General features: G+C 39.2%; 1 protein-coding gene across 1 annotated transcript; it reads right to left on the bottom strand.

The window, feature by feature from the left end:
* Positions 1-397: 397 nt before the first annotated feature.
* On the bottom strand, positions 398-49,529 carry syt9b (synaptotagmin IXb). The gene is made up of 8 exons (XM_084936287.1): positions 48,733-49,529; positions 27,380-27,555; positions 24,014-24,231; positions 22,800-23,340; positions 9,314-9,434; positions 9,016-9,187; positions 8,788-8,917; positions 398-3,003 (listed from the first exon to the last, which is right to left on the bottom strand). Exons 1-8 carry the CDS (start codon positions 48,878-48,880, stop codon positions 2,926-2,928), a joined length of 1,584 nt encoding a protein of 527 aa, XP_084792413.1. The 5' UTR covers positions 48,881-49,529; the 3' UTR covers positions 398-2,925.
* Positions 49,530-57,188: the final 7,659 nt, after the last annotated feature.

Genomic DNA, 57,188 nt, shown 5'->3' on the forward strand with positions numbered 1-57,188 from the left:
ATTATGTGGAAATGTTCACTTTGCAGTTTGTCTTTAAAAAAAATTTAATCGGAGCCTTGATATGCTATCGTTTAATGTGTCCAAATTCTTGCTAATTGGAAAAATGTTCAGAGGAGGAACACCAGACCCAGACATGTTGATGTTTTAAATGTCAACTTTTGAGTGAGCGCAAGGTCCTAGCGCAGCAAATGCATCACTGAGGGTGTGTGTAAGAGAAACTGTGTCTGTCACAAGGTTTTCATAGGTCTTTCAATCACAGCACTCTGTTGGGAGAGCTCACAACACAGGTGTTAGCAGAAGGCCTGAGGGGGATACACATCTCTATATCTGTCTCATTCATTCTCTCTCTGAAGCATCTTCTCGCTGCATCTCACACTACCCATAAATCAATCCATGCTATATATAGAAATATTTATTAATAACATCTGAATGGACAATGTACACACTCTGCCTTAGGTTCATAATACATCTTGTGTTTACAATATGATTAGTATCTCACAACAAAAAAGATATTTATTAAAAATGACTCGTGAAAAAAATGATGCATGCATGGTACCTACAAACACAGAGGAAACTGTTATTCGTGACAGTGTCCAATACCGAGCCATAAACAATACTGGTATTAATCTGAATTTAAACAGATTTTAGTTAGAAAACAAACAAACACTGGCTTATTAAATTACTATCACAGAGTATGGTTCCAGTTAAAGAAAAGCAACATTGAGTGTCATAACACTGGGGCAGGGCAGCTTCACTGTGGAATCATTCAATTAACTTAAATGGGACCTGTAATGCTCATTTCCAGCTTTGTTTTATTTTATCAGACTTTACTAAAGTAGCTTTGCATGAATCAAAGTTTTAAAACCATCTCAATTCATGCATTGTCTGAAACAAACCTTTTTAGCTCCTCCCTTTCAGCCAGATTTCTTCTGATTGGCTGCCCCTCATAAGGAATGACTTGAACTGTCAGAGCTGTGTGCTAAAATGACCACATTATGGAGATCTCCTCTGTCTGACATCATACAGATCTAAGAACAGATACATCTTTTGGCACACAGAGATTACTATTTTAAATGTTGGACATCTTTATTATAAACATCTCCTATTGTATATTCTGTATATAACAGAAAACAAACAAAAAAAATTTATAGGACCCCTTTAATTGCAAAAGCTCCTCACTTCTTGCAAATTATTAAGAGTTACCACCTTTATGGTCTTCTAAGCACCTCTCTAAATTGGAACACTGAATGGCAAAATGGCAAAGCACATTAAAAAGGCACAAAGGAGTCCCAAAGGGGTTGCACAATAACATCTGCAGTCATTGTGTAGTCCCTAAGGATAACTGATTTGTTACAACATGGGTTATATTTTTTGTAGCATCTGGGAACATGGTGACATCACTACAGGGGACAGAAAAACATGAGCAGTCACATAATCGGACAAACTACAACAAGCCAGCTGTTTATTCAGAGTATTTAGATCGCCTAAAATCAGCATGTTGAAGCAAACTGAGCTCATGTTGGCAGTAATGCCTCCTGTAAAAGACCCTTTCCATTCACCTTGCAGGACACCGGCACTCGAGGCCTGGAGTTGGGGACCCCTGCCTTAGCTACTGAAAATAACAACTGAAGTTTACAACCCCCTTTTGCTCTGTGGAACTTCTTTAGATCTTACAGTCCACAGATTCCTGTTTATGTTTTGTTTTCATGGCTCATCAGTCTTGTTTCCAGCAGAAGCACACAGCTGTTTCCAGTGCAACAGCTTTAAAAACAGTCAAAACCTTCAGTCAGCATTTATCTGCAAAAGTGTAAAACATTTTCCAAAAGTAACCATGACAGACGAGACACCAAGTACAGTACAGTGTCAACCATAAGTCATACAGTTTAATGTAAAACTTTTATTTCATGTTATTAATGTTTGTGCTGAAATTGTAATTGTAAATTCTTGTAAAGCCAAATAACATTAGTAAGTAATGATGACACTTATGTCTGGTTATCAGGATGATGTCTAAAAACAATCATAATTCATTTGCCTTAGATGAGATGAGTGGACTGCCCTTTTTCCACTGATGACAACTTATGTTTCCTTTATTATGACCACACCCTGTTAAAAAAAGGATGCCAATTTAACATGCACTAAAAATGTTCATTCTGACATTTTACAGATTCTTGGATCAAATCAAATCCTCTTCAATTTTACTTCTTAACAGGAAATCGTCTTCGCCCAGTGAAGTAAAACTAAGGTTTGCATTTGAATCTCCTCTGTTCGTGTCTGCTCCGGCTGCCACTGATAAAGGCAACACACGATATAACCAAACGCATGATGAGAATGAATCTTCAACACAACAAATAAAACTTTTAAAAGAGCTGAAATGTGTTGATCTGAACAGTGATGCTTTCTAATTCTGCAACTCGCCTTTCTAAATCCTACTATTGAGCAAATATGTTGCCTACGATAGCTGATCACTTGCACAAATCAACAGTCACAGCTGTGCATATTCACCTAAAAATATAATATTTTGGTCCACAAACTGCAATTTTCCTATAAACAAAAAAGAGGCATAAGCTTAATCTGTTAGATAATCTGTTAATACTGTCAGTAACAGCTCAATAAGTACTGTACTAGTTTAGTTGGAATGTAGTTAAGTGTTTATTTGGTTGTGAAGACACAAGAGGAAGTGGGAATCAGACTTTGCTCCAGCCTTATCACACTAACACCTAGTTCAATCTAATGACACACAGTTTGAGTATTGGCTTATAGCTGAGGTTAGCCCACTGCTGCAGCCACTTCTTAGCCACACTTTGTACTGTATGTTTTAACATTAAGTAGGACTGTCTGTTGGCCTGTTGTTCTACCACCCTGAGGCTCTATATCTGTGTGTGTCTGTGTGTGTTGGTGTGAGTATACTGGTGTGTGTGTGTGTGGTTATGGTGATGGTGGTGTCTTCAGGGAATTGGTGGATCCTCCTTGGCTTCCACTCACCGTCGCTCCTTGTCCGACCCACTGAACCACAACAGAGAAAGAGAGTTTTAGTTAAAGACCAAAGTTAACGAAAGTCTAGAAACTTCCAAAGACTGGATTGACATACTCAGTAAATATGCACTGTAAGCCAGGATGTTTGCATCCAGGTTTGCTATGACTGTTGGGTTAATTGGCAGACCTTAATGTGCTTTGAAAGTTGTGGCAGTTTTTCTAAATAAAAAGATTTTTCAGATTTGTCCAAGTGGAAGCCTCTGCAGCTGAGAAATCATGAACTACATGTGGAAATGCCCTTCAAAATTAAATGGGGGTGGCTCACCTGACACATATCTATATAATGAGTCATGTCGGTTAGTCAACTAGCCTCAGATTCAACAGGTTGCTCTCAGTCCCATTTGTTAAATCCCTTGTCCTTCAGTGCTGCATGAGACTGTCACTCCCAACACGTTGAATATAAAACCATATGGTAATGAGTGCAAAGTGATGTTTTTCAATCCAAACCACAATATCTTTGTTATGGTAATCCAGTATTTTTAGTGCCTAATCCATTCCAGGAGGTAAAAGCAAAACCAAGTGCAAAACACAAAGGTGCAGGTCATAATTTTCCGACTAACAGGCATGTTCCAACAATCACATTTACATTACATGTTTCTGTAAAAGGGACTTTACCATACAATATAAAATGTGTTGTGATTTGGTGCTATATTGAACTGAAGTGCAAGAGTCAGATCTTCAACATGTTTTTTTTTTTTTTTACTTTTTACCCCATTAAAGCCATTAAAAGGCCGATGGGGTATTGTTGTCACCCTGCTGGGTGGGCAGGCAGACAGGGTGAGTTTCTAAAAATCTTGTGAAATACTTACTGTGTCATGTTTGGTTATGTGGAGCAGTTTATAGCTTCACAGATGAAGACGAATTAGGCGCCAGTCATCTTTTGTTTTGTAAATTCTCTTTTAAATACTGCTATGACAAGTCCAAAATGTGAAAAATGCATAAACCACAAATTTGTTCCTCACAGAAATCCCATGGAAATCATGCTATATAATTAATTGGTTGGACTCTGTCAAAGTGAGCCTTTTTATCTGAGAGCTGGTTTTATGATTTTGATCTGGTCCTCTTTGATGTGAAATGAACCTGCCCGGGAGCAGAATGAAAGTGCACACTACCATGGAGAAATGTTTTAACCTGAGCCAGCCCTGTGAGACTGAAAATCCAGAGATATAAACTCCAAAGCTGGCTTGGGAACACACTTACCTCCCTTCATGAGAGCAGCCCCTTCAGTGTGCATGTCTGTTATCTAGTTACTCATTCATGTGACAAAGTGGAAGCAACCGAGCTTTCAACTTTCTGCATTTACTTTACTTTCTACTCAGTAACGTCTGAACTGTGTGTGTGTGTGTGTGTGTGTGTGTGTGTGTGTGTGTGTGTGTGTGTGTGAGAGAGAGAGAGAGAGAGAGAGAGAGAGAGAGTTTACAGTCTGGGCCGAAGAGCTCAAGCTGCTGAATTATTAATGCTCTCAGTGGTCAGCGGGTCAGTCCAACACTTTCGAAAAGCCGTAAACTAAAGTGGACAGGAAACCAGCAAGTGTTTGTGTGTGTCAGAAAAACACACACACACATGCACATGTCTGTGTGTGTGAAAGCCACGTGTGTGTGCATGTGTGTGAGTGTGAAAGCCAACTTGTCAGATATGTTTAGTTTTATTTGTTGAAACATAAATTTTGTGTGAATGTGTGAATACTCATTGCTTACATGTTATGCATAGGCTTCAGCTACATATGTGTGTATAACTGTGTGCAAGGATGTGAAATATCCCCCGAGCCAGTTTCCCTTAGGTCTTCTGTGCGGATCTCTACACAAATAAGCCATTAGATGAGATCTCAGACTCTGCTGCTCTAGTCCAGAGCTGCTGCTAATGGCCTTAGACAAGAAATGCTACTGGTGAGTGTTTGACACAGCCCATTGTTTGTGTGGATGGGTGTGTTAGTGCTACACAAATGGCCTCAGAGACAGTGAAAGAGCTCCTCTGGCCTCAACACTGTTGGAAATATTAGGGTCATTGACCTCTCACCAATACTGAAAGTACACAGTGTGACAGCTAGTGCTTCATTTATTTTATTTTAGGATGGCTTCCTTTATGGCTTTGTGTGGTTCTTAGTACAACACTTAGCTGTTAACTTGGAGAAGTGGGGACTGACACTGTGGTGTAAAAAGAGACTTAACAACCTGCATGTTATTTTCAAAGGCTGGAATAAAAAGCAGTTGAATTTTGTTTAATTTTAAAATATACACACTCAAACTTAGAGGCAGCAAACCATTCACAGGCACATTATGAGATAGAAAAACTAAAATTAAAGCATCAGAGCTTCAAAAATGATTGAATGCAATGAATTACTACTCATCTGAAGCCTACGTTTAATTGACAATAACACAAAGACAAAGTGTTGATACAAAAATGTTTTTTGACCTTAAAAAAATCACTGCTGAGCCTTTCAGGAGTAACAGAAAAGAATAAATCGAAAAGAATTTAGAGATTTATTCTGAGAATCCTAAGAAATCGGTGTACATAGCAGATAAGACTAAAAACAATACAACTGATGTTTTTTAAAGGGACATGAATGAGTAGCATATATTATTGGTACTTGCAAAGTTCAAAAATCACCTCCATAAAATACACAGTGTTAAACTAAAGCATAAGACTACCACACAATATAAGGAGCCCAGCTGTCCTAAAGCAAAAGTATTTCTACTTACCAAAATAGATTCTTATGTTTATGTTTTTTATGACAATTTGTTTGCATTGTATATAAACCACAACCAAATATGCTGCAGGTCTATAACTCTCATGTAGTCTGTTGAAGCATGATGTAGCACATTTTGACATTTTACATTTGCCTGGACAGCTTTCCATTTTGAGGTGTTTTTATCTTGTGACCCCCTTTAGCTGAATACCAAAACGTTTGGCTTTGACAACTCATCATGAATTTACATGAATCAGTCCAGCATCTGTTTTAGCTTGCTCTGTTTTTTTTAATGAGTGTGGGCTGGGAATTCAGAAATAGAAGCATCTCACCGAATGTAGCCACCTCTCTATATGTCTCCCTCCCTTTCTCTGATAGCTAGGCGCCTCTGCTGTGGCAATCACAACAAAACAAGTCAAGCATACACAGGGGTTGTGGAGTACTTGTTTTATTTCTTTTTCATTCACTATATCTTCAGATGAACTATACAAAACATAAATTTAACACGGAATGTGAAGCTTATTTAAAATAAGTTTTCTTTTTATCGGAATAGTGCACTATTCTGACATAGAACTGTTTTTAGGTTAGAGAAGCATTTAAAAGCAGTTGTTTGGGACTGCCTCAGACTACTGTCACTCAATGGATCTCTGTATATATGGTTACTTGAGCATTACACAAGTATATCTGGCTTAAGCATTGCCTTGACATGATCAGATCAGAGTGACTATAAAGGGATGGAGGGGCAGAACATCCAAATCAGCCACTTGAGGCTGGCTGCTAAAACTTTGTAGCAAACATAAACATGTTTAGAGCCTGGTGTCTGCCAGACATAATCTATGGTTACAAAACCTGTGGTTACAAAAAGACTTCTAGTTTTATAAGTGTGTAGGAAATTTCCCTTGGCTATTTTACTTTGTGACATCAATTTAGCTAGTTTCATAGATGGTATAAAAGACATTGCCACAATAATATATTAGGATATAATCCCAATATGTGTACAGTTTCAGTCAGATCTACACCAGGAAGGCAATGACGAAAATGCTGTACTATATGGTTTTTAATGGGCATTGACAAACCAATGGGTTTCATATAATTTCATAAAATATATGTCTATATTTTATATGCAGTTCATAGTGCCAAGACAGGCTGTGTCCTAAGCATAAACATATCAAGCACAATGTCTTTTTGTTGCCTTCTGAATGAAAATTTTCTGCAAATTATGTCACTTCATGTCATTTGTACTAAAAATGCTAGCACTTGACTGTCTGTGTGATATGTTCACAAAGTTTATGGATCCTGTTAACCAAGGTAGCAAATACTAGCTGATAGCTTAGCTCTCCAACCCCTCCATTGCGACTGCTTGCCAGATAGAGTGTACAAACCATCTTTTATGGACAGTATATTATGGTGAGTCAGAGATGAGCAGTCATGGCATATTTGAAATCAAAGCTAATAGAGACATTAGTAGTGAATGGCCACTTAGAACCCTTAATATTGATATGCTAAATTGATTGTTTTCTATGGCAAAAGCTTGCTTGTCAGGAAACCAATGCCAGTTAGTTGATCCACAGCTTTCCTGCTCAAATGGCATTTGTTTGATGTCAATTCATCCAGAAGCTAAATATTAAATTCTGGACCAGAGTATGAATCCCTTTGACTGGTGATTCCCTCACTTTTAATCCATAAATACATAAAACTCTCTTCAGTAGAATATCTGAATGCATATCAGATATAGACTATCCATTTCTTTGGTTCAGAAATGATTGGTACCCAGAGGATAGATCTTAATGATTGTGGTGACTACTTAACTTTTATATCTTGCATCAGAAGTATGGGGGAAATCTTTATATGTGTGTTTCTCATTATACAGTATAAACCTTCTTCTGGCTGCTTTCTTTAGTGGTTGCCATAGCAGATCATTTGCCTCCATCTCACACTATCCTTAACCTTCTTATTTTTATGTCCACATTTGTCACATCCATGAATCTTCTCTGTGGTTTACCTCTTTCCAAATGCCTGGTAGGTCCATCTTCAACAGCGCTTGAGCAATATATCTGCTATCCCTCCTCTGCACTTGCCCAAACCATCTCGGGCTCACTTCCATCATGCAAACCTTCCCTTTCAATCTGGCTCTTATCCTTTTCTCACAAATCTGTTGGAGTTGGTGGAGATAACACTCATCTTCACCAACTCCAATCTGCCTGCATTCTTTACTTCATCTCTCTTGCACATTATCCGTTTTATTGAATGGCTGACCCTGGGTATTTTAACGACGCTACTTTCACAGCCTCTCCTCAGTTTATCTTCACTTTTTTGTTTCAAAAAAACAACTGTCACACCTACCGCACACCTCACCACTGTTCTGCTGTCCTCATACATTTCGTGCACCACCCTCACATACAGTACTTCTATGCAACTCCCGACTTCTTAAAGCAGTATCACATTTCCTCTCTTGGCATCTTATCACATGCTTTCTGTAGATCCACAAAAACAGTCCAACGGCTGACCTTCTCTATACTTTTGCCTCAACACCATACCCCATACCCATGGTGTGCCTCATCCTGCTGCAGTTACTCTGCACATGGCCGTTGCTCTTAAAACAGCACACTTCATCTCCACTTTTTAGGGATCCTCTTACTCCACATGATTGTGAAACATCAATCTGGTTCAAACAGTCCAGTGCCTTCTCTCCTTTACATAGCTGTCATTGTATATCTAAATTATTGTAGATTGAGCCACACTGAGCCTTGATATTTTCTTTTAACAGTTAAATGTTTCTACATTGTAACCATTTATGATAAAGAATTCGATTGATGGCCATAAAATTTGATGTACACCTTTCTACTCCCCTCAGGACCAACTGAAAAATGACTTATGGTTGTTCAACCTTTCATCCACCACCTCATTAGGGACTTTGTGGTTTCTAAGTTATGTCTAGTGCTATGTTAAGAGATGTCATTACAATTAAGAAAATATTCCAGTATCCTCATGAAAAATAATTATATTTTTGCTTTATTTTACAAGACTTTTATCAATTTAAAACACCTAGTACACAAAGCAGACCATACCTCTACGAGCGGGTGCCAGTGTGCGATTGGCTTCCGTGGGTACGTCAGCATCTCATTCCAGTGGTCTCGCCCAAGACTCTCGGCCTCACTGCCTACCCTGCATACCCCGATCACTTCATTATGCCCAACCCTGGAGGACAGAAAAAACAGCACCCACAGAGACTCTAAAATGTTCTAAAATGTGCTGGCATGTCACATGAGAGTGCTAAATGTACAGAGGTAACTCACCGATCATAGTCCATGACAGCTATTAGCAGGCTGATCTGGTCAATGCTCTCAGGAGGAACATCAAACACAATGGCCTCATTATACACTGGATTCAGAGTGTTACGCTTAGTCGACGTCTTTCTCTTCTTTAGCCTTCGACCATCACACATCAGAGACACTTTCACATATGGATCTGAGAAGAGAAAAGGTGTTAAGACTGAAGAAATAATTAAACAGATATACACACACTAATGCATGCATACCTCATCTTCCTACACCACCTCTTATTGGACACACTGTACTGTTGATCGGCACCCACCTGAGGCTCCAGTGATGTCCATGGCTTTGAGGTTTCTGGCTTTGATAATTGTGATGGTAAGCCTGCCAGCCGTTGGGAGATAGCACAGTGAGAACATCAGCTCTCCAAGGTCCACATTGTCCTACAAACAAATATATTGTGTTCCTATATTAGCACTGCACATCATCAACTTTAATTAACTTTTTAGATTCAACACTACAGTCACAGATGGAACACACAGGGATCTGTATATTGGCAGTTAAGAGGTTTGGTGATAAAAATTATACTATATGGGTAACGAAAAGCACAACTGCTGTTAGAACAAACATGAAAGAATAGGAACCAAACAAAAACTAAGAGACATCTATTTCAGGAAACCGATCATGGATAAAAGCAGCTTTGGTTTATAATGAGCAGCAAAGTTAAAGCGGATCCAACATGTAACACCAGAGGAACTTCACATATGGATCGTGGCTGAAACGCGGAAGCCTTTCAGAATCATATCTGGATGATTCATCATTAATCACTAATCACCACGGCATTACTGTATCCCAGCGCCCATGTGCGCACTGATTTGGAATAATTGTTGCATTTCTTAATCAGTCTGTGCTAAAAATGTGTGGAATCTACAATCAAGTTTGAGCTACTACTAAGATTATAAAAACTTCACTGCTTCTGCTTCTTATTCACATTCATGCATATGCCAGACTCTTTTCCCAATTAACACATCTGAAAATAACGTGTGATGGTGTGATAGTGAGCAGTGCGTTTACGAGGTACAAGCACTGACAAGATTTATCACAGGGAAACTCTGATTTCTATTTTTATGCCTCCTCTCACATATCTGGCTGGTAGTTAGCTTCATGTTAGGAAACCTTAGAAATTAAGTGATATATTTACGAAAAGGGTTTTTTTTTTTTGCAGTTTTTAAGATAAGAACTAAAAATACAAGTTTCAATGGATAGGGTAGCAAAGCAGGTTAAGAGTGATTAATACAGAGGATGCTAGCGATAATGTATTTAAGATTCGTCAGGAGAAACCAGTCTGCTAGAAAGACTTGTTAAAGATGTAGCAGAGACAGTGGAACACCATTGTTTCACTTGGAAATTAGTAAGTGCTCCATCGCATACTGTTCAAGATGATTTGGAGTCTGATTATGAGAGCAGCAGAAATGCCCATTAAGAAGCTACTGCTCAGAGTCTTCAGCTGAAAATCACTGAAAATCAAATTGAACAAAATGAGTTAATTCATCATAGATGACAGCATATGCATGCCTGCAAGCACACTGACACACACGCGCGCACATGCGTCGTCCAGGACCTGTGACATTCTCAGTGGGCGATGAGTTGATTCATCACACGTGTTGCTGAGGCGAAATATACCTCCAACACCGCATTATTGGTGTAGCTGTGAGCCTCGGGCATTAATGATATGCAGCTTATGCAGCCTTCGAGGTTTAACACACAAATTGGGGCACAAGCACAGGAATGCACACTCTGACACTCACATAAAGGTAAGAGTGTGCGGGGAAGGTAGATCAACTAGCCCTTCAGCTCACTACAGGATAATGTGATTTCCTTCTCCTATTTCACACATACACACACACATACTAAAGTTTTCAGACTATAGGATGTCGGTCACTACTCTTATGAGCACTCAAATCAAGCCTGCGGTCAAGATTATGGTCACTTGCGTTGGGCCAATGAAATTAGAGTGGTGCTTTAAAGCGCTCCAATAAAGCAGAGAGAGCATATGGACGGTCCATCTTCTCCAATTATAACACTAACACCTGCTCTCCCTCAGGAGCAGCCAGGCTTTATCTATGAGCCTCTCTCTAGCTGTGTCTTTCATAATCACGCAGTCTAACTTGATCACTCTCCTCTCGTTCATCATTCTGCTTCGTCCTTCCACTTGTAGCCTGTCTTTGAAGTGTCATGTTTAACATTCTGATATGATGAAATAAACCACTGTGTTTGATATTTCTTAGACATCCGGACATAAAAAAGCATATGAAGCACTTTCCTTATGTGCTGCACCAAAAAGCAACTTTTTCTACTGGTAATGAGAAGCAAAGGACCATCCATCCATTCGCTTCTGCTTCTCAGGGTTGCTGGAGCCTATCCCAGATGTCTTAGGGCGAGAGGCAGGGTACACCCTGGACAGGTCGCCAGTCTGTCGCAGGTCCAACACAGACAAAGACAACCATTGACGCTCACATTCACACCTATGGGCAGTTTAGTGTTTCCAATTAACCTATCCTCATTAACTGCATGTCTTTGGACTGTGGGAGGAAGCCAGAGTACCCGGGGTGAACCCACACAAACATGGAAATTAAACTCAGGACCTTCTTGCTGTGAGGCAATAGTACATGCTAACATGTCACCGTGAAAGAACCACGTCTTAAATATATATTTTATGACACATGGTACATAGACTGGTTCTTATATAGTGCTTTTCTACTCTTTCTTGAGCACTTTGCACATTGACACAGCACTTTTTTCCTACTGTTTCTGGGTGCTTCCTAACTAACATCCAAACTCCGATTGATGTGTCAGAGAGCTACATGGGGTTAGCATCTTGCAGCGTCTTGTACTTGGCATGCAGACTAGAGCAGACTGGGACCGAACCACCAACCGTCCAGTTAGTAGGTGACCTGCTCTACCACCTGAGCTACAGCCACCAAAACAGCACATAGTGGAATGTTAAACAACTTTAAACAATAATTTTGACAGAGTCCCTGTCAGTTGTTGTTGTTGTGGTAGTAGACCGTACTGTTTGGCTGCCTGATACTGCAGAGCATCACAGAAGTACTGAACAATTGCACTCCAAGGCAATAGAGTTAGTCATTCCATTAGACAAGAAACGTATTGCTCTTTTACTTTATTAAGCAGATTTGTTGTTAAATTATTCATCTAAAATAAAGTGGGTGTCCAGAAATGCTATCCTAATATTTAGGACCTGTAAAGTTCTCATTGCTTAGCCATATATGTATTTAAATAATTTTACAAACGTGAACTGACTTGACAAAGATTTTGTTTTTACGCAACTTTATACGGCCTACCCATTTCACATGCTTTATTGACATAATTGTATTTTGTACTTCTATAAACTGAATCTGACTGCAAGCAGCTGCAATTTGTACTCAGAAATTTCCCTTCCATTTGTAGATTGAGAGTAATTTTTTCTTCCATCACAAATGCCACTTAGACTGTGAAATACTCCATTCTTCTTTTTTTTAACAATCACTGTATCCATGGCAAACTGATTACAGTTTTACTGTTTCATTAGATCTCCACAGCTTTAAACAAAGCTTTCATTCATGCTTCTTCTACTATATATTTTACTGACTATATATATATATATAGAGAGAGAGAGAGAGAGAGAGAGTTCTTTGTTCTTTGGGTCTTCGCTTCCTATATACATATATAGATATGTCAATGAATCATTGCATTAAGGTTATTGTGCTCTGTAATGGGAGGTTTTCGGTTTCCCCAGTTCTCTTTCTTCTCTCCCTTTATCTCCTTACTCAATTACTACTCTCAGGTGTAGTAATGGGTCAGGTTCTTTGGATGGCCTGCCCTGTGAGTAGTGGGGTGCTGGGCTCTTTAGTGGTCAAACTCAAGCTATGCCATATTTAAGGACCAGGTGGTGCTCATATTTCTTGCCAGATCATTAGTGCCTATGGTGGTGATCGGGCCCTCTGCTGTAAATCAAGTTTTCCTTGTGTGTGTTCGGTCTGAGACCATGCTCTTTTGTCTCCTTCCCAGTGATACTTTGAAGAACAACAGCTGAAGACAGAGTCCTCCATCTTCCCCAGCCTGAAAGATCTCTAGTTTCTCTCTGCCACACTTACCTGCTTAACTCCAGCCAGTCACCTTCTGTTTGGAGGAAGATTTGTTTTGCTCACTTGCCTGCCTGCTCTCTTCTGCTTATTCATTTCCTTCTCTTTCCCTCTGGACTCCATTGGCTGCCTGTATACTCCCCTGCACGATCTGATTTCCTCGTGTTGGTGTTGTTCCCAGATCATCATACTAAATGTTGTTCCAGGATCAACATTGCAAGTGACCAATCAGAATGTTGTGACGTCATACTTTTGCGACTTCGGGAAAAACCGGCGTAAAACAAAAAACTGTACTTAAGCTGCGAGAAACCGCCTCTGTCCACCGATCAACGGACCCTGACCCTAACCCTAACCGTAACCCTTTAATAAACAGTAAGCAGAATTGATATTGTCCTTGCAACATTGGAATTTCATAAATGCACGAATGGCTTGGCGCGCAAAAGAATAACGTCACAACAATGTGATTGGTCACTTGCAATGTTGAACCTGGAACAACATTTTCATGATGGTCTGGGAACAACACCAACACGAGGATATCAGATCATCCATACTCCCCTACAGTCAGCTGCTAAAGATAACCAAGTACTTCATACTCACGTGGATCTCAGCTAACTCCTGTTTCCCTCTCCGACAGGAAACTTTGACCCATTCCTACAGAGCAGCACTTACCCGATTCGGTTACTTTGATTAATTATTTGGTATTGTTGCGGTAATAATGATCTGTAAACTGAGGTAAGAGTCCTCCTTTTGAGTCTTTTTTCCAATTCATTATGACAGAACGATTTGGCCATGCATGCAGCTGTGTCCCATGTCGTGTTGTTGGTTGGCCAACATGAGCAGATTCAGAGCTTGTCAGCTGAGTGGCTACAAGTAGTCCACCAATGGCTCAAATGAACAAAAAGAAATGGCGAAATAAATGAAATGAACAGTGCAATTCAAATCATGAGCTGACACAGCCTTGCTCCACTGAACCCACAGGCACGCCTCAGATGGTTGAAGCTGAACCCCTGCCCTCCATCTGTTCCATCTCCTGAGCCCTTTGGAAGTCATTTGGGTTGTTGTGGATAGTTTCTGTTGCAATGGTTACTGTTGTTTAGCTAAACATCTTGCTGCTTTACAAATGATCCCTCTTAAATGCACCACTTAATGGGTTTGCTTATAGAGGCAGGGCTCTCCAGTGGGCAGAATCTGACCCAAACATTAACCCTGTTGAGTCATTTATGAATGATTTGTGGAGGATTCAGGATGGTTTTTGACCATCCTTTTCACGAGGAAGAGGCAGCAAGGAGGGTTTAAAATTTATGTCAAGTAAGTAAAAGTGTGCAGCAATTTCTGTTGAGTTTTGGATGCTGAAACGAGAGTATATGTTCTATCAGGTATGAGCTATCTTCTCAAGGTGACCCTGCCAGTTTGGATCATTTAATCTCATTAACCATAAAAGTTAACTATCACCAGCAGAAGCAGGTTCTGGAGAGAAACCTTAAATTCCAGTTATCCGCTGTCCATGGTTCCTTCCACTTCCGGTGTCAGTGCTACGGGCTCTCTAAAGGATCATTCTGAGAAGTCAGTGCAGCTCAGCCGTGCTTAAACTAACTTTGCAAGAATTGCAGAAAAGGATCAAGGCTAAAATCTGCATCTACTGTGGCCAACCCGGCCATTTCATTAGCCCAAGGAGGCCAAAAGAAAATGCCTCCCAGGAGAAGTGGGGATATTGGTGGAAAGCACCCAATTTAAAACTGTTTCTAAAATGTTGTTGCCAGCATCCTTCTGTTTTATTCAGGATTCTGTGACTTTCCAAGCTGTAATTGACTCTGGAGCTAAACAAAGCTTGTTAGACAGTCAATTTATTCAGAAACTTGGAATACCACAAAGCTATTAACCACTTTTCTCTGGTCAATTGCTATCCCTGCCATTTCCTAGTCACTCTCTGTCACACATAGCTCTGGATCTTGTTACTGGTCTGCCCTCCTCTGAAGGTAACTGTATAATGCTCACCCTTATCAATAGATTTTCTAAAGCTGCTCCTTTTATAGCATAACCCAAGCCCCGTTTGACCACAGAGACTGCTCAACTACTTGTCCAGCATGTGTTCTCCCATTTCTGTTGATACAGTATCAGATAGGGGCCTTCAATTAATCTCCTAAGTAGGGAAGATTGTTGAGGGGCATTTAGACCTAGTGTTATTAGCTTGTCTTCAGGGTTCCATCTCCAATCAAGCAGCCAAACTAAGAGACCAAAATAGGAGTTAGAAACTGGATTACGTTGTCTTGTTTCTTCAAATCCTACCTCCTGTATTAACTATCTAACTTGGATTAAATATGCTTGTAACACTTCCACCTCTGCAGTTACTGGAAGCTCTCCTATCAAGACCTCTTTAGGGTAACAACCACCTTTGTTTCCTGCCCAAAACTCATGGTTCCTTTGAGCCAAGAAATTGTTTTCCTTTTCACCCTCTTCTCTCCTATAGCCTCAGGTAGAGATGTGGGCTGGGTTACCTTCGCTTCAGTGATCACACCTGTTGCCCGTTCCTGTTCCTGCAGAGGAGTACCCGAGTCTGTTATTCCTACCTTTCATTAGATGTTAGATGTTTCTTGTTTCTGGAATAAAAATCTGTAAACTGCCACAATCTGATTGTGACAAATTCTCTGTGTACTATATGCACTGCAGTGTTATTTATGATTACAATCACATTTTCAAGATTTTTCTTTTCTTTTTCACCTTTTCAGTTTGAATAGTAAAAGAAATGAAAACTACAAGGACCAAAAAGTAAGCATCAGAGCATTTGACTCCCTTAAACACTGGAGATCCTGTTACATGAGAGCCAGTCAGAAGTACAATATATCTGCCTGGATGAACATGGTGGAAATAAATAAATCACTGACTAGGCTGAACTTCAGCTGCATAGATAAATACACCCTGGCAGAATCAGGTTAGGCAAAAGGATCCTTCATAACTTCCAGTCGAGTAAGACTAGTGTAAGACTTTTATCTGTAAAGAAGCAAACTAAATCCATTGCAACTTATAAAGGAAAGGTTGCTCTGTCACATGGGCTCCAGCAGAGATGCATCCATAGATCTGAACATTTCTTCCTCTGGCACACTGTGCATAAAATGTATGCTTACTCTAGTCAATCTAAGATTAACAGACTGATTTGGCCATTCCTAACTTTTTTGCTCTCTCTGAAAGGTTTTGCTTCTTCAGCCTAATGACTTGTGAGTCAATTGTCCAATTACCTCTGAGATGTTAGTACTAGAAAGTACATATTACCTTTTATAGCTACTGTGTTACAACTTTGGCGATTTAGCTTTTTACCCTCTTTAACAGGATATTTTAGAGGGTAAAAACGTCTGCTGAGAATAGAGGACTTGGAATGCCAATATCCTATCTGCTCCTCTGAGGAAAGACTGGTATTATATATATATATATATATATATATATATATATATATATATATATATATATATATATATATATATATACATATATATATATACATATACATATATATATACATATATACATATATACATATACACACACATATATATATATATATATATATATATGTCTATGTATATGTATATGTATATATATATGTATATGTATATATATGTATATATGTATATATATATATGTATACATATATGTATATATATATGTATACATATATATATATATATGTATACATATATATATATATATATATATATATATATATATATATATATATATATATATATATATATATATATATATATATATATACACATATACATATATATACATATACATATACATATATATATATACACACACACACACACACACTGAATGGGATATGACCTTCATTGTTGTCTGAACAGGACAAGCAAGCCTAGATTTTACCTGCATGGAAAGGGTTTGAATATTAAACCAGGTGAGGATGTCCAAGACTGTTTTATAGAATAGATACATACCTTTCAGGTCAATCACATACACTCTCAGTGTTTTTAGCAAGTACACGTTTTGAGTGCATGCATGAACATGAAGTAGAATTTAACAGTAGTTGTTTGCTTTGTATAACAAACTATTGAACAGTTTGGGGGGCATTTCATACTCTTATTGTCTCAATATAAATACATTGTACATGTATGTATAAAGCATATACCTTTACAGCAAGACTTAAAAAAGTAGAAATCTTATAATGAATCAGGAAAAATGCCATTATTATGGATAAAGGACCTTGTCGGGAAATGGAAAGCTCCTTTACTGAATTAACAACACACACACACACTCACACTTTGAATGTACATGCTGACCCCATTCATCATTGTCCTAATTACAGGCCAAGCAGATTGCAGTCAATAGTATTGACTGGCCCTGCAGACGCTGCAGGTTACAGTGGCTCTGAGCTCTTTATTGTCCTTGCTGTCCCCAAAAATCTTTCGCTAAGAAGAAAGAGGACAGAGACGTCTATGTGGCAAAAAGTCATCTGCTGGAAAGCAAATAATTCAAGGAAGCTGCATAGCTCAAGGGAGAAAATACAGATAACATATAGAAAGGGCTTGTCAAGGTTTTGATTCCTCAACCCAGAATTTTGAGTTTTCTTGGGCTTTAAATTTTCTTTTTACTTTTTGGTTTTGTTCTTAGTTATTTATTATTTATATCAGATTTTCTTCTTCTTTCGGAACTCGAGTCTTAGCTCTTTGTTCCAGTTTATGTTTCCATTAGTATAGTTTAGCTGGACAACATGAATTTTGTGGCATGTTGTATAGAGCGCTTTGAGGACTTTGGGAGAGTAGAAAAGCGCTATATAAAAATCAGTCCATTTACCATAGTGTAGCTGAAGCCTTAAACATTAAGACAAGCTAAGGTAATGCTATTAGCAAGATTGTTCTTTAAATCATATTTAATGATATTTACTCTATTTTGTTCTTTGTAGGTCATTTCATTCAGTGAATAATAACTTTTCTTTCAGTCAGTTCAATTCAATTTTATTTGTATAGTGCCAAATGAAAACAATCAAAACTCAAGGCGCTTTATACTGTAAGGTAAAGACCCAACAATAATATAGAGAAAACCCCAACAATCATAAGAGCACGTGGCAACAGTGGGAAGAAAAAACTTCCTTTTAACAGGAAGAAACCTACGGCAGAACTAGGCTCAGGGAGGGGCGGGGCCATCTGAGTTCAGGGTGAGGGTGGGAACCAGAGATAAATAATAACTTATGATAAATGCAGAGTGGTCTGTAAACACATAGAAAGTGAAAAGAGATGAGTAAAGACAAAACTCCCAAAATAACTGAAGCAGTTCAGTCAGTAAGCTTTTAGTTTTAGGCAAATGTTATGCAGAACTTCCTTTTCACCCATTTGGTAATCCACTGATGAAAACGAAAAGTATGCGTCTTGATATATAATCTGGCCATTTTAACCTTTTCCTAATTCATCATCACTAAAATCCCCGTATGTATAATATCTTTTTTTTAATATGACTGAAGTCCTTTGCAGTGCTACTGAAAAATAGAAGACAAAGTGAAGCTGCATTCCTTCCTGTGCCAGCAAAGCATTCCAGAGTAGGATTTCAAAAGCTGCTCCAGTAATTAATCACATTAACAGCAACAACAACAACATAACAAGTGTTATAACTCTGACACAAATTCACAAAAAATCTTTCTATTACTTGCTCGGGGCTATAAAAACTCTAAAAATATGTTAATTTTAATTAAAAATCAACATGCTAGAGTAACAGATTCAAGCTCTTGAGAATTTGCTTTTATGCCTAACCTTATATACATAACCAACAAGATGGCTCTGATGTCTATAAGCATGCAACTCAGAAACATGTATGCATTAGAGTCCAGTGCATATGGCCTGCAATGGCTAGGGGTTCATTCACTGCCAAGAGCCATGATTAATGCACAGACACTGTGAGAAGACCAACACGGGGTCCCAATCTGTAACCTCAAGGGAGGTAACCTAGTTCTGCTGGGGATAGTGAAAGAGGTAATAGAAACTTTATATTTTTCTTTAGACCTCCCTCATAGACCTAAAATCCTGAGACGTTCATATAGCTGTGCAGACACAAATCTGAGTAATCAGACTGATTCTCTGTAAAAATAAGAGAGAACAATCATTATCTATGTATTTTGTGCATGCATATAAAAACATGGGATTGTTTTAATACATTTCTGGGGTTTGACTGCTTTCTGGAAACAGAGAAGCACAGTTACACGTGTAACCTCGTTTATGGACGCCTAATCTGAAGGCTAGAGAGACTCAAGTTACAGTTTGGATTAACGTTACTTGCTGTACAATACGCAACAGACTTCCACTCCTAAAATCAGTCAAGCCGTCAACGTCATAATTTTTTTTTTTTTACAGAAAACAGGACAAAATTGACGTGAATTCAGCAAAATAAAAATAAAGTACCTGCCGAGCAACTTTACAAAAAATCCTTTTTAATCCTGTGAAATTTAACTAGCTAAAAGTCAGATTGGATCATATTAAGATATATGGAGAAAATACTTACATTTACAAAATGTTCAGCATGCAACTCAGCATGATCTCACTCTCTTCCTGTTCTTGTGACATTAAAAAAATAGAAAATGCGGTTTCCGCTGCAAATTGATAGAATAGTGTATAACTATGATTTCCTAGTGATAAGAAAGAGTGTGATAGTTTTACTATCTCTGTTCACCCACTTGTATATCACTGTGATGACAGTGGCTCTCAGAGAGTTGAGTCAGTGGACACAATATAAACTATGTGATGGAGGCCTTTGTGTTTAAATGTATCCATTTACCAGTTGATTTCATTCATTTTCTAGAGGCTGACATGTCCGTTGTTTTACGTGTGTTGAGTGATCTTTTTCATAGTACCAGGGCTCTTTCTGTCTATTCTTGACTTGATGTGACACAGGTTAAAAATATACTTCAGTGATAACCAAACTCAACCTAATAACGACCACATACAGCTTCACCAATCCAAACAATCCATCTGCCAAAGTTGGTGTTCTTGTTCAAAAAACCCATTCACCGATTCAAAAAATAGAAAGTGACTTCTAATTCAGCCTTGCAGCTTGAACTACAGGTGATTCAGTCAAATAGAACCTGTATTAATGGCACTGTTTCATTATAGCTAAAGTTCACGTATGATTGAGTTTGACATCTTGAACTATACTGTATATCCTCTTGCTTAAAACGAAAATATCCCTGAGTTGCTAAAGGTAAACTATGAAGAGTTGGAGATGTCTGTCAGTGTCCATTTTTATCTATGGTGTTAAGGTGGATGGTTAAAAAGGCATTATATCTAGAAAGTGGACGCCTTATGACTTGGACATACAAGACAGGACAGCTATACATCACATATTGAAAGTCTCAGAGGAGGGCCTGACCCAATTAGACTGACCTTATTTAGTTGGCAATGCTGTTGAGTCTGCGCAGTGTGGAAACAATATTTGTGAACCAACGAGATTAGTATGTGTGTCTCTATGAGGTGGGAGTGTTGCCCCACTGCGTCTTCACATCACTGTAGTTAACGAGGCACAAACAGGTCAGAACTGGTTTAACGCTGGCCCAGCTAACGATCATTTTCTCGCTTTGAACATAATTAGTTGATGAGGAGCAGCTGCCTTGGCCTTGTAAGTTTCAAAGCCTCAAAATTAGGCAGAGTGGTGGTCACACTCCTGACACTTTGGCACACATGTTCATATGCACTGTATTTGTCAGATGCTTTTCTAAAGACGTGCAAACGTATGGGCCTCTTTTATAAACAGAATCACAGATAAAAGCAGGTACACAATCTAATACACACTACCACCTTCAGCTATGTAAACACTCTTAATTAATCATTTGCATGTAAAAATGCTGCTTGCAACAGTTATTAGACAAGGGAACAGAAACAACAAAGAAAAATCACAATTGCACTGAATGCTCAATTGATACAGGAGTTGCATAATAGGACAAAAGGACATGTTCTGTTTGGTGGACACTTTGGTTCTGGAATTGCAATCAGAGGAAAATCTACTAAACTGAAAAATGTAACTCATGTCTTTGGTTTCAGAGCAAAGGGCTGCGGCAAGAGGTAAAGGAAAAAATACATGGTTTGACTACAAATGCATCAGCAAGGTACCTCAACAACTAATATCAAGGCACTTCATTACAGAAATGTTACAGTAAACAGTTTATGAATAGTTAATAAGGGAGGTTTAAAGCATTTCTGCACAAGCATCACTTTTCACACCCAGAAGCTACAGCCATCATTTACCTGCCTGAGTGCATCTATTCAACTTGGCGCACAACAACCTCTACACTTGTATGGTAACAGTGAGGCGTTGCTAACTGAGCTAAATGCAAACATCATCATGCAAGCAAGCTTACAATGACAACTGATTATGTTTTGCAGGTGTATAGCATCACCGCCATGTTGGTTGCGTGTTTTATTGTGCTAAACACAAACTATTTCTGTACGACTAATGGATATGTCATTACTTTTGCAGTACAAAGACAAAGCACAGAAAACATCGACTGCATCCATAATCAAGAGCCTTGGCCTATTTTTTTAATTCTGTAAATTGTTTACAGGCTCAAAACGAAATTAATTATTCCACCCTTGTCCTTGACTCACTTGTCTACCTGACTTCAGCATCTCTTTGTTCAAATGGCCTAATTACAGCAGCGTGAATAAGATGAATATGAACCTAAAGCCTGATACCAGCTTTAAATGAACACAGAATTTCTCATTTGGAGTTTTTACTCTGCTAAATCTATTTGCATATCTCCATCCATCCATCCATCTTCATCCGCTTTATCCGAGGCCGGGTCGCGGGGGCAGCAGCCTAAGCAAAGCCTAAAAATCAGATTATACACTAGTTTATTTTGAGTATGTTTTGAGGAATAAATGCTATGATTTCTGTTCAATGATTAGTGTAAGGCTTAACTTCTAAACTTCCGTACACAATGAAGCAATGCTTCACTTACAAATGACTAAATATGCAGAACGGTCTTTTAATCCTAGTCCGCCCATTACGATTCCATAAACAGATTACATTTGCTCATAATCAGTGTGATCTGACACTATTTGCCCATAAACAACAACAACAAAAATGTCTATCCCATACTGTAACTCTTGTTCAACAAGGAGGGAAGCCAAAACAAATTCCCTGATAGGAGGATCTAACTTCCTAACTGAGTTACTCTGTGTACCAATGCTGTAGATTTATTCCAGTGAATAATGTAATATAGACAGTGTCGCTGTATCTCTGTCAAACCAACCCTAATCTTATGTGTAGATCTGGGTCACTACCCCCAAGTGTTCCCTACTGGTTTCATTAAACATTAACTGTGTCTAAGTATATTTTTATGTCTTTGCCTCTTGAAGCCACAGATGAGTTCCACTTGGAGGGGAAATGAGATACAAGTCCGATGACTTATCTCCTTCCCTCTGCTGTTATTAAAGGGTTTTACAGGAGTTCTTGCTCTTTTTGATTGTTTGAGCAGATTTGTTACAGACTGAAAAAAGGACAAGGGATTTTGGGAACTACAGATAGTGTCGGTCTCGCCATCAAGTATCATGGTACTGACAATAAATAATAACATGTTTAGTAAATGTAATAACTGTGGCCTTAATATGACAAAGAGAAGAGAGAGTACAATGGACAGTCAAAGAATGTAAAGAAGCTAGTTCTCACCGAGGTTACATATTGTATGTTCCGGCACAGTTTTGTCTCCCGGGGAAAGTCGGAAAGATCCAAGAAGTTGTCCACCACCACTTGGCCAATCAAATCATGGCGAGAGAACCTGTCAAAGTCGTAAATACTGAAGTGTAGCTTACGATTCGACAGATCTGCGTACGCCACAGGAAAGAGGAACACTTCATCAAAAACCGGGTTGAGTGTCTTCCGGTGCACCTTGGTCTGGTGCTTGGTTTTGCGGTCGGGCAGCAGGTAGATTTTGACGTAAGGATCAGAGGTCCCTGAGAAGTCCTTGGCAGGAAGGTCCTGGGCCTTGTGGATCTTCACGATCAGCTGCTCCAGGTCAAAGTCAAACTTAAGGATAAAGTGAAGGCGCCCACAGCTAGAGGTTCTATGGCCATCTTCTGCATCTATCGAGCGCTGCTTGTAAAGTTCTGGTTTGATCCGACCCAAACCAGACAAAGACTCCTGGCGCTGGAACTGAGCAGGGTTGAAGTCGGGATTGGATAAGTTCATTTGACGACGGAAGGAGTTGTGCCTGTAACAAAGTGGTATAATTGGAAGGTATATAAGGCAATTCAAATTATTCAGCAAATATATTCTTAAATCTTTGCATCTACTGTGTTCTCTAGCAGCTGAGGCCTGTACTACAAAGTAGGATTTTGGGTTTAACAGGCTAACTTAAGGTTTAAGCCTGGGTTTTCAGTGTTACAAGATTGGTACACATTTTCCTTGATAACTTTTACTGCACACGTAAAATGTTCTGGAGGGAGTTATTTTTGAGATATGAGAGCAAAATATAAAAAATAAATATTGTCACCGTTCCTTAAAGAGTCCAAAGATATAGTTTCCCTGACAGTAATAGGTCCTGTAGTTCTGACAAACTATATACAGTCTGTTGTTCCCGGATACGCATCAATAAATATTAAGAGCACCTTTATTTCTATGCTAAGGATGTCGTAGTGTAATCACAGCTGATGTGAAGTTTCACCTGGCATTAGTTGAATGAATGATGTCACATTGGAAGTTAACATTTGGTGTGAAAGAATCAACTGGGTAAGTTAAGAAAGTTAAGTTAACTTGCTTTGTAGCACACATCCCTGATGTATACTGTCACTTTCCTAATTAAGAATCTCTGAACTGTGTCTGTCATCTGTATTTAACCTGTCAGCAACACTAAATACTGGACAACAGTTTTAAGAACTACTTACCGTACAGAAGAGGTAGGTTCAGTAATCTGTCTCTGAACCCTGTCCCTGGCCAGAGTGTGAGCATGGTTTTTCTCCACCTTAGTTTGCGTCTCCAGTGGGATGTCAGGTGATGTGTGGCTTATCTTCAAGGCCGACTCCGGGACAGGCACACCCGAAGGGGGCCCCGAAGGCTCCTTCACACAGCCATCTTCACTGTATTCCCTTTCCTCCCCGTCCACCTGCACAGCACACATCAGTGTCTGCATTACTGCATGCTATTAAAAAAATATAATGTGGGAATGCTTAGTTGGACTGTTAAATTAATTTCTTGGCTGTATTTTTAAACAGAAGTGCCTTAAACCTGAAATGCTTCCAGCTCTTTGAATACTTTAGTCATTATCCTTTTCCTTATTTTAAGATAAAAAAATTTTTAAAAGACATGTACTTTTTTGAAACATGATGTGTTCTGTTGTAGACTTATTCCTGTAGCGCGACTGCCACTAATCACGGTTAAAATGTTATAATATGAAGCTCTAAAGACTGCCCTTCTTGGAAAATAAGTAAAAAAAAATAAGTGCATGGCAACAATCAAATAAAGAGATTGATACCTGCAAGGTTGTTAGCTTAGCATTAGAACTAGATGAAATAAAAAATAGGTCAAGGACAGTCCAGTAAGTCTTTCCTAAGTTTTTGGGATCGTATCATCGCTGTAAAGTTGGCAGACAACCACCAAAAAAGAAGCAAATCTTTTGACTGTAGCTCTGATTGATTAAGCTAACAATTGTTTTAGCTTCCCTTTGCGCTAACATAGCTCAGACGACAAATACTCAGGATGAAATTTGTACACAATTTGAAAGTAGTGGTGGCAGTGTACTCGCACCAGTACAATGCCAAGTAGAAAACCCCAGTCAAATAGAAAATACACATTATAAAAAGGGCTTCCTGTTTGTGTGTATAATTATACATAGTTCAAATAGCACTACTGCTTGAAACAGATGCAAAACTATGTTACTAAGTTCTCTCTTTAAGGCCATCTAATAGAGAACAGGACATTTTGGATCACTCTGGGTGATTAGATCTTTAGTCATGTAAAAGTTGAGTAGAGCTGGAATTATTTTAAGTGAAAAAACTCTACTGACCAAGAAGAATGATAAGGTTACACTGCCCAGTCCCAACAGCTTCAACAAGCCCAACAAAACATTCAAAAGAGTAGACTCTCAGAGACACTGCTTCTTGTACCTGTGCATGACACGTATGCTTCTTTGTTAGCACCAATGTTAACAGGTTAGTCTCATGTGAGTTGTTTGTTTTGTAGAGACTGGATGTGACACATTTGTCAGCAAAAGTAGACCACAAACCACTTTTTATAGTCATATCTATATCATAGTAATAGCATTACATCATTTATGCTTTTCATTACATTTTTAATATCTAGAATATATAAGAAGATAGCTGTAGCCCTGAACCGTTTTATACATTACCTTGGGTATCTGCATTCTCACACAAAAATTCCAACATAGTATAGTTAGTTATATAGTTATAGAGAAAGTTGGATGGGTTTATAAAGGGTTTTCAACTTTTCCAGCTTATCTGTCTATTGCCAATGTGCAAAAAGTACAGCAGTTGCACTGATCCCAGAACCTGGGTATTTCCATTCCATGCCACATGTGAGCTGGTGTCACACAGTGGAAATTTGTGTATATCTTGTATATGGGTTTTATTCTGATTTTTAGTGTTTATTTATGAGTGTCGTTTTATTTGCATGGTTTTATTCTGTTTCTATTGCTTTTAGTGTTTTATGTGACATGGTTTTTATCCACTGTGGACTGGCTGCACATGGGACAAATTAGCTGATAGGGACCACCTGCTGAGGCATGGGTGTGTCCAGAGGTGGCCTATCAGCTGTGTAAAGACCTTTTAAAAGCAGACTAGCTGAGCACTGAAGGAGGGAGGCCCCAGACTGGAAGAGGAATGCTAGATGGCCAGCATGACACGGTGTCCCAGTTCGGACAGTGAGAAGGGCGACAGTGGGAGACGCTGCCTGTTATCGACCGCATATGTGAGTAACACTTTCCCCACTGTCATATGCTGGGTGCAGCTGTGCTGGGAAAGGGTTGCCATGGCTATAAGCCAGGGTCTCTTCCGGGACGAGTTTTCTGGCCCCTATTTGTGTATTTGCAGGGTGCTGACGCGAGGGGATCCATGGTGGCATCGCGTGGAGGATTCCGGTGCCAAATGGAAGCTGGGCTGGGATGTGGTGGGCCCAGTGAGAGGACAAGAGGGGGATAGGAGGCTCCTCCTCGTCGGCCTAAGACAGGGCTGGCATGGACCCAACTCATGCAAAGGAATCTCTGGCCTGCTGGTGGACCCATAATGCATCCAGGGTTGTGGGACATTACATCAGGGGATTTTAGTAAATGTAGAAAATTGTATTTTTACTAGTTTTAGCATTGGGTTTGTTTATTCCTGGGGGGGGGGATTTAGCTGTCAATAATATTTTTATCGTGTATGTTTTTAAGGGTGTTTTTTATTGGTGTTTTCTGGACTAGTAATAAACTGTTTCTGATCAGACCTGCTTCATCTCTGTGCTCTTGGTATCTGACTCGCTTGCTCCCCTTGTATTTTAAAGAATCTTTCTTTTTAGCACGACATTCTGGCGCGACCGCTTTAGTGTCCCCGTTTGTTACACTGGCACAACTGTGACTATAATTGTCAAAGGTAAACTCAATGTAGACAAGGCTGGCAGTAGCTTAGCTGCAGAAGCGACACTGATGATATAGATGACACCTGCTTGCAATCAGCAGCATTTCAGTTCAGGTTGTCATCGTGTACCGATTAGCTGAGCAGCTCTTTGGGCTTGAGAGAAATATTGCAGTATGAGGTTGTAGTATGACCTTTAAAATGGATTTTAATTTTAATTTGGCAGTTATGTTGTCATTACAGTTTGACAACATAAGTACAATATCAAGTATTAAACTGTGTTGTATAAGAGTTTTATACAAATCATATTCTATAAAGGCCGTATTATTTTAGGAGTAATCTTGCAGTGCAAGTAGACTGATTACATACAAAAAAGCGGCAATAAGACAAAGTGAAATACAATTTTCACTGGAGATTTTTGGAGTATCTGGTTGTCCAAGATGCACACCATATCACTGTAACAACCGGGTTGGATTTTGGCCGAATATGACTTTGGTTGCATGTGATATCCTCTTGTGACCCCTGGTTTCCTATCTGCATCTGTACTGTGAAATTCAATACTGGCAAATTCAAAGAAAAGTATTCTTTAAAAAAAATGATTTTTACTGCTCCTTTCTGCTTACATGATATTCCCATTAAAACTAAATGTTGGTCATACAAGTAATTAACCCTGCTCTTCCTCCTTACCTCTGTGAGGACAGGTTGTTGGTCTCCTCCCAAGAAGTGTGCCCCCTTGAGGACATCTGGGAGGAAACGACCACTTAGTGGCACCCAGCACAGCTTCCATGAGACAAAGAGGGAGACGCTGAAGAGAGCCAGACCGCAGGTGGTCACCAGCAGAGACAACAGGCTCACCGATACATCTAGAGATGGAAGAGAAAAAGGAGGCAGAGATGCTCAGCGAACGGTGAACGCACCTTTGCCTGTGAAAAATGCTGGCACAGATAAACCAAGCTCCCTACGGAGGACAGACTGTGTTTATTAAGAATGCAAAGTTAAAGAAGAAAATATAACATTTTCTCATAGTAGGCTAAAGTTTAAGAAAAAAATATGTTTAATGAACTATCCAAAAATCCCAGCAATTAGACAGAGATACATTACCATGTTGATAAAGTGCTAAAAGGCCACGTCAAAATATTCTAAACAATCTTGAAAGGGAAAAAATGATCAGGGAGAGATGACCCATTTAAATGATTACCTAATTCTAATAAATAATTATTATTAATTATAATTCTTTTTCAACAGTCATATAATCTTTCCTCTTAGTAGGATGTTTTAAAGACTGAATAGATAGAAGAAAATGTGGAAAGATGTCACTCATTCTTTTCTTTTCTTTTTTTAAATCAAAAAGCACAAATCTAACAACTGACACTTTCACTGCAACACACATAATTATAGGTGAGCAATGGATGGATATTTTGCAGGTGAACAAACCAATGTATAAATAATTGCAAATAACCTACAGTCATGAAAACATGTGCAGGAATGTGTTGTGGCCAGACACTGCCTGGTCTGTTGAATGCACAGAAACATAAGAAGGCTTTTAATTTGAAATGGACACCGAACTGTTGAATTAGTGTTAACAGCATAATGCTGAAAAACGAGAGTTTGTCTAGTGGAGGATACATACACTGCATACACTAATCACATACTAATAATAACAAAAGCTTGCTTCAAATAAAGCCCAGCTGCCTTTGAAGCTGTAGTAAATAAAAGATGCTTTGGGAAAATACAGCTTACATAAACTAGCGGGAGTGCCACTGAGAGCCAACGAAGGCTGCAGAAAATGTATACAGGCAAACAACTGTATAGATAACTATAAGCATAAGTGTATTATCATATCTTATATCACATTACATGACTTACACATCTATGCTAACCGGTCACTTCATTAGGCACACCTAGTTAGTACCAAGTTCCCTGGTGAAACTGGCTATTTGAGCTTTGTGACATGGTACACTGTAGTTATGAAGGAATTTACATGGTTAGCTGAATGAACAGGCAGGCTGTGGCACTGAAGTCATGCTCAGTTGGTACTAAGGGGCTCAAATTGTGCTGGGAAAATATCTGACAAACTGACCGGACTTCTGCATGAGTGAGGGGCTCTGAATATGACCCAGAAACCAAAGCACAGAAGGTTGTGCAGGGTCCAAACAGCCATAACCAGGAGCATGCTTATTCACATTTACATGTTTATGCATCTTAGAATTCAGACCGAATGTCAATGAGGAGGTTTAATGTGAAACACCTGGACTTTGGTGGGTTCCATTGTGCAAACAGAAATTGTCAAAATAGGTATTGTTTTACATTTTTATCGTTAAATTGTTAAATTAACAATTAGGGCATTAAATAAACAATGACGCAAATGCTTCAGTTCTTAAAGCAAACTTGAAAGGGTCTCTGGTTGTGACAAACCCACAGAGAATGATTATCCAAACTGCGGTTCCGCACTGCAATGCATTTTAATGTCTCTCACTCATTGTTTTAGGGTTATTGGCCACAAGTTTATTTCTTTGTCTCACAGTCCTCATCAGTACTGTTTCTAGCAATTAAAAAATCTAATATCCCTGTGTATTCCTCTGTTTACAGGGCATCTGTTCTGTATTTCCATCTGTATGGACCACATAAAATATGCAATATTTATTTCCAGACTGCAGTAGTGATTGATGGACGTTTGAGACAACTGGATAAAATGTTGTCGTCCATTAGCTAAGGAGAGAGTTTGCCTCTTATCTGCTAGGTAATAGCACCCTGTAGCTTCAGAGAGATAATGTTTGTTGATACCTCTTTCTTGTGAAGCAGCCTTTTCAAACTCATCTAAAAGCTTGGCTAAGAATGTCTGCTGAGATAAGATGCTTTAAAGAGGAAAACTTAGAGACACGACTGAGCGCTCTGGATCTTCCTTTTTTCTTTTTTTTTCTTCCTGCAGGTCATTTTGAATCAAACTCGCACAAAAACAAAGGTCTGAAATTTTGAGGCTCCTTGCTCAGTACAATGCCCTGCAGACTTGATTATGCTTGAACAATAGCAGTGATAAACTCAGCATTCACAATGTCTGCAGTAGTTGTGTACCAGTGACATGCCATCACATGAGCAAGAATCTGTTCTACGTTTTTAACAGCTGCCGAAAGCCATGTTTATATTACATTTCATCTGTGGTCGTGAACCCATTCTTCTTTAACAGTGTTTATTATTTGTCGTTCCTGCAAAGCAGAGCTAAGAGCTTCTCTTAACAGTACAGCAGAGAATGCTTAAACCAGGGTGAGATCAGCTAATTTATGGATGCCATTAGAGTTTAGTACTTGATGTTTTTCTTTGCATTGTACTGTGCAACTTATTTCAACTTCTACTTTTACTTTATACAGAATCACTGAGGAAAGCAGCCTTGCAGAATGATTTATGTAGAAATATTTGGAATCAATTTAGCAGAAACGGGTTCTAAGCACACAGATGAAAACAGCATCCTGAAGTTTTGAAAAACATTTAGATGAGTTTTTTCACACTGTGAAAGGGATTTGCACACAACACCCCATATTTTCTAAGTAATACATATAATTAGTCTTTTATTATAAATATTTATAAATAAAGCTTTTATTTCACGCTTATTGGCTACTGGATGCAAATATCTAACCATCCTCATCACCAGCAACTCTGTGCATTTAGACATGTAGACGTGTTCAAACCAAGCATTGGGTGATTTAAGTGATTTTGAACGCCGACATTGTTGTTGGTGCTGGTCTGAGTATTTGAGAAGCAACTGATCTACTAGATTTTCCCGCACAACCACCTCTAGAGTTTACAGAGAATGGTCTGGAAAAGGGAAACTATCCAGTGAGCAGCAGTTCTCAAGAAAACAATGGAACAGTAACTCAACAAAACACTCATTACAAATGAGGTATGCAGAATTCTCTGAATTCACATCATGTTAAACCATGAAGAAGATGGGCTACAACAGCAGATGATCACACCCGGTGACATTCCTGTGAAGCACAGGAAACAGACTCAACAAAAATTAAACAATAGAAGATCTGATAAGTCTCACTTTCTGCTTACACATTTGGATTGTAAGGTCAAGATTTGGCATAAACATGGTGATGGTGGTGTAGGAAATGTTTTCTTGGCAATGCTTTAGGCCCCTTAGTACCAACTGAGTATTGCTTAAACACCTACCTGAGTATTGTTGCTGAACATGTCTATCCCTGCTTTGCATGATTGCTTCCAGCATGACAGGATGCCATGTTACAAAGCTTAAATCATACCAAATGAGTTTCTTGAACATGGCAATGGTAAATGGACGGATACTTAGGCAGCAGCTTTCTACTCAACTTGAGCGCTAAAAGAGCTTTTACTAGAAGCCTCAGTCACCCAATCACACACACATTCATAGAGTGCTTTTATCTAAACCACAGCCACCTCAATCAGTTCAAATGGCCTCCACAGTCACCAGGTCTCAGTTCTAAAGATAACGGGGAGTCCGACCCAGTACTAACAAGATGTAAACTGGCCTGTTATTGTAAATGAGTATTTTGATACCTAATTAAAAAACAGTCATGTACTGTAATCACTTAGGAATAAAAGCAGTATCATGACAAATGGAAAATCACTTTCATAAAGTCCATATGTACCTATGTTATTCAAAGTGCCCAGTGGGGTGCTGGTTTAGCTTAGTGGGTGAGCAAGTGACCACCTGCCCAGAATTCCCCATGTCTGACCTGTGACCCTTTGCTGTGTCTTCCCCTCTGTCTGTCTTCACTGTCACTATCCAGTAAAGGCAAAAATGCCCCCCAAAAATATAGATTAAAAAAAGAATGTGCACACTAGTTAAAATATGCTACACAACTAATGATTTACCTTGGAGATGCTACCTTCATCGAGTCAGGTTATAGGACATTAAGTGGCACAAGATACAGAGATTGCAGTTCTGAATGGTTTCCTTAGCAACAACTATAATTGGCTTCTTCAACAAAGCCAGTGAATGTGAACATGGTCACCATGTGCTCAGGATCAACTTTGTGCCAGTTTCAATCAGGTTGTTGCTGTTGTTTACCTTCACTACGGCTATAACACATCACTGTAGCATCACATAGGGATAGGTTGCATCCAACATGTCGGATTGCAGACATTAGTACACTCATTACCTGCTGCGTTAATATTGCTGACCTTTATACCTAGTGGCACATTAGATCAATACGATATCACTGTGCAAGATACATGATGCAAATACACTTTCACTGATGGACGTTTTCAGCTTGCAGAACACAAACACTGAAGGAATAAGCTGCTGTAACAGTGAAGACCATTTTAAAGAGAATTTATCTTTTTTTTTACTTTACAGACTCCCTGCCGTTTTAATCAAGGCTGAAATTTGAATGCAAATAAGTCGGAAATAAGAAGAATCCTGTTGATGAGTTTAATATAAGCACATATTTAATTTCTTTACTGCTTTCATCTAAACAATCTTAAGATTTACCACTTATTTTTGCCCCTATGTTTTGTTTTATTATCCATGTGTCATATTACTTTATCCCCCTGAATCTGAGCAAACAGAACAGCTTTATACACTCAAGAATTCTGCTACTTCTATCAGCAGGTCCATCATGATCCCAGTGACACAGTTCCTCCGACAGCCATGAATTAACACTGTCTTCATCGTGTTTGATAGATGATGTGATGATGTGCTGTAGATCATAAACCTTTCCTTCTCCCTACTGTCTTTTATCATATGATTCTGGTAGTTTCAGTAACGATGAGCAGTTCTTTCTCCAGAACTGGGCATGCATTTAAAAAAGTTGTCTTAAAGCCTAATTTGACCTTTTTCTTACCAAAACCTAGTCACAGTTTACATTTTGTGGGTAAATCCTCTGTATTTACAATCATGAAGGTGCCTCTGAGTTCTGAATTTTGACTCTCCAAGTGAGTGCTTTTATTTTTTTTTTTCTAAGCCTGTCACTGGTAGTAAAAGTAGATGAGTTAAAATACCTAGGGTCAGCCATCAAAGGCAACAGGCAGTGCACAAGAGAGGTGAAGAAGAGAGTGAAGGCTGGGCGGAGTGGGTGGAGACGAGTGTCAGGTGTGATTTGTGACAGACGGATGGCAGCAAGACTGAAAAAGGTTTGCAAGGTAGTGAAACCTGCTATGATGTATTGCTTGGAGATGATACAGACATTAGGAAGAGCTGAACATGGTAGTGTTGATGATGAAAAAGATTTTCATTGTGAGTTCCCAGGATGGACAAGACTAGAGATGAGTGCATCAGAGGAACACGTCCGGTTGATCAGTTTGGAGAAAAAGTTATAAATACAAGGCGGAACCAGCTCCCACTACTTTTAAGATAAGCTTTAAAACTTTGCTTTATAGCATATAGTTAGGACTGGATCAGGTGACCCTGAATCTTTCCTTAGTTATGCTGTAAAAGGCCTAGTCTGCTGGGGACCTCCCATTATGTAGGCGAGAAGGAAAGGGGCAGCCTCCCTGCCCCCCAAGCATGGTTCTGTTTAAAGGGAATTTTTCTTCCCACTGTTGCCAAGCTTGTTCAGAGGCCGACATGTGATTGTTGGGGCTTTAATTTACAATATAAAAGCACCTTCAGGCGACTGATACACTATATAAATACAGTTGAACTGGGCGACCCACCGTCACCATCACCATCACATAATGGTGCCGAAAGAAGGAAAAGGAGCAAAACCTGTTACTAAAGTAGTTAATTATTTAGTTTAAAAATGTGGATTTAGATACTTTAAAAGTTTCTGCTCTTTATGTAAAAGGCTTGTTTTATTTTATTTTTTTTAGCCTCCTCCATATGATTCGAGACATCTTTGAACTGCACGTTCCCATGAGCACCTATCAAATGAACACCCAGCTTAAACATTAAATTCAACACTCAAATTATAATGGAAAACTGAACCTATGAAAATAGAGGGACAACATAAAAAAAATCCCCACTTAATGCCATGCAATATTAACAAATTAATGGTGTGACAAGGCACTTTAATCCCATTTTCACTTGAAATTCAGTGTGGTGGTGTACAACAGTAAAGACATGCCATGTCACAATAAGACGGGTAAAACATAAAGCTTTCTGAATATGTCGACAAAGCTCTGCATTACACGGACGTTAGAAGTAGAGCAGAGTCAGCACTATGATTTGTGAAATGAGGCAGGTAGAACACAGTCCTCCTGTGCGCAGCTCTGCACTTTGCAAGCAGCTGGGATGAACTGAAAGCAGAAAAAAATGATCTACAATATGTGTCCCCGACACAGTGCCTGGCTTATGCTCTCAGCTGGCACAAATACAAAGCGTGCAGCTTGTTCTGCTGTGCTCTGGCTTTGATGTGCCAAATAGGTGATGCATTTGCTTCGATATTTCACACCCAAAATCCTGCTTTTAAAAAAACTGAAACACAATGCAGCTCAGAATATCTTTATTTTGTACTCAGATCAACCGTATTAGATTTCGAGGCTCACCGTGTTCCTTCCAATCCCACTTCTGCTCAATATTTGAATTTTTTTTAAATACTGAAAACACTGTTGTTCTTTGATCTAGTGGCTTCATCCAGTTACATTTGTACAGCCCTTTCTAAAGCTACAGGGTGTCTCAGCTTGTCAGCTTCTCGTGCAGGGTGCAATCAACGCGCCAAGGCCTCAGCTCTATACAGCTGGTGGCAGTTAATTAGATTCAGGAGCTCCACTAATCAGTAAGCTCACTCCTCACTAAAGGAAGTTGACAATTATAATTAAAAAAGGTCAGAGAGGTTCTGATTAATATAATTGTCTGAGTTGTGGTTTCTATGGGGTTTTTTTTATGTGACTATACATAAAGGAATTACAGGTACACCTAAAAAGTTTCTAATAGCTGCTGGGATTTAAGGGGTGGCGTATATCAGTGCAATCAGTGCAGAAGTGGATGTTAAAGCAGTACAACATGCTTCCTGTCAGCCCACCGCTTCTCTTTGTAGCCTAATTCATACCTAGGCTAATATATTTATTCCTCCTGTTAGAATTAGACTCCAATTCCTGTCAAAGTCATTATCTGGACAACATTGTGATCATTTTCCCTTGGAAAAAGTTACAATGAAGGATGACTCCAGCCACTGTGTTGCTTGACTAATAAAGTAGCTAGACAGGATTGATCTTCCATTTTTGCTTCTAATATTTTTTAAAGTCTTTATTTTATTTTATTAGATAGTGACAGCTGAACAACCAGAAGGTAAGATAGTGATGGATGACATGCAGTAAATGGCCTGCGGTGGAAGACAGAATTAAACTCAGGCTTCTGCTGTGAGAACAGAGGCTCTGCTACATGGAGCACACTCTAACAGGTACTCTGTAGCACACCCTGACTTTTACTTTACCTCGTATGTTATTTTTTTCTTTGTTTTTTAATTCTGAAAAAATGCAAGCTTGAATATGCCTAATTCCGTATCACTGCATAAGTGGTAGAAAATTGATAGGTTAATGGATTTTGCAAAAAATGACTGCATGATTTTGAAGACAAGAAGAAAAACTTGAAGGATTTCAGAGTATATTTATATACTATATATTAGAGGTGGGAATCACCATACATCCCACGATACGATATTATCACAATACTTAACGCACGATACGATATTATTGCAATTTTTTTAAATATTTTGCGATATTCAGATTCTGTACATAAAGGTAAACTTTATCAATATTCATTTTATCTAATATCAAAGTCTCACACTCAGTCTTTCTCTCATTTCAGTCAGTTTTATTGTCACAAACTGAACGGTTTGTATTACAGTCTAGTCCAACTTAACTGAATGCAACCATCTGGTACAATTATAGCTATTCTGAACTATGCAATTTATGAAAACTATGCAGCCCATTCAGCAACTGAAGAATTTGAAAGTAAATTAAAACAAAATATAATTTTACATTAAACAAAAAAGTTTTAAACTTAATTAAAATAAAACATGTCTTAAATTAAAATAAGTAAACTGTCATGTTTATTGCTGCCAAAAAAAAAGTTAAACACATTTGGACAATGAAGGAATGTCAGGATTCTTGCTCAGAAAAAGGAGCTGATCAACATGCTCTGAAGTCAGAGTTCCAGTCCACAAAAACTTTTTTTGTAACAAAATATCGATTTCTGCTGTCCCTGTATCGATACATTATTAGCAAACAAAATATCACGATACTACACAGTATCGATTTTTTCCCCCACCCCTACTATATATGCACTTTATATAGTATATAAATATACTATATAAAGTGCCTCTAGACACTAGATACATAAAGTTGACATTACAGTATAAAACATGGATGCAGTTAAATTGAAGCCACTATAAAAGTGCCTAAAAGCCTGCATGGCGATAGCTGTGGTTTAAAATACTACTGCTCCTATAGAAGTCTGAGATCTCTATAAACACTTTTAATGCCAAGTTTTTGGGCCCAGTCGCTCTTTTTAGGTCAAATTGAACAAAAAATTGAATCTATTTTGCAACTATTGATCATTCCATGTTTCAAAATAGAGAACTACCTGTGCTATGAAACTGCACTCTTGACCACTAACACTTTAGGGCAGACAAGTCGTTAGCCAAATGAGCGCGCAGTTTCACTGTCAGTTCATTCAACCATCCTGAAATCTCGACTTTTGGAACTAACATGGCGACAACAGAAACGCTCATCTTGAGGCTTCAAAACAATATTTTATGATGTCTCTCTGTCCACCTGTCTATGCTCTGTATACCTGTCTATGATGTCTATGTTGCCTCAGCCATTTAGTTAAAAATGAATAAGAAAAGAAATGCATGGTGTTTTAGACCTTTGTTTGAATGCAAGGTTTCAAAGAATTCCAGGCTGTGAGGCCATTAATATTCTACAGTAAATTCATTCACATGAAGTAAAAGCAGAGGTGCTACATGCTGAAAATCAGATATTCATAGAAAAAAAGTATTTCAAGTGGAAATAGAAGCAGCTCTGATAGTCAGCAGAGATGAGATTGGATCCACTGTCATCCCCAATAATGCATTACTGCTATGGTAAGAGAACAGTGATGATGGAAATGAAAGAATTAGGGCTCACGCTTAATACAAATGGCTAAATATGATAATTATTATGCACCTGGCAACAGCTTAACACCCATAGTAAGAGTAATTAAGAGATTGGTGTGTTTTGACAAACTGATTTTGTTGGTTGCTGTTTTGTTGCTCACTGGATGCTTTTAATGACAAGTAATTTGCAAATCTGGTCCTGAAAGGTGCCATTTGGATACATCTTTATTACTTTTAATCACAAATGAGCCACAAGGCATCTTCACGAGTCCCATCAACCACTCGTTGCACAGGAAATGGTGGAAAAAAGCAATGCATTTCAGATTGTGAAACAGAATGCTTTACCAACAGGAAGCACATCAGCAGAAGAGATCAGAGTTAGATTTTCACTGCCCAACAATGCAAATGGATTGTCCTGATAGAAGCCTTGGCAGAGGCGTACTCCTGCCTCTGAACCAATTGAAGCTTAAAACCCCAAAGTGAACACACAGATGGCTGCTTTTATTGATTTGGACTAAATCTCTCTTTGATGAGGCGTTGATTAAATCAGCAAAACACTTAAGGCCGCCCGACCGTTCAGAAAGGCTGACTTGTTTTGAGGCTCAGAATAAGCAGAAATTAAGGTTTAAAGAGGGCCTCCAGTACTTTGAGACTTGAATGCTCCTGCCAGTTTCATATGTTTAATTTAACATACATTATTTTGACAGTCACTCACATTTGCATGTACATATAAACCACGTTATCCCTTGTTAAGCAAACACTGTACAGAAATTGAATAATGCAATATTTAAATATTAAATTTTTTCTGGAAATGTCAGCATATTAGCCTAACAATCATCCTAATAGACCCTTAAATATCTGTACAGACTTTTGTGTCTTGCAGGTATCTTGCAGCTATTGAACTATTTGACTGGATGTCCAAAATTTCATGACACTCCATCCAAGAGATTTTTGTAAGATAAATGGCTGATAAAGGACAAACATCAGTGGTTACAAAAGTATCTAAAAGGCTTTGAGCCTAACAAAGGCTGCAAACAAACAGCTAATAGCTAATAGCACAATCCAAATAGAAGCATGGCTCAACTAGCAGTTGTTCAAAACAACAAAGCTTTTACACAGTGTGTGAACTTTTTTCCAAGTTTTCTTTTTTTGTATTGTTTGTTTTCTCCACCTCTTCCTTTCTTTCTTTGAAGCTGTCCACATCTTGTGAGAATGTTGCTTTTGTGAGACCAAATTAACTGTATACTAAGCAGTACCTCGTTAATCAGGACCTCTGCCTCGCAGTATGCAAAGTTTCTCTTTATCTGTCTTTGTTCTGTGATGGCTGAAACAAGCTTGCAATCAGAGCCTTTTTAAAGGAAGTGGTACATTATATATGGTTGATTTGGGGGTGCTAATGTAAATGAGACTGGGTCTGTAGTAGATCAGACTCATCTTTCTACAAACCATTTAATAATAATTTTTAATGTGAATCCTTTAAGACACAGGGCTGTCTAAACATAGCCTTCTCTCTCTCTGCTTCATTTCGCAGTTCATTAACAGCTCTATACATCCTGATAATAACCTTAACCCTTTATCACCTAAGTATCACACAGGCTGCCTGGACTTATTTGGTCATTTTGGCTGTAGAATCACAAAATAATGGGCATCTTTTAGGAAACATTTGAATTTTCTCCACAGCCCAAAATGACTGAGACGTTACGGTAATGTGAAGCGCACATGGTAACATCTAGGTGGGGCCGATTCTTGTGAAATAGACCTGCCATTCACTACTCTAACTGATGTTAACTGTTAGGGGACTTTCTACTCTGGCTCATTATTATTGGCTTTGTTTTTGCTCCTCCGGTGCATTACCATCTCTGTGGTTGCATGCATTAGTGGTGAAGAGTGGATACCAAGGTCCCTATGCCTCTGAAGAAATCTGATTATCGCCCTCTGTTTAGTCTCTGTACAGAGCAGACGCCAATCAGGGGCACATAAAACACTGTCATGATGATTTCTGTTTAGTCCTGTATACTATCCAGCACACCTACACAGACAATAACCTGCAATTACACCATTGTACTGATGTAAGCATCACCAGGAGAGCAGCAATAATTATTTTTGCGTCCTACACTGAAGCTTAATATCTTCGTCTATAGATATCTGTATATAACTGACACATGCAGTGTGTAAAGTGTTAGTCAGCTGGTTGGATAAATGTCCATGTGATTTGATACAAATTTTCATCTTCTAAGAAAGATCAGTTCTGATCATCTGTTGATCTTTAAATTCTTTTCGTTTTAACCAAAAAGACTATAGTCTCGGGGTCAACTGGTCAGGTGTTTGGTTGATATGTGCTCATCTGACCAAATTCTAACTGGCCATTAATCGTCAGTGTCAGGAACAGAAATCAGCCAGGCCAGGTCGTTATATTGTAAGATATAAAAATATGCTTCTGGAAAACCATGTAAATAACTGACCATTGTTTTGTTTTTGAACTGTTGGTTCTGCTTTTGTTTGGTAAGACAAAATATGTGAGGTAAAGGTGGGAGTACAGCAACTCATATTCAGTTAGTAGTTTTTAAATCTTTCCAGTAGAGGAGCATTTTATTTTGAAAGGAGAGAAGATCTCATAACTTATTGCAATTTATATATATATATATATATATATATATATATATATATATATATATATATATATATATATATATATATATAAAATCCTATTATAAATAATGAATTATCAAAGCTTTTCACAAAATTCTTTTGATTTTGAACGACTTCCAAAGCAACAATTCTGTGCATGTGTGATAGCTTATCTAACTTCAGTAGGTTATACTAGGAGTGTATTTAGATCACATGTTTTATTTTGTCACTTACACACACATTCACACATAATATAAACACAATTAATCAGTCTTAGTGTTTTTGAACATTTGAGCACGGCTTGTCGTAAACATCCAGGAGTGCAATAATCCAAGAGTGCAGTAACCAGTACTCTAAATTCTGATGTTTCATTTGACACTGAATCTTAAGTTAAATATTTGTAAAGAGATCAAAGAAACTAGCCTATATATCCATATATATCACTATGCTGATATCACAGCAAAACGTGTAACACCGCTCAGCCGCCTAGCGGCTTCCAGGAAAGTACTTTACATGTTTTTGTTCACTACTGTCTTCTCGCCTTTGAATATATTCTCTCCCACTGCTGGTAATGCAACTTCAGAATGCATTTAGGTGGACCGGCGTGTCTATTACATGTTTTGCCGTGATACTGGGTTGCAACAGCTTGATGCTCAGGACTAAAACAGTAAAACTGTGGCTGTGTGTAACACCTCCCCATCTCGGGTGTACACAGCAGATAGTGGATTGGTCAGGACGGTGAAACACGATCTTTATGTTGGAAATCCTCGGCAGCATAAAGGAGCTTGAGGCAACTGTTACTGGGATTTGGGATAAACTTGAATTGAGTTGAATTAGAAGTAATTGGCTGTGCAGCTCTCTTGCTTTGGGGACACACATACGGATCCTTAAACTTAACTCAAACAGCTGAAAGTAACACACACAGCTTTCATTTATTAGTGTTAATCATACATATCAATCTGTACGTCACTCTGGCAACTCAGCATATGAATTTTTGTAATCTGTATTTTGTGTTCTTGGGTGTTTATGCTGAGATGTTGAAAAATAAACCTGAATTTGTGCTGCTTGTTAAACACAAGGCTAATAGATAAAGTGCATGCCACGTTATGTGACAGACTCATTTCATTTAGAAAAATTGTGAATTCTTTTTCAGTCGAATTTTTGTTGTTGTTGTTGACTGCAACTTCATGGTAATCAGCTGAGGACGAAGCCAATGTTATAACCGATTTATTGAGTTTTGTAAAGTTTCATACTGTCAATAAGCGATCTTAGCATTGAGTCATCTTATTAAACTCTTCTATGTACAGTTGACCTCACTCCAGGGAGTACAGTACTGAGTACAGTTCAATAAGCTGCTACGTTCAAGTCAGCAGTGGGTCAATAAGAGAGAATAGCTGTGGTGAAAGGGTGGAATGGCACAGGAGTGAGGGTTTAAGGGGAAGAATGGGGATAATATCCTCTAAAACACTCTTGAAGTGTCAAGCAGTAAACGGTTGTAGATGGGGTGGTGTAAAAACAGATGGCGTGCGTAGGAACAGGGTCCAGCTGAGAGGCAGGGGAAGACTTTGCTTCAAGCTTGTTTTGATGCTTCCAGCTGATAGAGGTGTTAGATTGGGATCCAGGATGTCTGGAGGCTAGGTCAGTGCTCCGAGGTCTTTGTTGCACTGCTCAAACCAATCCCAAATAGCTATTGTGGTGTGACAGGAGACATCATCCTGCTGGAGTAGGCTGCTGCCAATGTTCAGGTAGGTGATGCGTGTCAACGTAACATTCGCTCGTGAGCCAGGACCTGAGGTTTTCTGAGCACAACGTTGCTTTGTAAGCGGAAGATCAGTGTTATTCACCTCACAGAGAAGAGAAGAGACATTAACTTTATTGGGCTCATTCGAGAAAATCATCAGAGATTTCTAAACCAAATTTCCAATAATGTTATGTTGCCTGGCAACAATACCTTGAAAATGCAATCAAGGGTGTAATGAACCCTAACCTATTTCTCCTAACATTTAATCAATCACTCTTCTTAGAAAGCATGAAAAATAAAGCTTTTCTGCTTTCGGCTGAACATCGTTCCCATGACTATAACTTGTATCTCTAGTTCACACATTTATTACTTCTAGGCTGGACTACTGTAATTCATTATTATCAGGATGTCCTAAAAACTCCCTGAAAAGCCTTCAGTTGATCCAAAATGCTGCAGCAAGAGTCCTGACAGGGACTAGAAGGAGAGAGCAGATTTCTCCTATATTGGTTTCCCTTCACTGGCTCCCTGTTGAATCCAGAATTGAATTCAAAATCCTGCTCCTCACATACAAGGTCTTAAATAATCAGGCCCCATCTTATCTTAATGACCTTGTAGTACCATATCACCCTACCAGAGCACTTCGCTCTCGCACTGCAGGCTTACTTGTTGTTCCTAGAGTATTTATAAGTACAATGGGAGGGAGAGCCTTCAGTTTTCAGGCCCCTCTTCTGTGGAACCAGCTTCCAGTTTGGACTCTGGAGACAGACACTATCTCTACTTTCAAGATTACTCTTAGTAGAGATAGGCATACAGTTAGGGCTGGATCAGGTGACCCTGAATCCTCCCTTAGTTATGCTGCAATAGGTGTAGGCTGCTGGGGGATTCCCATGATGCATTGAGTGTTTGTTCTTCAGTCACCTTTCTCACTCGGACTCTCTTCACAGCATGTCTTTTATCTTGTCTTCCTTCTCTCACCCCAACCAGTCGCAGCAGATGGCCCCGCCCCTCCTTGAGCCTGGTTCTGCCGGAGGTTTCTTCCTGTTAAAAACTAGTTTTTCCTTCCCACTGTGGCCAAAGTGCTTGCTCATAGGGGGGTCATATGATTGTTGGGTTTTTCTCTGTATGTGTTATTGTAGGGTCTACCTTACAATATAAAGTGCCTTCAGACGACTGTTGTTGTGATTTGGTGCTGTATAAATAAAATTGAATTGAATTGTATCTGTCTCTCCCGGTTTTAGTGTTCAGTGTAAGACAATAAAACAGTAATGTTAACATTCAGAGGCAAAAACTGTTGTGTGACAAAAAAATCAAGTCATTTATTAAATGACTCGATTTTTTAAAAAGGTCATTGTGCATCTCTGTTTCATGTTAGCAGTACATTTGAGCATGAAACGGTTATACAAATAAGGGTGGAATTTTATTTACATTTTTTATTTAATTTTGTGCACGTGACAAATTTTTCTGAGCAGACCACAAGTTTTCTTACAAAGCTACTTGTTACATGTAAAAACATAAAAGTCTGAGACAGCAGCACTCGATCTCTAGCAATATAATAATCTAGTAATTACTTTCTAATAAGTCTTATTAAAAACAACATGAGTTTGAGTTCATAAAATGTGTTTCTTATTAGAGGCAAAAACAAGGAAAAAGCAGACTATGCATTGACATGGGATTAGCACACATGAGCATCTACGGCCCCTCATTCATCATTTCCGAGTTCAAATACCAAACTTAAGGCTTCACAACACCTCAGTAACCAATGGGTGATGCCACAGTGGCTTCACTTTTACACACAGTGTATAATATCTGATCTTTATTCTGCACCACATGGGTGTGAAAGAATAAGGCATCACAGCTGGCTCACTCTCATCTTACACAATCATATAAAAATCATAGAATACGATTAAACTTTTTGGTATTGCCCACTTTTAAATCTTTGATCTTTTTAAACAATGTTTAACATATCAGTTTGAAATGGTGTCCTATGCTCATTGTTTTGACTGAGACTTGACCTGAACGCGACATGAAGGTTAAATAGGCTTTATAAGTAAAACTGGACTGGATCTCCTTGTTTTTGCTCTGTTTGAATTTAGCAGTTGATCAAAAGTTGAAAGTTGTTGTTGGGAACAACTCTTCACAAAGGATGAAAGGAGAGGAAAAGAGATGTTCCCTTAACTTTGCATGAACATGAACCTGCCTTTTTTTTCTTTGTCATAGCCCAGTGATGACAACATCTGGATAGCTGCTACAATGAAACAGCATTACAGGACATTAGAGCTGCTTAATCATACCTCCCAGTAAGAACTTCATAATGGGTGAAGCAGCTTCTCACGCAGTCACACTGCAAATCTTCCACGACAGGGGAGATATGTCACACAGCCATCCTGCTGTCATGGAACATATCTGATCCTGTGCCCATCCACCTGTAAGCAACCCTTACTTGCACCATCTCTATGAATAAATCCACTAAACTCTTCCTCCTGGATTGGGACTTCTCTCATGAGGTCAAATATAAAGTTTTAACAGTGTAACCAGTTACAGAAAAACACTAGTTAACAACTAAACTAGCTAGTAGTAACTGAGAATGTATACACAAACATAAAAATAGGTGCATCCCTGCCCGGATGAAGCAAATTGCAAATTATTTAAATGTTTCTCGTCCATTCCCAACTCTTTTTCACACACACGTGAGTCATAGAAGTGCTCGTGGGAGTCATAATATAATTGGTTTATCTTGCACATAATTATCCTGAATGAAGCTACACTGGAAACTAGGCATGTGTGAATTAGTGCCTCATCTTCCTCGGAGATTGGATCTCACAGCACAGCACCTATGTGTACATATTAGTAATACATCTGTTTTGCATTGCAGAATCATAGCACATGATGGATGAAGAAATTAGTTAGGTTAATCCTGCTTTTGCATTTTATTGCATTCAATACCATTAACATACATTAAAAGAAGTTGAAGCTTGACTCCAAAAATATTTTAAAATCTAAAAAGATATCCTTTTGTTGGACTGTTCTCATGGGCAGAAAGAAGCAGTTTTAGCAAGTGCATGAGAGAGGCAGCAGAGAGAGAAAAAAAGCTTGGTGATTGCATCACTAATCTTGCCCCCACAGCTGGTTCCATGGTCCAGCATGGAGCAGGCTGCACACTTAAAAATAGAGATACAGGAGAAGTTCAGTTTGAAACTAAGAAGCATGCTTTTCAATCTAACAGGCACACAGGCCAGCAAGAGCACGGGGGTGATTTGATCCAAAAGCAGCCTCTGATTTCAGGAGCTTTTATTCTGAGTTCATTACTGTTGGGTAGAGCTGTTTTGCTCAGTTCAGTACATGTGCTTTTGATATTTAAGATGGATTTATGTGTCTAATAGTTCAGTATAGTGTCTCCTCAAGCCTTTGAGTAGAAGGTAGAATTACTGGTAATCTCCCATTAACTAAAATGTAAGTTTAACTTCACATTTTGCCTTTGACTCGTCAAACTCATGTCAGTGATAGTTGTGGGTAAGTGTGAAGGGATAAAGTCATCTGCACAGTTCATCCGGCTCCTTTTTTGTTGTCTTTACAACAGAGACATGCATGAAACAGAAGAGAAGTTCACTCTAAGTGGGACAAGTTAAAAAGAAAATGCACGAGTGGAAAATCCATTTTAAAATGCAAAATGCATTGTTTTATTTGCTTTTTTTCTCTGCTCATTCAATTAGGATCTCATACATATGCTGAGTGGAAATTTCAGTATAATTAAGAAAGAAAAAAAGTTTTTTGTCTTGAGGTGTGTGCTCTTTTTTTGTGTTTTTGGATGTTTTTTTTGTCATTTTTAATGTATCGTTTCTCCGCAAGTTTACTCAACCTTAGCCTCTTGAGGGCAAGTACTGTCAGAGGCAGTCTAAGAAAGAGAAATGGCATTCAGACAATTTTGAAAAGAAATCGTTGCAGAATTCGGTAACAGCAAAGTTGAAGGTTATCCTGTCGTCTTTCCCAAAAGGGAGCCAGATGAACTGAAATCATTTGAGCCAATCAGGTTGTTGCACCGATGCATTCACACATTAGAAATTTCTGACTGTTTAAACTGTGTGGTAGGCGTATCTACACATTATTAAAGCAGACTACTGTGAGTATAATTGAAAATTCCTGCTTTTTAGACTTTTGGTTTCATAAAAGCCCTCACAGGGTCCTCGCAAGATAGTCTAGATTGAATAGAGCTGTATTTTATTCAATTTTTAGATACTTTTTACAGACTTCATGAAAATCTTTAAAGTATTAAAGAAATTATAGTACCATTTTCCATCAATCAATTCTGATTTTAAACATAAAACAGCCGGCTGAGAATTTCAGCAAATTTCACTTGATGTTAAATAACAGCAGCTCTATCTGTACTGTATTGTAACAGCCAGTAAATGAAAGGTTAAAAACAAAAAAGGAGAGACTGATAAAATATCCTTCAACGCCTTAAGAGTGGCGATGTTGCAGAGTTTGTGCACTAGAGCGCAATCTGCAACTTTCCTGTTGGCAACACACATAACCAGCAGATCCATGCAGAGTCAGGTAGAGCATAAAAGATGGGGAATGTTGGGGAAATCTGTTTATTCATGTGTTTGAAAGAAAAAAATGCTGGCTGAAGCATCGCAATATCGAATTTTTAACTTTGCAAATATTGGTATCAGCGTCACTCTTCAAAATCTTATATCAGTCAGGCTCTAGGCGTAATCTTCAACCACATCAGAGAGCTGTTTCTTTCACACATGTGATTTTTTTAATGTACCAATCAGCATGCATTACTGAAATGCTAGTGATTTAAGGGCAAAATTTGCTTCATGGTGAGAAAAACTAAAGGATATCATAATATTTTTTTATTTGAATTCTGATTTAAATGCAAAGACTAAATTAAATGTGGAAGGGTTTTGGGTTTTTTTTGTTTTGTTTTCTTTTGTCTAGAAGCAGGTGTAAATGTGTCATAATAATGACACACTACTATTCATCGCGAACTATCCTGAGAGCGCCCCCTGCTGTGCCACTGGCTGAATTGCAGCCAATTACTGTACAACAGGATTATTGCGAAGAAAAATGGATATCCTTGAACTTCTCGTTTAATACTTCCTGGCTTATTATAATCATGATATATTATATATATTATATTATATTATATTATATTATTACGTTTCATTTCATGCCAAACCCACTAAAGATTTTTTTAAATCAGATTTTATCAGATTTAAATGATATCAGAAAGTTGTACCCAGCTCCAGTCTCCTGCAATTCCCGAAGGGACAGTTGTTTGCTGTCTATCAAACAGTGCACGTGCATTTTTTAGAACTCTAATACAAGAGGAAGTGGGTCAGAGCTCCTCAGAGGAGCCAGTGGAAGCTTGAACTTCCGCCTCATCATATATGCTTAATGATCAATGTGTAAAGGATGCGGTTATCTACAAAAAACAACATATGTGTACACGTACACAAGGACAAGAGGAGGGAAATACACTGAGCTACAGCATTAAAACCACTGACAGGAGGAGAGGAGAAAATTAATCACCTCTTTATAGTGCAATGCTCTCCCGTAAACCCTCAGGTCCCGGCCTACGTGTGGATGCTACTTTGACACGAGCCAGCCACCTAAACACTGACATAGAGCAATCAATATCTGAGAGACTGGCCACTAAAAGGTTTGGAGGAAAAAAGTGTTATTTTCAGACTAATGGAAGTTTGAAGCGTCTGAATCAAAAAGAGGATAATAATAGTTTAATGCATAATGACATCAACTGAGTTGATTTTTCATACGCTGCTGCTTGGCATTCGTTCTAGCCGATGCCACGGAGATACTCACTCAATAAATCACAAAGTAATGTGTCTTCATGTTCCAGCATGCACACTCTCCACACATCCTCTTTTCCTTCTCATCCCTGTTATGCATTCATGCATTCAGATCTCAATAAAGTTGTGGCTGCAGTACATCAGCGTCTAGCAACTGCAGATAGAGTTGAGTGAGTTTAAAATGTGGTGATTTTTTTGAAGCGAACCACACAAATGGCTTAACAAATATCACCAAATACAGTATTTTATATGCAGTTTGGCACAAAATCTGTCTGCTAGCTAAAGGCACAGTAACGATATTTGAAAATTAAAAAGTTTAAAAAGTTAAAGTCAGATAACTGTGATGTAAGTTTGCTCGATTTTTTTCATCAGACAATTAATGCATAAATGTTGTGATTCTGAAGTTATGTGGTGATTTTACTGCAAATGACTGACTTTGGCTGAAAGGTTATACAGGACAAGCCATTCAGTAATGGGTACTGTAGATCCGGTGTAGGGTAGACTGTGTTTACTGTCCCCTCTGCTCAGTTAAGTTAAAGGTAGGAATTATTCGATGAAGTGCTTCAGCAACATCAAATTCCACCTTTATATTATCTTTTTACTGGCTAATGGTTTAAAAAGAGCCCACAATGACTCATGTAACATCTGCAAGACCACAAGGAACAATAAATATCAGAGTTTGCCCAGCAACACAGGTCAGATGATCACAGCCTGTCCACAAAGAAAAATCTACTGCAGCTTACAGTAGAGAAGATTAAGTGAATTATTTTCCAGTGAGTCATTTCACCGCACTTCAACACACCATCAGATCTTAAGGAGTGCACACCTGCCAAATCCCACTTTAACCCCTGACCACATGGTATTTAAAAGAAAGAAAAAGAGTCAGTCAAACCAAACCAAGATGTGGGAGGCACTTCAGAAAACACGGTGTGAAAGTGACAGCTGCAGGGGTCTGCGAGGCTGCGATGGCTGCAAATGGATGATTCTTAAAACAAACAAACAAAGATTGAAGGACATCATATCAATATGTAGTAAAAGTAACTCTCTAAACTTTCAAATTCATTGATTTTACACTTCATTTTATCTCTAAAGGTTTTGCTGAAAAACTTTAAATTTATTGGGTGAGCCCAACAGATTGTGTAAAATACAGTAACTAATTTAAGTTGTCGATCCTTATTTCCTTTTACTGGAGCCATGTCTGCACAATGATGGCAGTTATGTGGAATTATCGGGTGGGGCTTTCTCTCTGCCTCTCTCCAGGCTGTCAGAGTAAAAGAGAAATCACTCCCTTTCAGTCTGCGTGAAGAAGCTGATGGATGCCGCCGGAGCATTTGCAAACAAACACTCACACTCACTTATAGATCCGAAATGTTTTGTGGATTCTGCTGGCACTAATGGATGCAAGCAACAAGTTCACAATTCACACTCTTAATGCATTTATAGTGAACTGGAAAAATAGTGAAATACAATTATGTGCATGGAGCAAAAAGTTCTTTTCTGTTTAGACTGACTACTACTGCAAGAATACAATTAAAACGAAAAGGTTCAAATGCTTTTTTCCCCTGAACGTTTCTCTTAATGTGGTGATTGTACAGAGCAACCGTTTTTCCTACAGTGGGAGTCTTGCACACACACACACTGGAGGAATAACGTTTGAGGGTTTTGTGTATTTTGGGGAAATTGGAGTTTGTTTAGTGCTTTCCTAAAGATAAAAAAAAAAAAAAAAAAAACCTATTTGTTGGAGCTCCTGGAGCTCATAATAAAATTAAACTGCCACGAGTTAGTGTTGGATATAATATAACTCTATCCTACTTTATCAAAGAGAAGACCGTGGAGCCTTACCTGAGTCCGTGTAACGGGGTCTGGCCAGATCCCTGAAGTAGTAAATGAAATCCAGGCAGTTGTCGTCCTGCACCTCTCCCTTGGAGCAAAGGTCCGAGAGCAGTTCCAGCGCCTTTCGACAAATCTCATCCTCTCTTTCTGCAGGCATTGCCCTCCAGCATCCTTCTGGCTGGTCGGCCACTCCGGCTGATCCTCCACCTCTATCTGTATCCTCCTCTCTCACACACACTCAGTCACACACCACCTCTAACAGCGCAAAGACGCACGACGGGAACCGCGGCTACACCCCTGGATAGCTCCGGTGCGCATCCGTCAAAATCCGCTGCAAACCGAATTTCCCGGAGTTTAATTGTTTTTTTAAGTAAAATCAGAAGGTTTTGGCCGCGATGGGAGAAGTTTTCACCGGCTTCTCTCTCTCTCTCTTTTTTAAATCCCCTTTCTCGTGTTGTTAAGCGATGAAAACGCGGCTCCAAATCGGCGCGCGGCTCACGTTGTTCACCTCCTTCTTTTGAAATTTCCTTTTCTCTTTTTTCCCTTTATTCCTTCCTTCTCACCACCACTGTCTCCTAAGCGCTGCTCCGCTGCTGCTGAATCACTACTGAGCCTCCAGGCTTCAGTAGCGCCAGTCAAGGTCTTTGAATGAATGCTCGGCTTTCACTGCACTCAATTATTTCTCCACGCACTGGGATGCAAAAAGACAGACAGGAAGTTCTGCCTCCATCAGCGCCCCCCTTCCCACACCAACGAGAAGTCCTTTGAGGAAGAAAAGCCGCCAAGAGATCTGTGTACCTCTTCTTAAACAACGGAAATGTCACGGAATCTCACCCTGGTTATCTCCTTATTCTCTTTTATCTCATGCGTAAAGTCAAAGATCGGATTCCTTTCACCAGGTAATCACATGAGTAATGTGATATCCGCTTGCGCTCCTGGGTAGCAGATGTAAGGGGCTCAAACACCTGCGAGGGCCCACATGTACGAGCCTGACCTTTACTGATGGAAGTAATGAAGGGCGAGAACGACGGATAAATGTCACATTAAAGCCTTGGCTAATAACCTCCACATCTTAGCCTCATTCTCTGTGTTTAGAAAGTGTTAGAAGAGAACCTTTCAGTATCTACAAAGTATCTCCGGTGCTTATATTATATTATATTATATTATATTATATTATATTATATTATATTTGTTGAGGGTGTTTCAGTTGCAAACCTGGAACAAAACTGTTGTAAAGAAAGAACCCAGAAACTCAGAAAATTAGGGGAGAAAAAATGTATCATAGTTTTGCTTTTGCACTCTGTTCACATGAAGATAATCACAGGAAAAAACGAATGCAATGTCATATTTTCAGTTTTTCTACAAATTTATTTCAATTTCATGCTAAATTTTGATGGAAACTTGGCTTTAAAACAAGCTTCTTTCTTTCAAAATGACTATTTGGTTCCATGTCAATAGTAGGCAGCTCTTCTCAGTGGAAAACAATTACTGACACCCCACCAACGCAGTACTCTTGCCTAATCTAGGATGGGTTCCATGCATTTCCACCAGCAAAAAGACTGGTGTTGGTCAAAAAAGCTAGTAAAGCACCATAACTTTGTAATGCATAGTTGGATCGAGAGAAATGAGTGACCCTGTTAAGGGTTACTGCAAAAAAACAAAACAACAAATAAAAAAAAGATTAGCCAGTGATTAACAGATGCAGGGGCGGCACTTTGGTGTAAAAATGTCCTGAATTCAAGTCCACTGGCCAGCAGGGGCCTTTCATGCATCTGCATATCCTACATGCCCATGCTCTCCCACGGTCCAAAGACATACTTGTCAGATTGAGTAGTAATTTTAAATTGGCCATAGTTGTGAATATGGGAATGAATGATTGTCTATCTCTGTGTGAAGCCTGCAATAGACTGGTAATCTCTCTAGGGTGTACATCTCTTTTTGCCCAGTAACAGCAGGGATAGCATTCAGCAGCACTGAATAAGCAGAACATGATGGATGGATGCACAGATGGATGGCAGGTTGTCCCGATTTTTGTTACAGCAGAAATTACCTACATCAGTTGTCAAAGGTCTGCCCAGGCAACAGTGACTTTAATGTGACGCTGTAAGTGACCACAGAAAATAATCAAGTAAATACATTCTCTCTTAAGTTGGGCGTTTTAACATGTGATTCCACGGAAATTGAAGCAACATCATTTGGAAGAACTTCTGTGGTGTTTTTTGGCACTTAAACAGTGGCTTTATTTTTCACGCCTTGAAGTTTCTGCTCAGTTGAAATTTAAGAACAAGAAAGTTGCAACTGGAAAACTTTTGTGACAAACACAATCTTACCTCCAGCACAAAGCACAAAGCCAAAAATTACAAACTCCCCAGAACCCAGCGTGTGGTGCCAGATGCAGTTTCTAACACAGAGTACCTATCAAAATTTGACACTTTCAAATAGGTAGGGTAGCCTTATCACACCTTTTATTGTTAGACACAGCTTTAGCCCAAGCTCACGTGGATCCAGTTTTCTGGTAATAACATTACTTCAAATTTGACCAGCTTTCTGAAATCAGAGTCTTTGGAGACGTGATTAATTTGCATCTCTGAATGAAGCTCGCCGACTAACCAGGTGTTTTTTTAATGAAAAACATAATCCGTTCATCTTTTCAAAGTCCGAATCAAAAGGTTGTGTTTTCAAAGCTCAATTGATTTATAGTGCTGAGAGAGAGGTTACACCATTATCTAGAGTTCAAATAGAGTCGTTGATACTGACATGTCATCACAGAGTGGCGATGAAAGTGCAGCAGCAAGTGAAAGTGCTCCCGTGTGACACTACTCAAACTTTGATTTTTTCACAACTGGGGGTCATGTGGACTGTTTTCAGTGTAGAGTACCTGTGTGTCCCACTTCTCAGCACATACATACACAAACTCATTGCACCACTGTTATATGACTGTGCTGTAGAGCTTCTTATACGCTGAAGTAACCACTCAAGATATTATCTCCTTATATGAGCCAGTTGATGCGATCCTGTCAGCCTTAATGGTCAGAGGCTCCAAAATTTCAGTACATGATCAAATAGCGAGTGCTGTGCATGGCAATGCTCTGTTCAGCTGTGTTCTGCAGCTTGATTTGTGTGTGTGGGAGTCTGTGTGGGTGCCTCTGCTTCCCTGTTTGCATCTCTGTACACATGTGCACATTATTTGTTCTTTTCTAAAGTCTCTGTACTGCGTTTATGTATGCGCATGGACACATTACTGCACCTGTGCGTGTGTTTGTATGTGTGTGTGTGTGTGTGTGTGTCACCCTGGGGTGTGTCTGTGTCTCTCGTGGATGTGGGTGAGTTTGATTTAGCATTATTTGGAGGATCCAGCCAAGGCTCACAGCCAGCCCAGCTGCCTCAGAGAAACAGAGGGCATCTGTTCGGCCTCCACACCAGTCGCTCTGTTCTTAAATGCCTCTCAAAGCAGAATCCGCACATGAACTTCTAAGGTTAAAAGGATAGTCACTATGATTCTCAATGTCTTTCAGCTAAAACAAAACAAAACACCAATGTATCTAGTAGTTTATGTTTTATGGTCAAGCTTCTGTGAAGCACTTTGTGATTTATCTTGAAAGGTGCTATATAAATACAATTTTACTTACTTACTTTACTTAGTAGTACTTTGGTTTATACCAGGGATCGTGGATGCTATTGTGAAGGGAAAAGCCCACAGCAGCCATAATTCAGTAGTTTGTCACTTGACAAATTTGACACTTGACAAATTACAAGAATCAACAGCAGCAGTTATTGCAAGATCTGTGATGTAGGCAGCATGTGTTTGCTCACATGTGAAAACCCTGTCACATTACCTGATCTTAATGCCAGCCCACATCAGCTCATGGCTCAGCTGATACCCTTCTGCACATCCATGCATCAATTTTCTTAACTTCTGCTGTGTGACATGTAATAATAACTTAGATTTGTATAGCACCTTTCGAGAAACTCAAGCATGCTTTACAAAAAAGTAAGTAAATAAAAAAAGGTTAGAGGTTGAAGGTCTTGTTGAAGAGGTGAGATTTGAGGAGAACTCATTGCTGGGCTCTCTGCAACGCCCCCAGTGAACAAGCATTGCAGAGCACAGATAGGAGAGAGGGTAGGCGCCGCCACACTGAAAGCTCCATCCTCAAAGCTGTGGAGGTTGGTGTGAGGCACAGAAAGCCGAGCCGTGGCTCGGCGTCTGAGGTTGTGTGTTTGGGTGAAGGAGGTCGGGCAGATACTGAGTAGCCGGGCCACTGAGAGATTTGAAAGTGAGAATAAAGATCTTCTAAGTGATGCATGACTTGACCAGGAGCCAGTGGAGATCTGTGAGGACGGGGGTGATATGTTGCCAGAGTTCAGTTTGTGATAGAAGCCTGGCAGCTGAGTTCTGGCCTTACTGGAGCCTTTCCAAAGCTTTGCTGGAAATCCCAAACCTCATTTAAGCTGCTTCAGCTTGACTGTACAGTTGCTGTATATCTGCTAGCTGCTTTGCAGCCCACCTTTGTGCTGTCTCAGACATGAACAGCGTCATATCTGTCGTCATTGACACCTGCTCTGTTGTGTCATGAGAACTTGCACTTGGTGTACATGAAAATAAGTATTCTTTTCATTTTAGTGGTGCTAACCGAATATAAATGCGCAACACTGTGTAGCCTGGTGAAACTTAGTATAAGCAGACCACTTAAGAGGCTTGAACAGGCTGACAATCCCCCAAAATAGTCATGAAAACATTATGTTGAGACTGTGTAAATGTGCTGGACACCCACTGGTTTGAACAGGTAATTTTGGTTTCTTTGTTTGTACAAATGTGAGCCAGCAAGAGACACAGGAACTTATATTTACTGACTGATTCAGCATCATTGATATTTCCATTGTGTTATGTATATGTGTGATGTGTTGTATAGTGGTTCAGTCTTTTTATACACTTATTCACTCCTTTAGGACTTTATTCGAAACATCATGCTATAACTTGGTAGCCCGTCACGTTGTTCTTTGTGATATGGATTACGTATATTACAAGTATTCAATATTATTTTGAAATTGGATACATGGACTCATGCTGCTGCTGTCCAGCCACTTCAGTCTTCTGAAGAAACTGAGATTCTGCAGATCAGGGTAAACATTTTGAGTTCACTTTTGACAACTCTGTGTCAACAGCCACCTCTCATTCTGTTCTTGGCTCACAGCAGTGGAACTCTACTCAGTCCTCTGCTGTTGGAGCTCATCTTTCTCAAGGTTCAACATGCTGTGCATTCTGACAATTTACTGTTCACTATGGCGGCTATTATAGCATTTCTGTCAGCCCACACCAGTCTCATCTTTTCCCTCCACTCTGTCATCAAAAAGGCATTTCTGTCCACACAACTGTAAAGTTTTTATGAGAAAAATATCTGGCTCTTTAGCTTCTAAATGCAACTCTATGTTTACAAGGTATAGGGCAGGTTTAAGGGTCTTACTGCACGTGGGAACAAATGAAAGAGCTCCTTGAAGTCACATGATAATTAGGTTCATCATGTATTGGTCAATTAAAGAGGGAAAACACTCACAACATGGTACAGGGTTTTTCATTAACAAGAAAGATGCAAAGACCTCTGGTCAAATCAACAAGGACTCTATCATATGTAATAGAGTACTGTGCAAAAGTATTGAGCTTGTAATCAGAAGGTTGCCGGTTCAAGCCCCGGCTTGGACAGTCTCGGTCGTTGCCTACTGGTGGTGGTCAGAGGGCCCGGTGGCGCCAGTGTCCGGCAGCCTCGCCTCTGTCAGTGTGCCCCAGGGCAGCTGTGGCTACAATGTAGCTTGCCATCACCAGTGTGTGGATGACTGGATGTATAAAGCACTTTAAGGTCCTTAGGGACTAGTAAAGCGCTATACAAATACAGGCCATTTACCACAAAATGTATTTCTATTTTTTTAGCTGAATCTATTAACAAGGTCAAATATAGCATAGTTTGGCAGGTATAAAATAGTATTTTTTGCACCAACAAGTTGCGAACAGCTAAATATTTGGCATATGACAGTATGGTGGAGGACAGAAGAAGAAATGATAGGGCTAACTATCTACAGAGTCTGTTTGGTAAGAACACCAAACAGGTAGATTATGCTGAGGTGTGCCAAAATACACAAGACCTGGACTGAGAATCGGTGGTTTATATTGTCAGATATTATGGAATGATTTCAAATGTTTGGTTCAAATCTTCGTCACCATGTATAGAGAAGATAATGAGAGAAGTAAAGGCTCTGTAATGGTTTGGGCCTACATTTCAGCCAGTGGTGTTAGGGATCTTTAAAAGTTGATGGAATCATGAAAACAGTAGAGTGCCATCAGATTTTGATACAGCATCCAGCACCATCTTCAAAGATGGTTTCATTTGTCAGCATGATGCACTGCCAGTGCACTTATTACATCCTTTTATTTTTGGATTTTCTGATCTCTGATCAAATGATTGGCTGGTACCTCTGCTTGTGGGCTGGTCGTTGGTTCAGATCTCTCTTTCTCCGCAGCCTACAGTAAATATTGTCATGTAAACTTTCATTGTGGTGTTGTGTCCATTATTGTGTTTGCTCTAACATAATAATGTGGTGGTGAACTGTTCCTGAAGACTGCTTAAAGAAATGACACAAAAACCTGCCTGAGAGCGATCAGGCTGTGTTAAAGAATAAAGCATAAGAGAATTGAACAAACTCTCACAAGAAGCCATCTATGTCCACTGTAAATGGCCATCCTTGAACAGAGTGGCTGGCTTACATCAACTGTCTGCCACCTACAATCCAGTTTTGAGATCCCGTCCCAGGCGCCTAAAACCCACCAATGGTCACGATAGGGTAAGGCAAGTTCTCCCAATGGTTTCACATGAAACACCCTTTTTCACCCTTTGGCTCATATAAAGATAGACTCTCAATCGCTTTTCTTTCCAATCTCCTTAGAGCGGTAGAGGTTTGACTAGGTTTTAGTCATCACAGCTTCTTTATTTACAGAAGCACATGGCAAGAATGGATGTGGAGTATAGGCTTATAGTTAAAGAGTTGAAGGTATAAAGTGTAAATATCAGCCCACCTATCAAACTCTGTCTCCTCCGGTGGACTTTATGGCTCCACAACCACAGCGCCTGGCTTCCTTCTTTACCTTGGTCATTATAGCCATTTCTGTCATGTTTCACTGTGCTGCTGGCAGAAAATAGAACCCAAATGCAGGACTCATACGTGAGGAGGGATGAACTCAAAACGGCTGGAAAAAACACACAGGAACTAAACTAAACACAAGGAGCCATAAAAAAGAAACTAAAATCAAAAACCAGAGACACGAGAGAGAGCTACACTGGGAACACAGGGAACTAGGAGTGCAGAGGAAACACAGTGTGAGGGGACGACGCGACAATGAACGGAGGTGAGCACAAACACATACACAAGGAGAACAGGGAACAGCTGGGAGACACAGCTGAGGGCAATTACACACGTGACAAAACGGGGAGGACACGGAGACAGACTGGAGGGTGAGAGAGAAAGGGTGAGTGGGAGAGAGAGAGCACAGAGGGGCACGAGAGGAAGCACAGACATGACGGGAGGAGGGAAACACGGAACGTAAGAAGTGGACACAAAGCACAAGAACTCACATCAGTGTATAAACTTAAACACACAGAGGAAGACAGGGGTCAGCTATAGGGAAATTATTAAACCATCGGGGAACTAAACCCAAACCACAAGAAACTAGACCCTGTAGAAATAAACTATAGACTAACAAAGAGAACTTAATACAAAATTCACACAAAACGACAAAAATCACAGGAACTAGGTCACTAGGTCACAAAACCCAGAACCCTGACAATTTCATGGATTAAACAGAGCAAATGATTTCACGGGAGTTACAATACTAGAGAATGCCTAACTATGGTTGTTAATCAGATGGTTACACAAAATCATTTCTGTTCCCTATATTAGATGATCTTGATCTGAGATTTTATGTCCAATCCATGTCAAAAACACCCTGAAGACAGATCCTTCATACAAATCCTTTCAGTAAGATCTATTTTAATATAGTTTGGAAATCTGCCACTGTTTAAAAAAAAAAAAAACCTCAATTTGCTGAATTCATAATTGAATCTGTTCACCTGTCCCTATCTGTCAAAGAATTTTACTAAAGGTTAACAGGAGAGAAAACAGGAAGAAAGGCAGCTATTATAGAGAGGTCAAACGAGGAATAAGGAGGTAGGACAGGAACCAAGCGCTCAGTGAGCAAACAAGTGAGTCTTTGAAGGCCTTGGCATTTGACAGCAGGATGTGAGAAGGTAGAGAGAAAGATGTCAGGGTAGAAAAAAAAAAAAAAAAAAAAAAAAAAAAAATATCGGAGGTGATTTGCTTTAAACAATCGAGACAGACTGAGTGAACTCTTGAAGCGCTTCTATCAGCCGTCTATCAGTCTGGAGCTTTTATCAGCCCGGCGATCAGCATATTCTCCTTTA

The sequence above is a fragment of the Perissodus microlepis genome, chromosome 7, assembly GCF_051167445.1.
Source record: "Perissodus microlepis isolate ML-2025 ecotype Zambia chromosome 7, ASM5116744v1, whole genome shotgun sequence".
NCBI lineage: Eukaryota > Metazoa > Chordata > Actinopteri > Cichliformes > Cichlidae > Perissodus > Perissodus microlepis.

What these genes read in the sequence shown, in the direction of transcription:
- syt9b (XM_084936287.1), bottom strand. Translation starts at nt 48,880, where the DNA reads ATGCCTGCAGAAAGAGAGGATGAGATTTGTCGAAAGGCGCTGGAACTG. An exon ending in GAACCTACCTCTTCTGTACG is followed by an intron (nt 23,341 to 24,013) that starts GTAAGTAGTTCT and finishes ACTTTGTTACAG; the next exon opens with GCACAACTCCTTCCGTCGTC. An exon ending in ACATACAATATGTAACCTCG is followed by an intron (nt 9,435 to 22,799) that starts GTGAGAACTAGC and finishes ATTTGTTTGTAG; the next exon opens with GACAATGTGGACCTTGGAGA.